General features: G+C 43.6%; 2 long non-coding RNA genes across 5 annotated transcripts; both read left to right on the top strand.

Annotated features, from left to right (window-relative positions):
* The first annotated feature begins 15,940 nt into the window (after nucleotides 1–15,940).
* LOC118928038 (uncharacterized) lies at nucleotides 15,941–41,020 on the top strand. 4 transcript variants are annotated; one of them, XR_008993563.1, is made up of 7 exons: nucleotides 15,941–23,502; nucleotides 24,785–24,876; nucleotides 24,957–25,636; nucleotides 26,034–27,060; nucleotides 33,821–34,011; nucleotides 34,678–34,799; nucleotides 40,843–41,020. It is a non-coding gene; the product is annotated as an uncharacterized LOC118928038 (long non-coding RNA). The 4 variants fall into 4 exon arrangements; XR_008993564.1 differs by lacking the exon at nucleotides 40,843–41,020 and having other exon boundaries at nucleotides 24,957–25,035; nucleotides 25,328–25,636; nucleotides 34,678–34,962; XR_008993562.1 differs by lacking the exon at nucleotides 40,843–41,020 and having other exon boundaries at nucleotides 24,957–25,406; nucleotides 25,505–25,636; nucleotides 34,678–34,962.
* A 9,201-nt stretch (nucleotides 41,021–50,221) lies between these two features.
* Nucleotides 50,222–53,149, top strand: LOC118923517 (uncharacterized). Its single transcript, XR_005029221.2, has 3 exons — nucleotides 50,222–50,258; nucleotides 50,347–50,430; nucleotides 52,639–53,149. It is a non-coding gene; the product is annotated as an uncharacterized LOC118923517 (long non-coding RNA).
* Nucleotides 53,150–72,089: the final 18,940 nt, after the last annotated feature.

Here is a 72,089-nt window from a genome sequence, read left to right as displayed (position 1 = left end):
AGAAGCTTTTCAGCTTAATATAGTCCCACTTACTCATTTTTGCTGTTGTTTTCCTTGCCCGGGGAGATATGTTCAAGAAGAGGTCACTCATGTTTATGTCTAAGAGGTTTTTGCCTATGTTTTCTTCCAAGAGTTTAATGGTTTCATGATTTACATTCAGGTCTTTGATCCATTTTGAGTTTACTTTTGTATATGGGGTTAGACAATGGTCCAGTTTCATTCTCCTACATGTAGCTGTCCAGTTTTGCCAGCACCACCTGTTGAAGAGACTGTCATTTCGCCATTGTATGTCCATGGCTCCTTTATCAAATATTAATTGACCATATATGTCTGGGTTAATGTCTGGATTCTCTAGTCTGTTCCATTGGTCTGTGGCTCTGCCCTTGTGCCAGTACCAAATTGTCTTGATTACTATGGCTTTATAGTAGAGCTTGAAGTTGGGGAGTGAGATCCCCCCTACTTTATTCTTCTTTCTCAGGATTGCTTTGGCTATTCGGGGTCTTTGGTGTTTCCATATGAATTTTTGAATTATTTGTTCCCACCCTGTTATTTCTTATTTTTGTTTGCTGAGCCTCTCTCCTGCTAATTTTATCTCAGTGTAACCCCCTTTTACTCTTGGACAACAGAACTAATCCAGTGTTTTACCATCCATCTGGAGCAGAACTTGAACTGAACAAAGTGAATGGGCATCAGCCTTTCTTGTCCTCCTGGAGTTCACAGTCTAAGATGAATAACAGGAATGTGCATCTGAGAATGCATAGAGAATTGTGTCTGATGTTAAACAGGGATGCGAGGAATAAGGAAACATATAAATATGTGACATAGGTCTCAAATTTCTCCATCCTTCCTCTTCATTATTTGTGCTCCCTGAACCAAACCATCCAACCCCTTTTGGGGGATTTTCTCTTGTGGTGACCCCCAAGTTCAGAAAGGTCTGAAGGAAGGGGTGGGAACCATTTTCCTTGGGGGCATCTAAAAATTGTATTTGGACAAAGTGTTAGAGCCCAGCTTTGGAGAGGACAGACCAGGTCCCTGGGGAGTGAGGCAAGGAAGTGACGTCAGAGGGTGAATTTTTCCTTCTCACCTCCATTCTCTGGCAGAGTTGACAATGTAGGACTCTGGGATGGGGGTGGGCATGCTTGGGAAATGGAGTGTGGCATCACTTTGGGCCCTGTGGGTATGGCAAAGGAGGGAGGAATGTGAGAAAGAGGCAGATTTCTTTGCCCGACTCTGCAGTGCACTGAGGAATGCTGGGACAGGAAATGCCCATCATTTCTCAGCTGTTTACTGGACACCAAACTGAGAGATTTGGTAGGTTGTCTCGGGGGTCCTGAAAAGTTGAAGGGAGGTGGAAAAAGAGCCTTGGTTTTTCTGCCTCTTGTGGTATTTCCCTGGTCAGTGGTCAGGGTAGGGTATGGGGAAGATTTCGTGGAAACTTCTAGGTGGGTGCTCCTGGTATAATGGCAGTTGGCTGCATGGTGTGAATTGCAAGTTCCAGAAGGGGCTTCCAGATTTCTCCCCAGCCCGTTGGAGTGCTATCCATTTAGAGGTAAGCATTGCCCTCTACCTACGGCCCTATTTTAATTAACTATTGGTGCAGTTATGCACCAAGCATGTGCCAAGCTAATCCACAGGCATCATTTCATTTAATCCTCTAAGCAAGCATTTTATGGAAGACATTGTTAGCTCCAATTTACATGTGAGGAAACTGAGGATAAGAGAGGTTAATTAACTTGTTTAAGATTACCCAGAGAAGGGATTAGAGCAGAGGCAATTTGACTCAAAGTTGATACTTTTCATCTCCCTCATAACCCCAGTTTGGCTATAGTCTGAACTCACGGCTCAACAAAACTATAGGAATTTCTGAGCAACCCTCAGTAGCCTAGGAACATGGATCCAGAGAGGCAGACGCTGTTTTGGGCCGTGTGTTACTGCACAATGCAAACAGCGGCCCTTTTTTGTGTTTGGGGCTGAGGACTGTATCTTTCCTCCTAACCCCTCCCTGGGAACCTCAGTGAGCTCAAGGGCTTGTATTAGGCTTGAATCTCAATTTTTCCAATAAGAAGGATGGAAACTGATCCAGCAGTTGTCTTTAAGGATTGCAAAGATTATTTATCCCATGGCAACCAATTGTCTATTTCTGAGATGGGGGAGAGAATGACGAACGAGAGAGAGAGAGAGAGAGAGAGAGAGAGAGAGAGAGAGGGAGGAAAAGGAGAGAACGAAGATAAAGACTCTAAAGACAACAGGAAAGACTCCAGTTGCCATTTAGATCTAAGGAAGTAACTTCTTACACATCAGATGAAATTCTACTTTGTGACCTTGGACAAGGTACTTCATTTATTTAGGCTTCTGTTGGTTTATCTATAAAATGGGATATTAATGTATTTATTCCACTAAATTGTTATACGATTGAATGAGACTGCCTGGCACCTAGAAAGTTGTCAATATATATTAGTTGTTGTTGGTATTTTATATAATCTTGAATACATACAACAGATCTCTCAGTATCTGGAGTATTTAGGTACAGATTTTCCTCATTAATCTCTCAAGGATACTTTTAACCCTTTACTTGTCAATTGATATTGGTATCTGGTTTCTTTTCCTTCTCCTTGATATAAATAGCCCTGAACAGACAGTGGCTGGAAAAACAATGATCTTTTATATAAAAAGAGCTAACATTTGTGTGCTTGGCTTGCGCTCTGGGCTTCACATGCACTGCTTCATCTTCACACAAGAATCCTCAGTTAGGCGGAACTCTGACCTTTGAGAAGCAACTTCTGAAACTGGCTGTATCCCACCAAGAGCCCAGGACTTGCTGGAAGTACTTTGCTGGAAGTATTAAGAGAACTCTTAATGATGTTGGAGACCAAGTCAGGGTGGATGTTGCTGGGCTTGGGGAATGGGGTGTGGTGGGCTGTTGGTCCCATAAGCTTGCTGTGCAGAGGAAAGGGAAACCGTTCGGCCCAGCAGGCAAGGTGGCGGGCTCTTGGCCTGTAATTCTTGGCCACTGGTACAGTTAGTGTCAGCAGGGATTTTCCTTGTTTATCAGACCAAAGAGGCTCATGGAGTATAAACCATCACATCAGAGGTCAAACATTTGTGCCCTAGAAAGGCGGGGAAGGATAGGGTACCCATGTGAACCTGCCTTCAATATTGCAGAGAGGACTAGATCCATGAGACAGGGAAGAGAAGGGGAGAAAAGAGCAGGGAATAAACTCCAGTGAAGATGTATTTTCAATTAAATTCCAGGGGTTGAGTGGAGAAATGAAAAGAAAAAAAATATTCAGTTTGGAGCTGTTCCCTCTCAAGTCAAGCAGGGAATTTGTCCCTAAAACATCCAGAACAGCTCCAGTCACAAAAGTTCAGTCTTTTTGTCACCTGAAAACTTTGGAATGTTCCTGCACTCTGTCTGGGGGACTGACCAGTTTACCCTTTCTTGGTACGGCTCTGTTGGAAGCCTAGGAATTTAGGAAGGAAGAAATATGGAGTCACTGTGTGGGCAAGGTTTGCTTTATCAGCCAGTGAGCTCAAACTTTATGCGGCATTAGAGTCACCTAGAGTGAGCCTTAAAATGAAGATTCCTGGGCTCCAGCCCCATCTATTGTGATCTTGTTGGTCTGAAGTGAGGTCCAGGAGTTTATTTTTCACAAGTAATGCAAGAGATTCTACTGCCAGAGTCTGGCAGACCACATTTTGAGAAACATCATTTTATTCCATCATCCCCATTTTACAGATACCGAATCTCCATTTGGCACAGACAGTACAAATGACTTGGTTGAATATCTCATGGACATGGTTCTTGTAGGGTCTAGGTCTTAACCCCAGGTTTTCTGATTACCAGTCCTGCCAGTCTTGCCTTAGCTGGACCCATTTAAAATAACTTTGAATGCTACTTGCTGTGGCTTATTCCTCACCCAGCACCCAGTGGCTCTTCATGCCTCAAATCAGGTATCACTTCCTCAGGGAATACTGTCCCACCCCTCCCTACACCAGTCTAGGAGAGGTTTCTTTCTTTGCTTTCAGTAAACCACATCCCCCTCCGTCATAGCATTTACCTGTTTTGTGGTTATGGAATCAATAGCTGCCTCCCTCCCTAGCCTTCTGGCTCAATGAGAGCAGGAATAGTGTTTGTTTTGCTCCTCCAAGGGCCTAGCACAGTGTCTGAGGGACAGTAGATGCTCAATAAATATTTATTAGATAATATGTAAATGAATAACTGAATGAACAAAAAGGGCAGTTTGATCTCCGCCTCAACCAAAACTCAAAGTAAAGTGAAATTTGAAATTTTTGTCTTCAATGAATTTTCTCTCTCTCTCTCCTTTTTTTTTTTTTTCCTAATCTGTTTGCTCTCAACGGCCCATCCCATCCCTGAGACCAGAGTTGCCTGCAGGCAAAAATTGTGTAGGAGGCGCTTTGTCTGTTGGTCTCTCTATTTCTTTAATCTTTCAGTACCTAGTTGCTTGCCAAACAAATGATGGCAAGCACAAGTGAAATGAGCTTAAATTAGACTGTGTGTTGGGCCTACTATGTATGGGGCCTGTAGTAGGCCCACTCAGTTATGTTCATTCTTCTGGCTACAGGGAGAGAGATTTCAGGGCTGGAGTAGGTTAGTTGGTCTTATGGAGGAAGAGTGCTCTCTTTGCAGCTCTGAGGAGCATATTCAACCTGTGGGGGAACTTTTTCAGCTCCATAAATACTTCCGTTTGCATTCACCATTGATTTCTATTTAGAAACAATTATTTTCTTTGCACTCAAGCAGGTACCCTAGGACACAGGTGATCCACATGTTTTTCCTTGCTGTGTATACATGGAAGGAGAGAGGCGTTCAGAGTCAGAGCTGGAAGGGACTGGACAGGTTGTGCAGCCCTTCCTTTGTTTCATAATGGAGCAACTGAGGCCAGGCAAGTGATGTGACTGTGGTCACTCAGAGCCCGAACCAGGACTGAGGCCTCTAATGTCCAGCCCAAGACTTAAAATAAATACACTTTATATAGCTATCTATTCTCTGCAGTATTAATAGCTTTAAAATATTACCAAAATAAATTGTGCTTATGGTCAAGTCATGGAAAGGCATAGAAAACAAAAAGGAAATCACACTTTATTCCATTATTCAGAGATCATCACTTGTATGTGTTTTGGCAAATGTTTTCCAGGATTTACACACACACATTCAAACATGTGAACACCTGAGTGCATGCACGCACGCACACACGCACGCACGCACACACAAATACATCTTGTTTGAGTTCCTGACTCCCATTCTGTCCCCTGAGTTCTCACCTCTCAGACCTGGGCTGATCTTCCCTGATGATTCCAAAGGTGGACACCTGACCCAATCAGAGCTGATGAGAGCTCAAGGACTCCTTTGCCATGGATTTGAAGCTGAGGGGATGGAGGGTTTGGAGCAAGGTCTGGAGATGTTCCCGCTGTCATTCAGCCTCAGTGAGGGCTCCTGTCTGGGTGTGCAGCTGAACAAAGCCAAGTGAGACCATCAGCCCTTCACACACACATCCACAGGAGTTACCAGAATCACCCACCCCCAGGCTTAGCATAGCTAGTTGGCTGTTAGCAGTAGATTCAAATTTTAGTAGAAGGACTTAGAGCATGTCAGTTGATCTCAGTTGTTCCCTCATCTGTAAAATGGGATAATACTTGGGCGATTATAGTAAGGATAATATACTACCACTACCACTAATAATAATAATTAAATTTACAGCGGCCTCTAGTAATTGTTTGCTGGAGTCAGGACTCATGCCAAAGAGTTTAATCTATTGTTTTGTTTAATCTTCGCACCCACAGAGAGTGGAAGTGGGGGTCTGCATTTAATAGCTTTTGTAGCAGTCAAGGACTGAAATGCAGGGCCAGATTCCAGCTGCCCCGGTGCCTGCCACAGTCACTTTGCTAACTGATCCCTGTTGCCTGTTTGAATGTTTGGTGGGGAGATCTTGCTGCTTTTCAGAGCCTCATGGTTGGGGGCCACTCTAGAGGGGATGGACACTGGTTCCAGAGAGTGAGAAGCGCCTGCAGAGCTGTGGCCAAGAGGGCTGGCACACTGGCCAGGACCCTCTTTGTCTGCAGCACCCCCTTCACTGCAGTGCCCTAGTGTTCCCTAGGTAACCACGGGGATGCAGCACAGATTTATGGCTCTGCTGCTCCCTAGTAAGTACCTGGCATGTTCTGTCCAAGACTGATGGCGTCTGGGTCCCAGATGACTCATCAGAGAGGGGAACAGACACATGTGGGTGGCACAGGAAGAAGGAACCCTCCCCCCCCACTTTATACTTCCCACAAGCAGAGAGACCAAGAGGATTGCTTCAGTACACACAGTTTAAAAGGGAGATGTTCAAGGCTCCCATTTTATAGATGGGGACACTGAGGCCCTGTGCCATCCATTCCTTCATTTATTACAAGAACACTGGGTGAGCTTTGAGCCAGGCTATGTTAGATTGTGTGAGAAAGACACAAATTCTGCCATCAACAGTGCTCTTGACTAAGCAGGGGGATGAGACGCGGAACAGGGAACAATCACCAGGGTGGCAAGTTAAAGTGTGGGAGGGTTGCAAGTGTTAGCATGTCAATAATTTGTATTCAAGTAGGTTCAACTTTATTCTTTTAGCATCTGCTAGGTGCTGAGGACAGCTGATATGAACAAGAACCCCCTCACGCAGCTTTTAGAAAAGTTTTGGGATTTTTCTCAAGTTTACAGCTGGTTGATTTTAAGAAAGTTAATGATACAGAATTGAAATTACATTTTATAGCAGGGTCATTAGTTCATGCTGGTATTTAGCAAGTCTTTATTTACTTGCTTTTAAAGTATTGTTCCTGTTGGGATTCTATTTGGCCTATTTGGCTGGTGCCAGAGGCAGGAGAAGACACACCTGCTTAGGGGTCCCTTTAGTTCTCCCTCGCAGGAAGACGAGCACAGTGCTCTAAGGCAGAAGGAAGAAAAGTAAGATTTTGCTGGATTCTTGCAAACAGTGGACTATGGTTGTTTTCCCTTCTTTGGGAGCTTGTTGGAGTAATACACATATTTTACATAGTGAATAATTCTATATTATTGTGCCTACTTAAACATAATACCAGTACATCCCTATGTAGGTTTTCCCCTTCGGAGTAGTCATCTCAGGAGGTGATAAGCTTGTTTCAACAATCCAGTTAAACTATTTTTTTCTCCTTTTTCAATATTGTTCTCAAACCAGTGTGTATTCCGGTGACCATAATGGTGGAGTCAAGCATTATCTGAGAGTAGATGTTATTTTTAGAAGCAATCCATATGAAGGTACCTAGCCTTGGTCCTTGGCCTCTCTGTCCCAGAACCCTTCTGTGAGTTCCCTTGTGCTATTCTGTATGTGGGGGTGGGGAGGTGTCACATTCTTCTGGGATAACTTCCATATAGAATATGTTCTATATGTAGAATAGCATTCTGTATCCCAGACTTCCAGGCTGCAATTCCCAGGCTGGCTTGTGATCTGGCTTCTCATTGACTTTGGCCAGTGGGGGCATGCAAGAAGAAGAGAAACAAGAGAATTCAGGATATTTCTCTCTTTCTCAAGGGCTATTTCTAGCAAGGATTCATCATTCCCATGGCTGCTACTCCACCACACAGCTTCAGTAGTATAAATATATATATATCTCAAATAGTATATATATATATATATATATATATATATATATATATATATATATCAATGGCTTGCTATATGCCAGCATAAACTTGCTATAAAATGTAATAGAAAAGAGATTTCACTCACAGTAGCAATCAAATAGGTAATACCCTGGAATAACCTTAACAGGGAAGATACAGGACCTATATGGAGAAAATGCCAAAACTTTAGTGAGAAGCATGAAAGAGAACTTGAATAAATGGAAAGATACGTTATACTTCTGGAAGTATTGTAAAGATGTCAATGCCCACAATTTAATATATTAATTTAAGGCAGTTATATCCAAAAAAGCCAATGGATTTGGAGGGAACTTAAGAAAATGATTCCAAAGTGCTTTTGGAAAAGTAAGTGCTTAAGAATAGCCAAAACATTTTAGAAAAGGAGAGTTATATGGAGGGAATTGTCCTACCAGATTAAAATGCTTGATAATGTGACTAGCAGAGGGTTAGGCTGGCAGATAATTGGAATAGAATAGATCATTTAAAACCAGATACAACCACGCATGAGAATTGATATATGACATAGATGAAATTTCTAGTCTTCAAAAATGGTGTCAATTTTGGATATTTGGAAAGTTAGAGCCTTTCTTCTCACCTTGCATAAAATACAAATTCCAGATAAATCAGAAATTTAAATGTAAAGGTATAAATCATAAAAGTACTAGAAGAAAGTATAGGTGCATATTTTCAGCTTCTTAGGGTTGGGAAGTTTTTTAACAATGGAATCAACATCAGAAATCATGAAAGAAACGAGTATGAATATAAATAAAAAGGTACCACTTATGTGCCAAAACCTCCCACATTATCAAGTTAAAACACACAAAACACACACACACATATATATATTAATTGAAATATAGTTGATATACTATTTTATATTGGTTCCAAGTATACAGCACAGTGGTTCAACAGTTACTCATGTTATCTGTCAACATAGAAAAATATTAAAGAATCTCTGGTTATATTCTTCATGCTGTACTGCTATCCCCATGACCAACTTATATTATGATTGAGAATTTTGTGTCCCTTTATCCCTCTCTCCACCCACCCACCCCAACCACATCCCCATGGTAACCACTAATCACTTCTCAGTGTCTATAAGTCTTCATTTTGTTTTGCTTAGAAAATATATCTTAACAACATATTTTCAACTTACATATGAATAATAGAGAAATAATATTCTAGATATTTAAAAATCTTTATAGATTAATCATGAAAAGATGAATAACATCCAAATAAAAATGCAAAAATGGCATGAATAGATAAATATTAAGTAAAATACATGAATGATTAATAATTGTATAAAAATTTGTGTAGTAATAAAATAAATGCAAATTACAGAACAATGATGTCCAGTTTTTACCTACTGGGTATGTAGAAAACAATAAAACTAAGTCTGAAGTGTCTGAAAAGGGTGAGGGAAAATTCATTGTCTCATACAGTGTTGGTAGACTTGCAACTTGGCACATTTCTAAAGTTCGTTTGACAGTATGTGTCAAAAGACTTGGAAATATGTAAACCCTTTAACATAGCAATACCACTTATTAGAATTTGCCTTAAGAAAACAAGCAAACAAACAACGTGGATGGAGCTAGAGGGTATTATGCTCAATGAAATACGCCAGGCGGAGAAAGAGAAATACCAAATAACTTCACTCATTTGTGGAGAATGAAAACAAAGCAAAATTGAAGGAACAAAACAGCAGCAGACTCACTCACAGACTCCAAGAAGGGACTAGCAGTTACCAAAGGGGAGGGGTTGGGGAGGGAGGGAGAAGAGGAATGAGGGGCATTATAATTAGCACTCACAATACAGTTAGGTCATGGGAAGGCAGTACAGCACCAATAAGACAAGTAGTGACTCTATAGCATCTTACTATGCTGATAGTGACTGCAATGTGAACCACAATGTTGTTCATGAGAAAACTTCATAAGATTGTAAATTAATGATACTTTAATAATAATTTAAAAGTACATTATTGAAATTAAAAAAACCAAGCAAACAATTGCACAAGGATCTGTTCATCACAGTTTTGATGTAAAAACAAATTCTCACACACACACACGCTCAAGCCTAGTTGGAAGCAGCCTAAATGTCTGCCAGTGGGGTACTGGTTAAGGTCTTACAGCACATCCACAAGAGAATGACAAACAACCATTTAAATTACAATGATGTAAAATCGTGATGTAGTATATATTTAATGACATTCTGTCAATAAAATATTGAAAGTGAAAAAAAATCCCAGGAAACCAAATTGTTCAAATGGTTGAAATCTACCTTTATAATATATAAAGTAGTTCAGATGATTTATAAAGAGGTAATAAGCATATATACAAATATATTAGCTGGGATTATATCTGAGTAGGTGGAGGGATTATATGTGATTTTAAATTTTCAATATTTTCTACAGGTTTTTTTTCTTCTTGAAACACTAGACAGATGACTGCCTCTTTCTAGAAGAATTATTTTGAAGGGGCAAAGTCAATTGGCTCCAAATCTGTTAAATAATGTAAGAATCAAGATGGAAGGATATTTTATTTAGAGGTCCACTGAAGTTGTACTTCCCCATTTTTCCACACATTTTTGGGCTTGTTTTTTTCCTTCAGTTGGAAACACTCTTTCCAAGCTGCCTTCCTCCTAATAATCCCAATCCTACCCAGCCTTTGAGGATTTGCTAAATCCCTGTGGCCCTCTCCCCAATCCCGCCAGCCCGACCTCTTGCTCCTCCCTCAGCACGTCCCCAGCAGCATGGACACTGTGCTAGCACAGTCCTCACCTACAGCTGGGTGTCATGGCTTCTTGGGAACTTCTTGTCCTATTCTCTTCCCTTCACAGGGGAATCAAGGTAGAGTTTTGTGGGCTGGGATGAAGATGCGGAAGCCCCCCCCCCACCTGAGAGACGGGAAGGCATCACGTTGGAAGGAGGCTCAGTGCTTACAGCTGCAGGACTTGGGGAGGGGACCCGATCTGGCTGGCTGGACTTCAGTTGGAAACAGAAACATCTGAATATCAGGATCCCATGTTTTTAAGTACTCTTGGTTCTAGCTGATAGAAAATCAGCTGCAACTAGCTTAAGCATGAATAGGAATTTATTATAAATTAGTTGAGTATCATAAGCAATTTAAAACCTGCTAAGTCTCAGGGCTTCAGTAGCAGCTGGAACCAGGGGTTCAAGATCCTTTGGATAATTTCTCATACATCATATCTCATCTTTCTTTCTTTCTTGTTTTCTTCCCACAGGATGAAAACCTCTTTTTCTCTGATTCATATGATGAGAAACACAACCACAAAAAGTCCTAATTTTTACATCTTAGAATGTAGGCAGACACAAAAAGGCTGAGTCCTTTGTATCTTGTCCCAAAACCCCCACAGAAGGGCTCAGATAAGTCTGCTTGGCTCAAGGGCTTAGCTCTGGACCAGCTGGCTTGGTTTGAGTAGGTGACTAGCTCCAGGCTATCAATGTTGGCCAAGGGAAGAGGAGGTCATATTCTTCTGGGATGACTTCCATGGTGACTGCAGAGTTGAGGGGAGAGTTAATTCTTAGAAAAGAGGTGCCTCATAGTTATTCACTGCAAAGTACACGAGGACCCAAAATGGAAGGGAGGAGAGAAGAGCCTGAGGGTTTTCTTGGAAAACCATGTAACATTTGAAGATTCTTTTTATGAGCCATCAGGAGTGCTGCTCTTGTTTTCATGGACTGGACACCTGCCTTATTTTTTTCCTTCTAAATTATAAATGCTTTGAGGTCCTGGACTTTTTGTTATTGTTTTTGCTCATCTCTTAGTTCTTGCCATAGCCTCTTACAACTGAGAGGTGGTCAATAAAACTTCGCTGTAATTTTGATCTAGAGTGTCCTCACTGGGGGCTTTGCTAACTGGATCTGTAAGCTTTCAAGAAAGTACTAGAAGCATTTTTGACATAAAAGGATAAATCCATAGCTTCCCTCCCCAGGTGACTTCTTTGATGACAGTGCTCATTTGGAAGTGGAAGTCTTGGTAAGCATGACAATAACTTGTTTCTTTTCCCAGTCCCATTATGCGTGTGTGAAAGGTGTGGGAGAAGCACTTGCATGGAACTGGGAAGGCCCACTGAGCATCTCATAGCATCAAGCAGACGTCCCATTTCTGTTGGGCTCTTGTCAGCAATACCAAAACCAGTTTTGGCTAGAGTTAGATGGTGCAAAATTCACTCTTTAGATTCACTGATTCATACATTTTCAGTTAGGATTCTTTTAGTGGAAAGTCCACAGCATTACTACTTAAGCAAAGGAATTTATTGTTTTACATCAGAGAATGTCTGGCTTCAGGTGGAACTTAGTACAGGGCTCGAATGATACTACCAGAATATGATTTCTTTATTTTTTTATTTTGCTTCTTTGGTAAGAGCTGTATTTTTAAACAATGTTTCCTTTCATACTCCCCTAACTACTGCCAACACTTCTTGGGGCTACATCCTTCCAGGTTCACATCAAGCTGGGAAGATTAAGCCCACTTCTATGCTAGTTTAAAAAATTTCCTGGGCTTGAGTCTCAGTGGCCCTGTTTGGGCTATGGGTCCAACTCTGAAGCAGTCACTGTGGCTGGAGGTCAGGGGGTGGATGAGATGCACTGCCTTGTTTAGCTTAGTCATGTGCTTACAACTGGAGTAAGGCTTGAAAGTTGAGAGAGGGGAGGATAGCTCCCCCAAACAAAATAGGGCTATGATGTCACAGGAAGGAGAGGAGATATTTGGGGGATGGGAGGGGGAAATCAGCAACAAATTCACCACATGCACATTTGTCAGGGATTTCAGGGACCCTGTGGTCTAAAGAAACTCATTTTATAAGCTGTAAAACTAAAGCCCAGGAAAGGGGAAAGAGCTTGCCTCAGGACACACAGCAAATTAAGAGCAGGGCCAAGGGCTCTTTCCTTCCCATTTGGAGCTCTCTGTACTGAAGCACTTACCTTTTAAGGATTGATCTCTACAGTAATCATTTTCTACCTCAGGATTCATTTCCATGAGGGATCATAGGAGAAGGGCTGCCAGGTACAGTTGTGCAGGTTATGGACTGCACAATTCCAGAGGGTCTCTTTAACATCAAAATCTATATGAATGGTACTCTCTAGAGTTGTGCAGAGCACAACCTGTATGGGCATACACAGGAGTCCTATACAGGAATTTGGATCTGGAATCTGTTCTTCAGTATGTATGGCAAATCTCTGCCACTTGTAGTGACATTTCTCCCTCCATTACCCATGAGAGGCAATGCCACTAAGCATGACATGACACTACCATGTCACTCTTTCCTACTAACCTCAGATTTAATCTCAGAATCTTTCTCAACCCAACGCTCTAGGTTCCTACCAGTTTTCAATTATAGTTTTCAAATATACTTGAGCTAAAATCTTTTTGCCTTCCCATACTAAAACGAGAGCTCAAATCTGTTTACAGAATGATGCCCTTCCCTAGCCTCTACCTTAGATTCTACTCATTGATACTTGCATCAGACCCATTGATAACTTGCATCAGATAGTGATAAAATTCCCAAACAAAACATGCAGCCAATGCTGCCATGATAATGTCATAGAATGTTTTAAGGATTAAATGAGATAATCCAACTAAACTCTTTGAACAGTGATTGGCATCTTGCATATGGTCAATAATTAGTAATTCAAAATAATAATAAACTGTTAAAAGATTAACTTGTTAGAATCTACAAACATATATTTGATGTGCTAACAGCCCCTGTTGTCTGTATTCTCAATCTCACTCCTAGGTTATGAATATAAGTCAGAGGTAGAAATTGCTACATGTTATTGAGAATTAGATGTTATCAGAGTTTCCTCAATGCCCCTGTCTTGGAATCAGGTTCTGTGATTCAGTGGCCTTTAAAATCCAGAGGGGATAATTCCCTCTGTCATTATGCCTTATAGCTATCTCCTGAGTCGGTCTTCTCTCTCTCCCCCTGCTCTCTGTGTTCACAAGAAACCAATGCACTTGTGGGGCTGTGGTAATGGCAGGGTCCAGGAGGGGCCATCCTTCAGTGGTTCTCACTGGCGGTCCAGAAGAAGCCAAACGCATTTGGCAGGACCACAGATGCCAGCACACCTGGCTTCTTCAAGTGGAATCATAGGCAGAGAAGCAGAGATACACCAGACCAGCCTGTTCAGGGCTTCTCTGCCCGTGGTTTGCCAGCCTGGCCAGGCAGAGTGAAGAGAGGGAGGCAGCAGGAGGGGTTCTGAGTGTTATTAGCCTGATGGCATTAGAATCAGGAGCTATGCCAGCTTCGGAGCTCTCAGGCACACCAGCCTCTGGTGGGAACATTTCTTTGTAGGCACCAGCACCCCGTGTCCTGACCCTGCTATTGGGCCTTTCATAACTGGATAAGGCTTACATGGCCAAACTCCTTAGGTGTCTACTTAGATTGACAGAGACTTTCCTAGCAGGAGTGGGCTTTGAAGATCATGTGACCCAGAATATTCGTTTTATAGATGAAGGCACTGGGAGTCCAGAAGCAAAATCTTAACTCAAACATTTGCCAACAGGGACACACCTGGGCTCTTTTGAAGACCCAGATTGGACAACTCTGTGGACGGTGGCCTGTTAGCACTTGACTTTGAAGAGAGGTGGGCAAGGATTTTAGGACCCTTGGAAGGACATTAGAGGAGACATTTTTGAGGGCAGAAAGAACTTTAAAATCACTCAGCTTAAATGACTACCTGCATGATGGGTGGGTGATGCTGGTCCAAGACACAGCCAAATGATCTGAGGGGAGAGGAGAGTCCAGGAGAAGAGTCCTCAGAGTCCAAAAGCCGCACTTTCATCCCAGCTCTGCCACCTCCTTGTGACTTTGGGTCAGTTGCTTGATTCTTTGAGCCTTGATTTCCTCCTCAGCTGCATGGGTTTAAAGAAGCCATTGTCAATTGGCCTCAAGGTGTTGCTGGGGAGAAAAAAAAGAAAGTAAAGAAATTCAGGCAATTTCCAAATTGTTCCATATTAGGTATATGATTATTTGGGACCTGGACAGAGTTTGTTTACATGGAGCTTTTTTATTATTAATTCTCTGGTTCTGATGTGCCACTAACTGAGTCAGGAGCTTTCACCTGTTCCCTCACTGAATGCATAAGATGATCCCACATCTTCCTGTCTTGGTGATTTGGATAAATAAGCTGTCTTTTCTGCCCTGCGCTGGGCAGTTCTCTCTGTCCTTGAGAATTTTGTCAAGGGGGTTGTTACATTTGAGATTCCAGTGGAGCACAGCTAAATGAGTGTATTACCCCGAGATGATCACCTCATAAAACAAGAATGGATTTGACAGAGGACCTAATGTGCTCTTCAACATGCAATTGGTTTCACATCATATTGAGTTTCCAAATCCTGTGAAATAAGGGACTTGAGTGCCCCCACCCTTCCACACCCACATTCACTGAACAATAGATGTTTCCTCTCTTCCCTGAGCACACGGCTTCCATCCGAATTAGGAGGAACACTTGAGAACTCCAGGAATACATCCAATCACTTAAACTTGGCTGATGCCATTACTCTCCGGGGAATTGATACAAGAGCCAGGAAGGATAGCAGGCATTCTTGTTGAAGCGTGGCTGAAAGGATGGCTCCTTTCAGGCTCAGGTTTGGTTTCAGATCTAAGGCTTTTAATATTTTAAGTTTGTCTGACTTGATCTTGGGTAACTGAAGTGGAAAGTGTTTTCTCTTCTTCCTTTGCTACTGGTAGCTTATTTGTCTACTCGAAGAATGTCCCATTTAAAATTCACTTTCTTTTGAATTTTAGAAAATTATAAAATGTTAGCTCTGTTTAATATTCAAGTAATAGAAGTGTCATTTATTGATTCCACAAATGTTTATGGAGAACGTTTGTGTGCCAAGTACTGTGCTGGGCACTGGGATCCAGATTCCTGGGCAGATGCCCAGCCGTCCTTTCATCCATTAATAGATTCATTCAATGAGTATTTCCTGAGCACCTCCTGTGGACATCAGACCCTGCCCTGTGTGAAGGGGGCACAGAGCTGAACAAGCAATGATCCCTGCTTTCATAGATCTTACCCTCTTCTGTAAGCATTAAATGGTGGTGGAGGTGGGTGGAGGAGGAAGACAGACACATCCACAATACCTGCAAACCAATGTGTAAAGACTTCTGTGCAGTTGTGTAGCAGGGCGCTCTGGACTGCTAGGGGAGGATGGGAAAGATATTAGGGAAGGCTGGAGCTGTAAATACTGAGTGCAAGCTTTGGAGGCCTGAGACCTGAGACCAGAGCTTGAATCCCAGCTCTGCCTCTGCTGGCCCTGTGACCTTGGCCTCCCCTGAGCTTAGTGCCTCTTTCATGAAATGAGGGCATCAGTGGTGTCTACCACAGGGTTGTAAAGCTTCAGTGAAGCTCTGTTTGTGAAACACTTAGCATAGTGCCTGGTGGCTATTCTTCAGCCTGCACAGTCCATTCTGGACCCATCCCTAGGAAGGTAAAGATTCCACTGGGTCTGAGATGTGGAGAGCTGGTGATGCAGGTCCAGGTGGTCTTTGCTGCCATCCTGGTCTAGAAGGGCAGCACCTTGTAGAGTGAAGAAAGTCAGGCTCAGTCCGGGTTCCACTTGTTGGCCTAGGCCAGCATTTCTCAAAGTGTGGTCTACACAGAGAACACTTAAGTGGTGCAGAGGCAAACACTGAACAATGTGAGCTACATATTTTTATGTGTATTACAAATATACCATTTTCCCATTTATGGTGGTTCTATAATGCTTCCTCTAAAAAGAAATTTATGGAGTTGAAAAAAAAACGATTTAAAGGAAAACCTTAGGCAGTAGCAGAGTGGTATGTGGACATGGTAAACCATGAGTGGTACTTGTTTGTGGAGATTTGGGGACTGCTGGCCTAGAATGAGGTTCTCAGTGGTGCCAGTTCTTCAGTCCCTTGTCTGTTAAATGGAAGGGACATTACCTCCCGGGGCAGGTAGAGAGATGACATGAGAAGGTGCGAGTGAAAGGCCCTGCACGGTGCTTGAGATAAGTGCCCATCTTACCTGAAGTTTCTCTGTCCCTACCTGACTCAGGATCATAGTGCCCTTTTTGACTGTCATTATTGTATCACTGGCTAAAATGATCTTATTTACAATCCTCCTCCATAATTCTAAAATTCCAGATGCCCTGAAAACAGGTTTTTAAAAAAAAGGCAGTTGGCACTTACCAGTTTGTTTTTTGATATAAATTTGCAGATTTTGTAGCAAAACTGGACCTGAAACAATGTGAAACTCTTTCTCTGTGATGTATCCCTCTCAGTGTAAGCATCGATGTGTGTGGCTACAGAACAGTTAATGTATTTGATCATGAAGAGTTGGCTCAGACTCTATGGGGTATAACATTTTATATGGAATCTGGACTTCATGACCTTTCTCGGTGTGAAAATTTTCTATCACCGAAAATATCTGGTGGTGAAGGTTTCAGATAAAGAATTATGGACCACTAGTTGTTTGTCTCCCCAACCTGAATGTAAACCCCAAGAGGGCAGGGCCCTCACTTTTTTTGATTAACACTATATCCAAGGCCTAGTATGGCACATAGTAGGCACTTAGTACACGTGAGTGGAGCCACTGGGTGGATGTTCCCTTGCTGGCCACCATGGCCTGGCTCTGGTGAGGGTGGCTCTGGCAGTTCAGCTGGGATGGTAGGTGGCTCTCTACTGGGCCATGTGAGGGGTCAGCCTGAGACCCCCGAAACCAGTTCTGTTTCAGAGCTTGGCGCTACGAGTGGTTAGGTTACTTGGGATGGTCCATACTGGACAAGGCCATCCAGAGAGGCCTTTCCAGTCCAGTCCTCTGTGGTCTGTTAAACTCTAAGAACCTGGTGACAGATTCAATGCCTGTCAGCTATTTGAACTGCAAGTCCCCACTCTGCTTCCTGACCCACTAGTGCAGCCCTCATATCTCTGGACTGATATTCTAAAAGGCTTTTTGATGACATTTGTGCTCCTGACTGCCTATCTCCCAGCTTTCTCAGACAGCACTGGTCCTATACTCCCTACAGAGCATCTCACATGTAACAGGGTCCTAGGAAGTATTTTCTGAATGACTGAAATGATGAATGAATAGAAGAAAGAGTGAATTACATCTTTCTTGACATTTGACCTTCTTTCTTCTTCCTGGCTTGGTACAAACCCCGTCTTCACCTCTGAGTTGCTGACATGCATGGCTTGTTCCCTACTTTGTTTTGCAATATACTCAACCATCATTCTTGATTTCTCAGGCTCTGGCTGCACGTGGAGATCCTCCTTTTGAGCTGCATCCTCTTCCTTAACTTCATCTTCGTTAAGGATTATATGATCACTTCCTATGGGTTAAGCACTGTGCTCAAGCTCATCATCTCATTGAATTGTTTTTATCCCCTTTATAAGGAGGTGGAGTAACTCATCCGAAGTCACAGAGCTAGTAAGTGGCAGAGCTGAGATTCAAACCCAGGCCTGACCAGTCTTCTGACATCCTCTCTACATAGTATCTTAGAGCCTCAACGTTTCCCTTCTTTGAGTTGTCTCCACAGATCACCAAGATGTTCTAAACTCTTAGCTCAGCCTACTGAGTGAGCCCTGCAGCCTGACATGAACCCTCTAATGCCCCGTACTAACCTGTCAGGTCATGAAAGACATGAATTACCAGCATGGGACTCTACGGCTTTGGGGTTAATGTGTCAGACTCTGGAATCCCACAGCTGCAATAGCACACACTTCAAAGAATATAATCTCTAGGAGGCTATGGTAGGTACTCAATAACACGTGTTTGAATAATCAGTTTGATTAATTAGTCAAATTACATCATATCTATAAAGGTCATAGCTCAGTGACTGGCAGAAACCAAGCATCTTCAAAGGAGAGCGACTATTTTTATTCACCACCAGGAGCCCATTGCAAGTTGCAGCACTGATTAAGTCAAGCTTTTTGACAGGTGCAAGGGACTCCCATTTCAAAGTCATGTTAGGAACCTAAAGTGATTCTCTCCCACCAAAATCAGAATCTCTATGACATTAGTGGTCTAGAGTTTGTACCTAACTCCAGCTTCCCTGACACCAGTTTGCTCTCTTCTCGCACAGAGCCAGGCCTGGTCTACAGCTGCAGAACTGAGGAGCAGGGCTTCGGGAGGGTGTTTTGAAAATTCTCAGCAATGAATTACTGACATGCTGCCTAAGGGCTAAAAGCACAGTCAACTTGTTTGGTGCCTTTCTACCTCTAAATTACCCAACTTGTACAGGATCTTTAGCTTGGGAACATTAACTCAGGTTTGCCAGCGCCTTGTCTTCCTGGTGTGTAAGCCACCTTCTTACCTGGTCTCCTCTCCCACCTCAACAAGCTTGCTGCTATGGAATGAATTTCATGCTGAGGTGTCCGCTCTGAGGGTTTAGGTCTTCAGGAATATAATTCAGGGTGGCAAAAGTTGAGCTGGGGAAGTGTAGTGTGAGCAATTTTTGAACCACGTTTGTACTTAACACTGTGTAGTTTTATTTATTTACTTTTTTCATCAGAAAAGTCATTTTGGAGTTTATTGATTAAATCAGCCTGTGCAAGCAGAAGAACTGTATAGCTCTGAGGGATTATGAAAATTAGTATCTCAGGCTTCAGGTGTGTAATTGGAGGCCTGTTGAGATGACATTTACATTTATTTGTTTTTCTTCAGCAGAAGGACCCACAGGACTATCTGAAACTCACTGAATGCACTCCACTTTTTAGAAGGTGGGTAGGACTTATTTGGGTGGGTATGCTTAGAAGGGCAGGTGCAGAGTGGGTTGTTGTGTGATCCAAGGAGAATGAGTTAACCTGGGAACTAGGGAAGGTGACTGGTGACTGTGGCAAAATATTTTCCCAAGATGGCTGTGTTGATTTATGTCCCATTCCACAGGCCTGTGACATTGACATTCCTCCACCAAGAGATGGGAGTCTCTGTTCCCTCCCCATGAAATGGGGTGGATCTTTGTAACTGTCTTGACCAGTAGAATATGGTAGAAGTGATACCATGTGACTTCTGAGGTTAAATTATAGAAGGCAGTGCAGCCTAGCTCTTGGGACACAGCCACCATGTTGTACAGAAGCCCAAGCCATGGAGAGGCCATGTGTGTATTTCAGTTGATGACTTCAGCTAGACCCTAAGCTGACAGCCAGCTTCAATTGCCACACATATGAGTGATTAAGCCCCCAAATGAGTGTAGACCTCAGTCTTTGAGTTTCCTAGCTTAGGCCCCCAAACATTTTGGAGTAGAGACAGCCACCCCTATTGTGTCCTGACTGAATTTCTAACCCCAGAAACCATGAGAGGTAATAAACAACTATTGTTGTTTAAAGCCACAAAGTTTTGAGGTGATTTATTATGTGGCAATAGATGACTAATTTAATAGATGATAACTTAAAATAGAGGAAGCAGGGAAAGCATCTTATCCTTTGGAGACCCTTGACAGATATTGCAAGAAGGCTGGAGTTTCTGAAATTACAAAGGAGTAGAGGTCATTTCTGACAGTGCTGGCTTGGGAGAGGGCAGGAGATACAATGGAGCCATAGCTTCCAGGATGGGATGTCTTTGTGGGAGAGGCAGGAAGATGACTCCATCTCTTTGAGCCTGACCCTTGAAGCAAGTGACTGTTCTGCATGGTTATGGCTGGAGGTAGCATGCTCTCACACTTTTTGATGCTGGAGGCTGGTAGCATAGCCCAGCTCCTCAGGACTTCTAGAGGGTTCTATGCCAGAACCTATTTATCTGCCATTGTCTATTTCTCTTGGACATTGTAGGAGGTGAAACTCCTTAAAACCCATGGGCAATCATAAATGTCAGACTCAAGATACAAGATCTCTGATCGCAAAACAAGGAAGGAGTTTATGCTAGTCAAGGTTTTGGTGACAAGAAACAGATAATTACTCTAGATGAATTAAGCAAAAAATGAGATTATTGAAAAGACTTGGGTCGTTCTCAAAATGCCTGGGTAGAGAATAAGGGCTGAACTACATGACAGAACCAGTTCAGTAAGGGCACAGCCATTGAACTCAGTTGTCAGTGAACTCCAGATGGAGCCACTGGTACAACTACTATTATGGCCCTAGGAATCATATACAAATCATGTAACTACTTTTCCAACAGGATGTAACCTCCCTGTCTCTACTTCTTCTGGTCACTAGCTGTTGGATTCCAAGTCCAGCAGCAGATATACCTGATTGGTTGAGCCTGGGTAATGTGCCACTTCCTAGCTGCAAGAGAGGCTAGGAAATCAAGGCTCTAGAGTTTTATCTTTGTACAGTGGAAGAAGATTCCTTCCAGATAGGAAGAGGCTTCAGGTACTGGGCAGACAAAAATCACAAATGTCCATTACTGGGTTATTCTAGACTTTTGCTCTTGAAGGTACATCAGTGTGTCAATGTGTATTTGTAGGGGAGAGGAAGAGCAGACTTTGACTTTAAGAACTATGGGGAAATTGCTGGAAAGATCATTACCCCTAGAAAATATGGTGTGCTTGTTATTTGCCTGTTTATTCTCAGTGCCATTCTTTCCCTTTAGTGTGCTCTACTCTGCATCGCAGGGCCTGTATCCCTGCAACTCGTGGATCCCAGGCCCCCTTGGTAGTTTCAGTCAGTGGGAAGCACTGGTAGGAAGCTGGAAGGTGGGAAGAGTTAGAAAGATGTGTTTTCTCTCTTCTTGTTTCTTGTGTGATCTTTGGGAATGACTCTCTGACAGTTCTGACTTCAGCCATGATAGCTCAGTACCAGCCGGGGAAAGCCCTCCTTGTTTGTCCTAGTGCTGACCTGGGGGCCCCTCCTTGGCAGCTCCATCACCCTTTCCGGCACCTGTGGCAGTGCAGTCATAAGTGCATTCCTGGGTTTGGATAACACATTCTCATGTCTGCCTAAGGCCCTGAAGAAGTAGCTGCTTTCTGTGGTTCCTAGTTTCTGTCTTACCTTCCTTTCCCTTTTTGTTCTTCTAGCATTTCTAACACTTTGTAACTAGTTCCCTGGGTTAAATCCCTTATATTTGAAATACTAATATGTTTCCTGATTTCTGACCCAACTCTGATTGATAAACTTTATTTGGCACTAACTCTTTAAGAAGCTTTCCCTGATATTATCCCTGCACTTTGCCCCTCTGAGCCCCACCATGCCAAGTACAGTACCACACACTCACAGGTAGGTATGTAACAGTAACGTTTGTTGCTGTTTACAGTGATAGTCATGAAAATTAGAAGTACAGGTTTGCAGAATGATTCAGCTTTTCTTAGGCATGAAAGTCGACCTCTAAGTCTGGAATTCCAGTCTAGATTCCATTAATAGCTAACTGTGCAACCTTGGGTGAGTCAGTTGCCATCTCTGAGCTACAGTTTCCTCTCCCTAAGAATGAATGAGTTCAATCAGAAGAGTGATTTCCAAACTTTTTTTGGTTGGTAGGTTGTGCATAATACTGTGTGGAAGGCAAATATGGAAACTAGAAATAGATTCTCTGGTTGAAGTGAGGGTTAGGTATTTCAGAGTTCTATGAACTTCAGTTTTCCACTATCCCCGAACCTTTGATGCAACTCCACCACACCTCTACAGCTTAATGGAACAAAATTATAACTCTGCACTAGATCACCTATTCTATATATTTCAGCTTTACATATACAGGCACAACAAGTAGGTAAGCTGGAGACAACTAAATATGATGCCCACGTACTGCTCCAGTGTTTTTCTGTACATCCTGGCCTCACTTCCATCAGTAGAGTTAGGAACTTGGGTACAACTCTTCCCTGAAACCACATCACATAAGACATGCATATTTTGGCCAACTGGATAACCATACTAAATTCAATGTTAATAGATGTAAATAGAATTCCGAGCAGATACTTGAATAAGGATAGTCCAAGTCTTTTCACCATGAACTTGATAAGGTCATTTTAATAGTTTTGAATACTGAAACTTAGTTACCTTGTAATCAACACCCCCCTTGAAATTAACCATATCTGTATTGGTTAACTTTTTCCAACTCTGTGTGTGGTCTGGCTAATTGGCTCTACTGAGATGAGGTGTGTTCACCATTAATACAGCTTGATATGCTAGGAAATCATCTTTGTAGCTAGCCACAGAAGAGCCAGTTGATTATTTGGGTAAAGTTCAAGTGCACCAAACTGTGCTTTCCTTAAAGAGGGAAGAAACAGAGGAGCATAGGGCAAAATCAAAGCAGAGAGTTTTTTGAACAAGGCTGGGATCTTTCTGGAGTTATTTTTAAGGAGAAATATTGACATGAGAATAAATACATGTTCTCTATCCACTCAGGTTTTCATTGTTATCATCATCTTTGCAGCCAATGTCATTATCTTCAAAGGCACTGAGCATTTACTATATGCCAGGCATAATGCTTATCACATCTAATTTCTACAACCACTGTATCCTTAGTTTTTATAGAAGAGGAAACTGAGATTCAGGGAAGTTCCATTACTCACTTTTTTGCATTTATCAACTAGCAAGTAACTGAACTGGGAGTCAAACCTACCCTTGCTTAATTATAAGACTAGGCTCATAAGATCCTACTACCTTCCCACTTGCAGAAACGCCCAATGGAAGGGTGGGATCCCCATTCCATTTTGTCTTTTTAGCATGGTGCCATTGCCATCATCAGTCTGCCCTCTCACTCACAGACAATCCAAGGCCTGTGAGGTCTGTATGGTGGAGCTCCCAGTGACTCATCCTCAGCTTGAAGCAGCTTCAAGTGTTTGCCTTCTTTCCATGTCTGGGACTGCTGGGCAGCGTTGAGCTGTCACCTGGCTGGGGAGACTGCTGAATCAAGACTGAAACCAATCAGCATGGGAAACCTGCCAACCTCTACACCCCCAGCAGACAGCCTTATTTCCTTGCTGGTGAGAACTCCTTATTGACAATTATCTCGACTCTGCCATGGGTGGTTTTCCAGGAGAATCACGTCTCTCTTCACTGGTGGCAAAAAAGGCAGAAATAAAGAAGAAGGTGGAGGAGACATGAGAATAGAGAGCCAGAGACTGACCAATGACAGGGAGAAGGGACAATCATTTAAGCTGAATTATGAGTCCCATGAGAAGGAATGCCTTGGTTAAAGGGTAGAGGGAAAGACCACACTGGCTCCTGATCTCTGACATCATTGTCCACATGAGCCTTGTAAAAGCACTGGACCTGTTTCAGTCCCTGGATGGTACTGACATATGGTGCTTTTTGGATAAAATATTTCCCTTTTCTGGGTTGTACAGCATGGAGGTAAAAAATGCAGGTTCTGGGGCTAAATCATGAATCTAGTCTTCACCACTAATCAACTGATATTCAGCACATTATTTAATCTCTCTAAGACTTAGTTTTCTCAACTGTAGAATGCTCATCAATATTCATCTCATAGGGCTGCCACAAGGATTAAGGGAAATAATGTTTGTAAGGTGCCATGCACAGTGGCTGGCACATGGTAAATATTCTCTAACTTGGGATGTTTTTGGATGCAAGTAATTGAATCTCTACCTGAGAGTAGCTTAAAAAAGGAAGTGTAACCAGATGTTCAGGGAGAGGATATCTTGAGGGTTGCTTAAATTGCCTCAGTGCTGTCCTCAAGAACCTGGTTCTTTCCATATTTCTGTTTTGTGGTCCTGAGTGTTGGCTCCACTCTTAGGCTGGTAATAGGATGGCTGCCATCTAATGTGCCAGTGGGAGGAAGAAGGCTGTTTCTCTTGTGACTCCTTGTGAAACATGAAACTTTGTTTTTTGAGCCTCACCAGCAAACTTCTGCTTATGTCTCATTGCCAGAATTGAGTCACATGCCTGTTCTGACCAATCACTGGTAAGCATATAACCAAAGCATCACCCTGAGGTTGAGGGGTACAGTCAGCTTCATCTGAGGCTGCATGGAGTGAGGTTTGATGTCTGAACAAAATTGAGGTCTGTTAGGACAGAAGGGATATGGATGGTGGTTAGGCATCTTACTGAAATCTATAATCAGTAAATTTCACTATATTATTAGTGTTTTTATCATTAGTTTCTGCTTGTTCTTCCAGTCTCTTCTCTGTTCTGAGAAGCATGGCTCTGATATTCTTCAGCATTCTCTGTGTGTTCTGGGCTAAGTTTGGTCCCTGGAGTGCAATTGAGGTGTTACCATTTCTGTTTCAACTTTGACTCCCCTTTCAGAAGCACCTCAGGCCAATATTTCAGATGTACAGCTACTAAGAAAGAGTCAAAGGAAATTGATCTCAAGATCCCAGCATCTGTCACTCACTACAGTGAGTTGTGTAACAGAGCTGATGGCACAGTGATTTTGATTTTGATTATGTGCCAAAACATCTGCCTTTTTCTACTTCAGGAACATGCCTGGGAATCCTTCCTCCACTCAAGAGGGCAAGCCTACGTCAAATAGTGTTCTGGATTGAAGGGTAGTAGATGTGAGCATTTCTAGCCCATTGAGATAACTCCTCTGTATTTTATGGTCACAGATTATGTGGCTATCACTTTTTCTTTTTAAAGGATCAATGTGGATGGTTTGGTGGAAAAAAGGTCCCATTTTGGAGAAATAATGCAAAACCTAATGACATGCCATTTGGGGATTGGGAAAATATTCCTCAGTTATATGAAACAATTTATTTTAGCTCTCCCACCCCAAAGCATAGTTTAGTTTCATATGTATAATGGAATTGATTTTCTTATTTTTAATTTATTATTGGTGTTTGTCCACAGTGGAGGCTGCTTGTTGAGCACTTCTCTGTCTGTTCCAAGTGGCCAGTTCGATCAGCCATCAGCAACCTCCTAGCTGCTGGTCAGTTGGCCTGAATCAACCAGAAAGTGATGTTTGGTTCTGAGGGTAGACATGGCTTTATTGCCTCATAGTTTTGATAACATTTTTTTTCCTCCAAGGGTCAAGTCAGACCCTGCTCTCTGATGTCATAAACTCTGAGGCAAACGGCAGAAATTCAGTACCATGGGAGTGCTCTCAATGGTCGACCAAGAAGTCTCCAGAATCTGGCATAGTGAATTATGCTTCATTGAGTAAGTCATTCATAACCCTCTTCTTGGAATAAATTCCCTTTGCTTCATCAGAGAATCGTGAACCCTTAGAGCTAGAGGTGACTTTTGAGGTTATGTGTTTAAATGTTTTTGCAGCAAAATCGATGGGGTAGGCCTAGTTTGTGTCTGCTGCAGGGATTCTGACGCTGAGATTCTGTTGTATGAAGTCCCCATAGGCTTTCTAGGAGAGCCAGTGAGAGAATATGTTGGAGCTAACTGTTTGCTTTAGGCTTAAATTCTTGAACCAAGATGGGGAAGAAGGAATTCCTTACCTCAGGAATTGAATCAGCTAAGTTTGAGTTCTTGGATGGCCTGTCTAAGGAGGGGGGTTAGTTTTGGATACTAACTTTTTGCATCTTTCCCTGTATCTTGGTCCCAGAGAAATCTCTCCCAAGTTCCTAGAGGAGAAGGCATGCTAAGAAATTGTATGTGTGAATCAAATTAAAGGATCATAACACCAGGCTGCCAGATACTGAGAAAACAAGGAAACTGCTTGGGAGTCTGATAAGAGTTTGGTCTTACGATTCTTGGAGTGGTGGAGGCATGGCAAGAACCAGGTGACTGGGAGAGGAGAGAAGGAGTGAGGACCACTTGTTAGATAGAGAGCCTATGACTGCTTGAACAATGATACCCAAGACTTGGCTCATGGGGACCAGTAAATATGGTGGCTCAGAGAGCCTGGAACCAGCAGTTGCATGAGAGAACTTCGGTGATTACTAAGGAAGCAGTGTGAACTGGGCTCCTCCATCCATCTCTCTCTCCCAGGACCTTGCATCTTGGGAAGAATAGTTGACCTTCATTCATTCCAGCCATGGTGGCTTTATGTTGTTTGGAGAACTCTTCAACATTCTTGCTCAGTCTCTCTTTCAAGTTAGTTAGAGTTAGGTTCTGTTGATTGCAATTAAATTACCCTAACTGTTAAACAGTCCCTTTATAAATTATGTAATTGCAAAACAGACACCCAGGGAGTGTGTTTGGCCTTTTAGGGGGCTTGAGACCTGAAGCTACTGGTAGATCATTGTCCTGCCACTTGAACACTGCCAAGCATAGCTGTATGCTCAGTCTGTTGGGCAATGGGAATGTGTCAGTAGGGGATGCTCAACACTTCACTGCAGGTGGAAGACACTGATGTTTAGCTGTCATGGTACTTATCCCTGTCAAAAATCATTGCTCTCTTTCTTGTCTCAATATGACCTATGCCAGCAGAAAGAAGGTTTGGGAGTCAGCATAGCTGAGAACCTGCACAACTCTAGCTGTGTGACCATGAGCAAGTCATACCACCTCTCCACTGTCTGTTTCCTCATGTACAAAAGAATGAAATTACACACAGCAACCCAACATATAATATTATGAACAGCAGAATTGCTCTGGTTGCCAGAAGGATGCTGGTGGGCCAGGTTGTTTTGGTGAGTGGAAATCTGCCTGGTGAATCTTTCCTGTTACCTCCTCTTTTAGCTCTTAAGGTACTTGTGGGGAACCCTAGAGGTCTGAGGAACAGTTTGATGACTATGTGGCTTGATGATCTCTAAGGCTTTTCCAGTCTATTATTATTATTATTTTCTCCTGCAATTTTGTGATTTTATTTTTTTAATCTTATTTTATTATTTTTATTTTATCATTAATATGCACTTACATGAGCAACATTGTGGTTACTAGATTCCCCCCATTATCAAGTCCCCATCACATACCCCATTACAGTCACTGTCCTTCAGCGTAGTAAGATGCTATAGAGTCACTACTTGTCTTATCTGTGCTATACTGCCTTCCCCATGCCCCCCCATACATTATGTGTGTTAATCATAATGCCCCTTTTCCTCCTTCTCCCCCCCTTCCCACCCATCCTCCCCAGTCCCTTTCCCTTTGGTAACTGTTAGTCCATTCTTGGGTTCTGTGAGTCTGCTGCTGTTTTGTTCCTTCAGTTTTTTCTTTGTTCTTATACTCCACAGATGAGTGGAATCATTTGATACTTGTCTTTCTCCGCCTGGCTTATTTCACTGAATATAATACCCTCCAGCTCCATCCATGTTGTTGCAAATGGTAGGATTTGTTTCTTTCTTATGGCTAAATAGTATTCCATTGTGTATATGTACCACATCTTCTTTATTCATTTACTGAAGGACACTTAGGTTACTTCCATTTTCTTGGCTATTGTAAATAGTGTTGCGATAAACATAGGGGTACATATGTCTTTTTGAAACTGATAAATTATATTCTTAGGGTAAATTCCTAGAAGTGGAATTCCTGGGTCAAATGGTATTTCTATTTTTAGTTTTTTGAGGAACCTCCATACTGCTTTCCACAATGGTTGAACTAATTTACATTCCCACCAACAGTGGAGGAGAGTTCCCCTTTCTCCACATCCTCACCAACATTTGTTGTTTGTCTTTTGGATGTTGACCATCCTAACTGATTTGAGGTGATATCTTGCTGTGGTTTTAATTTGTATTTCTCTGATGATTAGTGACATGGAGCATCTTTTCATGTGTGGCCATCTGAATTTCTTCTTTGGAGAAGTGTCTGTTCATATCCTCTGCCCATTTTTTAATTGGATTATTTGCTTTTGGTTTGTTGAGGTGTGTGAGCTCTTTGTATATTTTGGATGTCAACCCCTTATCAGATATGTCATTTATGAATATATTCTCCTATGCTGTGGGATGCCTTTTTGTTCTACTGATGGTGTCCTTTGCTGTACAAAAGCTTTTCAGCTTGATATAGTCCCACTTGTTCATTTTTGCTTTTGTTTCCCTTGTCTGTGGAGATATGTTTATGAAGAAGTTGCTCATGCTTATATTCAAGAGAGTTTTGCCTATGTTTTCTTCTAAGAGTTTTATAGTTTCATGACTTACATTCAGGTCATTGATCCATTTCGAGTTTACTTTTGTGTATGGAGTTAGGCAGTAATCCATTTCATTCTCTTACATGTAGCTGTCCCGTTTTGCCAACACCAGCTGTTGAAGAGGCTGTTATTTCCTTATTGTATATCCATGGATCCTTTATCTTATGTTAATTGACCATATATGTTTGGGTTAATATCTGGACTCTCTATTCTGTTTCACTGGTCTATGGGTCTGTTCTTGTACCAGTACCAAATTGTCTTGATTACTGTGGCTTTGTAGTAGAGAATGAAGTTGGGAAGCAAGATCCCCCCTGCTTTATTCTTCCTTCTCAGGATTGCATTGGATATTTGGGGTCTTTGATGGTTCCTTATGAATTTTTTAACTATTTGTTCCAGTTCGTTGAAGAATGCTGTCCGTATTTTGATAAGGATTGCATTGAATTTGTTGTTTTAGGCAGGTTGGCCGTTTTGACAATATTAATTCTTCCTACCCAAGAGCAGGGGATGAATTTCCATTTATTAGTGTCCTCTTTAATTTTTCTTAAGAGTGCCTTATAGTTTTCAGGGTATAGGTCTTTCACTTCCTTGGTTAGGTTTATTCCTAGGTATTTTATTCTTTTTGATGCCATTGTGAATGGAATTGTTTTCCTGATTTCTCTTTCTATTAGTTCATTGTTAGTGTATAGGAAAGCCACAGATTTCTGTGTGTTAATTTTGTATCCTGCAACTTTGCTGTATTCCGATATCAGTTCTAGTAGTTTTGGAGTAGAGTCTTTAGGGTTTTTTATGTACAATATCATGTCATCTGCAAATAGTGACAGTTTAACTTCTTCTTTACCAATTTAGATTCCTTGTATTTCTTTGTTTTGTCTAATTGCTGTGGCTAGGACCTCCAGTACTATGTTGAATAACAGTGGGGAGAGTGGGCATCCCTGTCTAGTTCCCGATCTCAGAGGAAATGCTTTCAGCTTCTTGCTGTTCAATATAATGTTGGCTGTGGGTTTATCATAGATGGCCTTTATTATGTTGAGGTACTTGCCCTCTATACCCATTTTGTTGAGAGTTTTTATCATGAATGCAGTTGAATTTTGTCAAATGCTTTTTCAGCAGCTATGGAAATGATCATGTGGTTTTTGTCCTTCTTTTTGTTGATGTGGTGGATGATGTTGTTGGATTTTTAAATGTACCATCGTTGCATCCCTGGGATGAATCTCACTTGATCATGGTGTATGATCCTCTTGATGTATTTTTTATTTCAATTTGCTGATATTTTGTCAAGTATTTTTGCATCTATGTTCATCAGGGATATTGGTCTGCAGTTTTCTTTTTTTGTGGTATATTTGCCTGGTTTTGCTAGTAGAGTGATGCTGGCTTCATAGAATGAGTTTGGAAGTATTCCCTCCTATTTTTCCAATCTATTATTTAACCAATTTTAATTCATTTTTCCAAACAGTCACATTCCCATTTTCTCCTCTCCTTCCCTAACCATAGTCTTTGTCACTCTATACATACGTATCTTCTCTAAGAACAAGAAAGAAGAAATGGGCTGTTTCTCTGTTTATCACTGCTGATTGGAGCTTCTCTACTTTAGAGGTGGCCAGGACCATTGACAAGGTGCTAAGGAGACACTAACAACTCTAGTAGAACACCTTCCTGCAAGAGGAAGCTCGAGCCCTCTCCAGGCCACCTGTGGCCACTGGTCAGGCTTTTCAGGGCTCCATGGTCCTAAAGTGGAATTACAGAAGCACAAGAAGTTCTGAAAGCCCCTAGTCTCTAGAGACCATATTTGGGCATCCTAAGGATAAAATCCTCCCCTGAGAGCATCCTGAGACTTTCAGACAAATTTATAGTATTGGTACTAAAAGGTACACCAGAGATACCAGCATTTTCTATGCACCCTTTCTACTTTCCCAAAGAATCTTCCCTCCCTTCTAATAAACCCTTCAAATCCTTGCTAAAGAGGTGCTCAAGGATCCATGTTTGTACTAGGTGATCCCTATTCCCTGCATGCCAGACATCTCTGATTGGTCTAGGAGTGGCCGCTTGGACCCAAGTGTGACCAATCAGTTCCTCTCTACTGGGACACAGAACCTCTATCATTTAGATGCTGATGGATATGGAACCATATAGGAACATGGCTCTGAGACAGCCACCATGTTGGGCCATGAGCAATAGGGGAAACCAAAAGGAGAACATAGCACCAAGAGAAGGTAGAGAGCACAGGGAGGAGACACACACACACACACACACACACACACACACACACACACACACACAGCGAGAAAGAGAGAGAATTTTCTAATATTGTTCTCATTCTGCAAGGCCCTTTAGTCCTCTTACATTTAGCTTTCAGCTCTCTTTAGAGTACCTTGGATCCTTCTATCAAACCTGAATTTGTACTTGAACTAGCCAGAGTAGGCCCTGTTCCAGGCAACCAGGCAATCTTTAATTAAGACGAAAGACTTAATGAAACAAGTCGTGGCACCATCTACCCTGAAAGGGCTCATTCATCTCTTTATTCACTCGACTGATATTTGCTTAACCTAAATATGCCAGCACTGTTGATACCAGCATGAAGGATACAGTGACGAAAAAATATTCAGGGATTCAAAATAATTTCAAGTGTGGAATGGTAGAAGGATCTGGCTTAGTGAGAAAATAGTATGATGGCTCTCTCCCTTTATTTGAAGGGAAGTGTGGGGAAGAGGAATTAGACTTGCTTTGTTAGCCTCAGAGGGCATAAAAGAGTTGGTAGGCAGAAATGGGAAGGGAGTGGATTGGGACTCAACATAGGAGAGAACTCTCTAGCAGTTTGGCACTGCCTAAAGATGCAACAGTTTGTTTTGAGAGTTGAGTTTCTCCTACCAAGGGGCCAAATGACCAGTTTTCAAGGATTTTCTGTGGTAGATGCAAACATTAGATGAAAGTTTAGATTAGATGAACACAAGATTCTGGCCCAAAGCTCTAGGTTCTAATTTTACCTTAGATCTTTATGATCTCTGTGATTTTAGGCAAGTTTTTTTTTTAACTTCTCCAGGGCTGTTTTCTCATCTGTGAAAACTAGGATAAGAAACTCTCTTTGTTGTGATGAGGAATAAATTATGTGGCACTTAGTAAGTGCCTGCCACAGAGAGGGAACACAGTAAATGAGTGTATTCTTGATGCTTCTCTGCTACAGGTGAAGCTTTTCTTTTCAGGGAATGCTGCTTTCTCAACTGCTGCTGTCACTTCAGGGATTTTATTTCCTTTAAGCAGCTGTAGTCCATGAAGATGATGTAGCTTGTGTCTTACTCTTCTTGCTTAGCACAGGGCTCTGTGCAAAGAAGGACCCTAATAAATACTAGCAGATGTGATTTAATATGGAGTCTTAGCTAACAGTCCCCATGCCAAACCTGATATGATAATCCATCTCTTCTCTACCCTTTAAAATTAAATACTTAGTCACAAGTAGATACACGTGTACACACAGAATCCCACGCATAGACACACATGGATGCCCACACCCAGACTGCACCTAAGTAAATGCACTTGACATGCAGATAAGCATGGCCATGCACACCCACACCTACACACAGGCACAGATGTCCTCTTTCCCCTGCCCATAATCAAGAAGATGGAAGAAGAGTCTGCCTGTGGGATGAGTCACAGGAGCAGTCGGGATGAAGGGCAGGATTCAGCATCCCTGGGGAATCTTTATTTATAGCCCCAGCTGCTGGAGAGGGGGCTGAAACCATTCTTAAGGGACTTCAGTGACGGAGTGATAAGATAACCAAAAGATGTCATTCCCACCACCGTTTCCTCTTAGATGCAGGCGCCTGTTGCTGCCAGAGCCTGGAGAACCGCTGTGTCACTCCAGGGCTGCAGGTCACGGGGAGGAGTTGAGCTGATTGCACTATAGCTGGTCCATCGGCAGCCACTGGGCCCCTTTCCTTAGTGCACAGGCAATCTCTATGCTAATCCGAGTAAATCCTCCTAGCTCCAAACAAACAGAAACCTCTCTGGACCTGCAGAGGCCACTGATCACAGAGGATGCAGTTTAGATTCAAAATGATACAGTCTAATCCGCTGGCCCAGAGGTCCTGCCTCTGTCAACAGTGTAGATTCTGTAATGAGTCAAGCACATGGTATGGGGAAAATGCAATGCTGGACCCAACCTGCCTCCCAGAGGGCCAGGGTGGAAAGAGGCAGCTGGCTTTTTGTTGGGCTTTGAGGGACACCAGCAAAGCCTGGAGGGTGGGGAGAGAGCAGTGAGTTCTTTGGGTGGAGACTGTGTCTCATGTACTGTTCACCCCAAACACCAACACACTGCCAGACATAGAGGCAGTGCCCACAAGATCTTAGCTGATGCCTGAACTCTATTGATTCAAGTGGGTCACTCTGGATCTGCTGGCGTGACCTCTCTGACATGACAGGTTGCCTGAGACTGGCCTGCATTTGGCTCTGATTCTTAGGGCTAGGTCAGCCCTGGAGTCCTGATGGGACCAAGCCAAAGAGCCCTGAACCTGCCCTTCTAGGATACAGAGCACCAAATCCAGCACTTGAGCTTTGAAATTATTCCTAGGGAAGGTCAGAGGGCAAGGGAGAGCAGGAAGTTAGTCTGGGGAGAGAAGGAAGAGTCAGGGAGTGGAGGCCAGTCACTTTAGTGGAACGATGTCCATCCTTATATCCTCGTGAGTAGACACTCCTGCTACCATTTAAACACCACTTCCTAGGCTGAGAGAATAATGTAGTGGTTATTAAAGGCCCAAGCTTTTGAACCACACAGACCTGAGCTTGAAACCTAGTTCTGGAGCTTGCTAGTGAGGGCATGTTGCACCATCTTCCTGAGCTTTGGTTTCCACCCTTAGAAAATCGGGTCAGTAAGCCTGGTACACATTTAGGCAGTCAATGAAATGGATAGCTATTATGATGGATATTTGTTCTTGTGACCCCACCCTGTGGCCGATCAGGGTGGTCAGAAGGAGCCAATACGTAAGGGGTTTGAATGTGTTTAGAAGAAGGCTGGGAAGCATGACTTTAATACAGAGTATTAAAATAACCATTTATTTATTTATTTCTCTGTTTTTGAAATTTGCCATCTGATGTGCTATTGGACATGGGCTGGGGGCCTGGCAGACAGAGGGCGTGGAGGACTCCCCTGGATCCAACTCCTGTGACATCTTGATTTGGTGCAGGGAGGTGAAAGTGGCTCTGACGGGGTCCTCCTATTGTCCTAGGGCTTTCTGAGGCCCTCGGTGTTGCTCAGTCCTACCTGCTGAGCAGAGAGGTTTGTAAGATGGGAGAGCACAGAGGACCAGGAGCTTAAGCTCTATTTGCTGACCCTTTCCCAGGCCTGTGGCTCTGAGGCTGCATGGGACCGAGTGAGTCAAGAAGGAGGTGACAAGAGACCCGGCAACAAGCACTGATTTATGACCTGAGGCTCCCATTCCAGAAGCTACATCATCAGTCCCTCTGGGAAAGAGGATTAGCCAGATGAACTGCCCTTCTAACTGCAGGATTGAGTCCCAGGCCTGCTCCAAGGGTAACCCCCTTTTGTTGCATCCCTTAGGAGGAAGAAAACCTGGAAAGCAAATTCTGGGACTGTCAGATTGGGAACCTGCCCTCCTACTGTCCAGGCAAATACCTGAAGCACAAGCCTCAGGCCCCTAATGGTGGGAGGAAGGAAGGAATGGTAGAGTTCATAACAAAATGATCTTGCTTGCCAGCTGGGCGTACATAGAGTGCAGAAGAAGGTACAAATAATCCTTTACTTTATATTGCAGTGTTATCCTACAACCCTTACAGACACCACAGTGGCTAATTCCTTCACCCACATTTTAGTTCTTCTCCAGCATTGCAGCTGATGTGGGGCCATTACAGTAGAATCTTGGGATGCCCTGAATGGTGACACCTTTCAAAAGTGGTAGGTGTTACAATCACCTACCATTCTCCCTATCTTCCTTTTTAGCAGAGTTGTGCTAAAGTGACCCCTTTGTTAGATCCAGAGATAAACCATTTTTGGTCTCACTCAAATATGATAACTCTACTCCCACTTGCCATTGATTGGTTTAGGAGTGGTCATGTGGTCCAGCTTTAATAAATGGGACCTGAGGCAAAGTCTACCAGAATCTTCTGGAAAAGAGTTTGCTCTTCGATAAGAGAGATGTGGCATGAGTAACTCTGGTCGCTTTTCTTTGTATGTTATTAGGTGAGGAGGTGGTGCTTGGAGCTGTGGCAGCCATCTTGCTACCCTGAGGAGAAAGCCAAGAACATTGAGGAGAAGCAGATCCAGAGCTTTGACACTGTCAAGCCACGGATCTAACCTTGCAAGTAAGTGCCAACTTTTAGGCTTTCTGTTAAAGTATTAAAGGTCCTCGTTGTTTAAGCAACTTTCAGTCATATATTTTGTTCCATGTATTCCAAAGCATTTAAGCAAATACATCAAGAAAACCTCTCCTCATTTGACCTTTTTCCTTGCCCTTCCCTGCCTTAACCCAAGGGACTCAAACTTGGATGCCTTCAGTGCAGAAAGGCAAAACTGGCTTGATTTGAAAGAAACAACTTGGGGAGTGAGTGTTCTTGGTAAAGGGTCTGGTGCTGGCTACTCAGCTCCAGTTGGTGGTGGCCATGTGGGAATACTTGTATGGTGTGGCCAGATGTTTTTGTTTTTCAAGAGAAATCAGAAAACTATTTTTTATGGAATCTCTCAATTTTATAAGTGCACTTAAATTTTAAAGAAAGGTACTGTATGGACCAAACTAGTATATCTGAGCACTATGTATGGTCCGGAAGTCACACATTTGTGCCTTGGTTTTAACTTCAGAGTTTCATCTCTTCCTGAGCTTGATCTCAAGTGTGAGCTATCAGTGACTTCTTTCAGATTTTGCTATTGGGTGGGGTTGTGGTCCTGGGCTTGGGTTTTAGAGGGATGAGAGATAGGGGGTAGGGGAAGGGAAGACAGAGGCTGTAACTGTGGCCTGCCATTAAGGCGGAACATCTGTAAGACAACAAATCTTTACCCTGTGGGATAAAGCTTCTCTTCTCATAGGTAAGTGTGTATGATTTACAGAAAGGATCACTGTCACTCTCTCCATTAAGTCCCGTTGTTAGATGCCCTCTTCTCTTATCCAAGCATTTCTATGGTTCAGACTCTAAGAATGGGTTAAGGAGAATCTATTCCACAACACAAGCCACAAGGCTAAGAAGTTGGGTGCAACCTCCTATGGCATAGTGCTGTAGAGACCCAAATTTTGTCTGGGAGCAAGCCTCCTCAGTCCCAGTTAACCCAACAAGTGCTCAATTTGCAACAAAATAAAAATATCCTATGGAAAATCCAAGGACACTGTCTGTGAAAAGAGGCTTGCCCTGAAATGTCCTTCCTCGTCCATGCTAAGAACATTTTGGTGGGTGGGTTAGTTCAAACATGTCCCCTAGGAAAGGCCTGGACAGCCATGGACATTTTAGATCTTTGCTAAACTAACTTTCCATGGACCTGGGGACTCTGCTCCCCAAGGGCAAGTCAAATTCTGGTCCCTGCTTGACCCAGGTAGGTTGTTTAACTCCATAGGCTATAATATTGGAAATGTTCATGTTTGCCTCTAGGTCATCAAATTAAAAGTTTTCAGAGTGCTTTTGTTGAAAGGCATGAGAGAAGAGCTAATTTGAACTTCATGTAGTGCTCTGGGTACAGCTCATTAATGCCCACTGATAACGAGCAATGATGAGTCACCACCAGCTTCCGGGATTGAGAAGAAATGTTAATGAAACCATGAATAATAGGTGCTGTGCCAACACCTAAGAAGGTTAAGGGCAGGAATTAGGGAAGAAAACAGCGTGCGGGGGAGGCCAGCTATAGTCCTACAGAGCTTCTATAGTTCATTGCTATCTGATTGGATAGCCAAGAAAATAGGGAATTCCTTTCATTTTATAGGAAAAAATTTGGATGCACTGGAGAGAGGGGTCCTTCTGCAAGGTGGAGAGGTGGGCTAGATGGCTTCTGGACCCTCCTTCAAGCTAGGGGCTGGCAGTCAGAAATCAGTGAATTCGAGCCCCTCTCTCAGCATTCCGGGCTCTTCAGAGGGCACATTCTGCAGAAAGGCAGAGGCCAGCCTTGGTTACTTGTAGTTAGACCCCCAAATCCCAGCAGTGCTAAGGAATGTTAGGATGTGTTTCAGTTCCTACCATCAAGATAGTAAGTGGTTCAGAAGACATTTCCTGCCCTCTGCATAAAAAATAAGAGGTAAAGTTAAAAAGTTGATGGTTGTGTTTCCACAGACCTTGTGACCACAAACTTTCTTGGTGATTCGTTCTGGGGGGACCAGCAAAGAATGATTGTCAAGAAAATGACCAAATGCTTCACCATCTGGTAGTATTTTCCCTTGCTGGTCGCTCTAAATTAACTAGAAAAATCTCAATGAAGGCAGGTTTAGAAACCTATATATAGACTGTCTAAGAGAAAAGGAGATGATACCATCCTGATTGCTTCCACTATGATGGATTTTGCCACATCTTCGACTAGGATGTGTGTGTAGACTGAGGAGTTATGGGCCACGTTGAGAACACTAATAACAACAAAGGCTATTATAGGTAGCATTCTCTAGAAGCAGGTATGCACACAGGGTCTGGTGTTAGGGATCAACATCTGTGGAAAGGAGAGGACACAGGATTAGGCAGCAGGAGAAATTAAACTGTAATGTTCATTCTCATTGTCCCGCAGGGGCCCCAAAAGACTGCGCTGTTATCAGTCACTGGATGTGGGCTGCCGGGAAGGGCGCTGTCTGGGACAAGGCGGCTCTCTGCAGCTGAGGCAGCCCTGCTTGAGCTGATAGTACTTGCAGCAGTAGGCATAGCAGGTTCTTCCTTGAAGAGAGGTCTGAGTGGTACATCTCTGTCTCCTTCACAAAATCTAAATCGTGAACTCAGAGAAGGTATTCTTGCTGATGTGAAAGCCATGGAACAGCCTCTGAAAGCCCCTAATCAAGGCAGTTGGACAAAGCGACTGTAATGCCCATGATGGTAGTGGAAGCCGAGCATAGCAAGAGCTCAGGGCTTGGATTCAGGTAGGCCTGGATTCAAAGTCTGATACTCATACTAGCTGTGTGACTTTGGGGAATTGATATCGTTTGCTGAGCTCCATGTTCTATTCTGTAAAGTAGGTGTAATAATATGCGCTGGCGCTGGGCTCACTTGTCCTCAGGTCCTGTCTCCTCTGTTCTGAGCTGGGATCTGATCGCTGCAAGCGTTTGTTCCCAGGCTCTTGTGACAGCTACCTCCTAGCTGTGTTCAGCCAGTGGTGGGAAATCTAGGGGCAAGAAGAAGGGGCTAGCCAGGGATTTCCCCCACTGCCATCAGCTTCAGGTAGTGCCTTTAGCAGCAGTTGTGTCTCCTTAGATGGGAGCTGGTATCAACATGATTACATTTTCAGGGCCATGTGTACAAGTTTTAACAATGTTGATGAACTTGTGCCTTACCAAAGATTATTTTACGTGATTAATGCTTGTGTAGAGGATGGGACATGGGATAAGAATTTTGATTAAGACATGGAAAAGCAGACAGAGAAGTATATCAAGGCTTATTGTATTGCAGGGGTCCTGTTGAGTACTAAGGCTGGGGGAAGAGGCCTTCTTCAGGGTGTCAGATAGTGACAGTGAGGCAGAGGAGGGGATCCTACAGTACAAGCCATGGAAGTCAAGGTTGCTGGCCTCACAACTCTGCAAAGAACAGGACCCTTAAAGACTCTGGAAACTGGCATTCAAAGCCCATCAAAATAGAGCTTCAGCCCACTTTCATTACTCTTTATTGAACCTTGTAGTGGGTTGAATATTGTCCCCCAAAAGTATGTCCAAAATCTAAACCCACTGTGGATAAAGTGGAAGTTCCTATGGTCAGGATTCTTACCTGGCCCTGGTCGGCTAACTCACTACACATGTGTGGGCAATATGTTGCTGTTGACTCTCTATAAAGAGCTCTGCCCAGTCTTCTGGGTGACATGGTGGCATGGCCGCATGGCTGCAGGAGAGCAGAGACTGGAGTGGTGGCAGCACCGAGGACAGAGACTGAGACAGCTGTGTGGGCTGAGAGGCCCAGAGGCAGAGACCGGCTTGCTGCATGCAGACTTGCTCTGAGTGAACGGGATTCTAGTGATTGACCTACCACTGTGGGAATAAAGTTGGGCATAAACCCTTTCACCCCAAGAACATTCTACTGTCATTTCTTTGGTCACATTGAATCCATAGTGAACTTCTCTGGAGCTGAAACCCATTGGCAAGACAAGGTCTTTGAAGATGTTAAGTTAAGGTTCTCAAGATGAGATCATCCCAGATCTAGAGTAAGCCTTAAACCCAATGACTTGTGTCCTGTTAAGAGGAAGGAGATGGAGGCTTGAGGTAGAGACCCAGGGAAGATGGCCACTCAAAGACAGAGGTAGAGATTGGAGCTATGTTGCCACAAGCCAAGGAACATGGAAGCCACCAGCAACAGGAAGAGGCAAAGCATGAAATCTCCTCTAGAGCTTCCAGAGGGAGTGTGATCCTATGGACATCTTGCTTTTGCACTGCTGGTCTCCAAAACTGAGAGAATAAATTTCTATTATTTTTAAACCACTCGGTTTGTGGTAGGAAAGGAACACAGCCCCCACTTTCAGCTATACTGTGTTACTGAGCTATTTTCTGAAAACCTAGCTGTTTGCTGAATTCATGTTTAATCATGTTACATAAGACATGGATCATATTTCTATTTAATGCATACAAATTTAATTTAGCAATAATAAAAAGAAATGGGCTAATTGATAGAGACAGAGAGCAAGAGTGAGCTACTACTCAAACTACTGGGAACCGCTTTGTCCCCTTGCCTACATGGTAAGGGGAGTGCCTGCCCTGAGGGCTGTAGGAGGCATGGCAATGACTGTTCTCTCCTTTCCCATGTATGTGTTTAGCATTTAAGAATTCATGTTTTTCATACAACATGGCACCTCAAAGCAATCTCACAAATTCACTGGATGCTCAACTGAAGCAACAGCAGTTGATTTCAGGACTGCAGGAAACAATGGCTGTCTTGGATTTCTTGAGAAACAGTATGTCTTGCCAATGGGTTTCAGCCCCAGACAAGTTCACTATGGATTCAGTGTGACCAAAGAAATGACAGTTGAATGAAAGGGTTTATTACCCGGCTTGTTCTCCTGGCCGTAGGTCAAACACTAGGGTCTCTGCCTCTGCCCAGAGCACTGGGCCGAGCTGTCTATACAGCGCAATAATAGCTTATTGCCTAAAGGTGTGGAAGCAGTAGCCTAGCAACAGGCCAGTTACATCATCAGGTGGTTTAAGTTCAGTGAGGTTCCTGGCCATAGGAACCCCAACTTCTCCACACTCCACCCCTCCAGGATTCTCACCTTACAATCTACATGCTCTCAATCTTCTGCAATGGTTCCTGTGTGAGAAAGCTGGAGCACTGTAACCAGATTCCACAACAGCAACAATGGATAACAACAATTTAGAGATAACAATAAAAATTAAGATACAACAAGATTTTGATACAGGTAATGAAAATTATAACAATCCTGAAGCCATAGAAGGTTCCCAATCCACAAAGACCTTAGGGGCAATAAGACACATGTTTTAATGACACCAACATAGGCAAATCTTGTCCATCAAATAGGATGCATGCAAGACAGTGGTTCTGTGATAAGACTGTAGCAGGAAGGGGGTCCCTTCCAGGTCTAGTATACCATACTTAAACTCCTCTCCCCGGGGGTTTACTGAAGGGTCTATATATAGGGCTACTGGAGGTGCATGCACTGGTCATAATGATAAAAGAAAACTCCCTGGTAAGATGCTCCTACTCTCTGGCCATTCAGGATATACTACTGTGATCTTTGGGGGCCACTCTGCTGTTTTTCCAGGATTACACAGGAGGTCAGCTTCCAGGCCTTGTTCCCAAGGTGTCAGGAGAGCCAGCCATTGTTGGTCCATGTGTCCAAAGGTCTAAGGCCATGTCCACTCAAGGGAATCTCCAGGGTTTAGTGTAGTTGGTGCTGGCAGCAAGATATTATTCTGGTGGCTGAACCTTGGCTTCAATGATTCTTCCTTGGTAGTTTTATAGTTTGTATTGTACTTGGTAGTTTGTATTTGTAGTTGTATAAGGGAGGCAGCACTATATGTTAACATGTCTATGGCACTCAGGGTTCCCTTTTGGGTTTCTTGTTCAAACACCATAGCACAGTCCATAAGTGGACTGACCATCCCTGCAGACTATTGGTATCTGAATTTAGTTTGGATTTTAACAAACTGTTGTGCCTCTCTGTCATGCCTGCTGTGGTAGGATTGAAGGGCATATGAAACTTCCATTTGATTCCCAACTGTTGCACCCATTCTTGCAGTGAATGTCCAGTAAAATGGGTGCCCTGATCACTCTCAATTACCTGTGGTCCACCATTGGGAGCAAGGAGACGCTCCAGGCCTCTTTTGGTCGTTTGCTGGTCTGCACAACGGGTAGGAAAACCAACCAGAAGTCCAGTAGCTGTGTCCACACAAGTCATTGCATACCAATATCCTTCTGACACATGTAGAGGCCCAATATAGTCTATCTGCCACCTGACGAGAGGTATCGGCCCCTTAGCTATTTTCTCATGTTGCTGTGGAACACAGTGTAAGTCCCTTTTAGAGCAAATGACACACTTCTGCCGGGCTCTACTAACTTCTTCAAAGGTCAAAGGCAAACCCCACCGATGGGCTACAGCCCACATTGTCTTTTGCCCTGCATGCAACAAATGTTGATCTAACCATTGGGCTATATCAGAGGAAGGCTTTCCTTCTAACCAATGTATCTGGGCCAATTTATCTGCTTCATCATTTCCTGCGGATGCCAGTGGCAAATGACCTGTCACATGGTATACTTTAATTGTTTTAGTCTGACCACAGGCCCATAAGTCTTGCCACAATTCTTGCCCCCAAAGGGGTTGGTGACCAACCAGCCAGTTGGCATGGTACCACAGGGTCAAGCTCTGGTAAACAGCCCAGCTGTCAGTGCAGACAACTATAGGGGAGGGCTCCTGGCTGATCACAAGCCACACAGCCCGCAACTCTGCCCACTGGCTACTCTTCCCCTCACCATCTTCCATCCATATTGTCTCAGTCTTAGGATGGAAAGCTATGGTCCTCCATTTTGGGGGCTGCCCACGGCTGGAGCCATCTGTGTACCATGCATCTTCAGGTATGGTATAGGGGCTCTTCCCTCCCGATAGGGACTCTTTGCTACTAATGGTTCAAAAGCAATTTCTTCCTGCTTTTCGGTAGTATATGTCACCAGTTCCAATAAGTGTGGGAGTTCTTCACTCAAGGGGCTACTAGAGAGGGCACTACACTGCTGTAGGTAAGCACCCCACTTGTCTAGTGTTGGCGTTTGTGCCACACCACTCCTTGGCTTTTGGGTCCAGTCTCGTAACCACCCCAAGATCGATAGGTGGTTATTACCTTTATCGGGGTCATTCTGGTGATGGGTTCTGTAGCCAGCAAGGTGTGATACATGGCAGCCAGTTGTTTTTCTATCAAAGTGTATCGTACCTCTGCCCCTTTCCCGAGTTGTGACCAGAATCCAGTAGGTTGGTGAGATCATTCAAGCCGCTGCCAGAAACCCCAGCCATAACTCTGTTCAGTCACATGAACATCCAGCTCACAGGGCCTTGATGGGTCTATCACACTCAAGGCCTGCACAGCCTTGACTGTCCGTTTTGCTGTAGTAAAGGCAGATGCACATGTCTCATCCCAGTCCCACCTGATGCCCTTTTGTACCAACTGGTATAAGGGCTTCAGAATTTGTGCCAAGTGTGGGATAAACACTCTCTAGTAGCCTTGAAGACCCAAAAACTCCTGTAATAATGCTACAGTGGTATGGTTAAGAAAGGCCTGGACTTTATCTATGACTGTTTCTGGTATAACTTTGGTCTTATCTGACCAGATGACCCCCAAGAATTTGACAAACCAGGTTTCTGAACATTGGTACTGTTTACAGCCCATCCTTTCTCCTGTAGATGTTGCAGCAGTCTAGGTGCTGCTCCTTCTAGATCTGAAAGAGAATTAGACATGAGCATGACATCATCAATATAATGGTACAACCACACTGTTGTTGGTTTCTCCCATGTAGCCAAGTCCTGGGCTACAAGTCCATGACAGACGGTGGGGCTGTGGAGGTATCCCTGACCTCTCTGAAAGTCCATTGCCATCCTTCCCATGTGAAGGCAAGCTGTTCCTGACTTTCCTGCTCAATATCAATGGAAAAGAAGGCATTAGCAAGGTCTACTCCATAATGGTATGTTCCTAGTTCATGACTGAGGGTATCCATCAGGTCTGTAATACAGGGGACAGCAGCATGCATAGGGGGTATGACTTTATTCAGGTCTCTGTAATCCACAGTCATATGCCAGGAGCCATCCAGCTTTTCTACTGGTTACACTGGGGAATCGAAAGAGCTATGGGTGGGCTTTATAATACCCACTTTTCCAGTTCCTGGAGGGTTTCTTCAATTTCTTTATGCCCTCCAGGAAGTTTGTACTGTTTGGTATTAGTCACCCGCTGAGGCACAGGCAAAGCTATGGGCAAGTGCCTAGTATATCCCCTCAGAACTGCCTTCACCACACGTACTCTCAGTCTGAACTCACCTTCAACGGTCTGCAACCATAGACCCTGCAGGATATCAATACCCAAAATATACTCAGGGATGGGAGATATATACACAGTATACTCTTTTGGGGGTAGATGCCCTATTCCCAAAGGAATTTGGGCTTATTTCACTCTGATAGCCTTACCCTGGTATCCATCTATGATAATGGGGGTCCCAGGGAACTTCTCAGGGTTACCATGAATCAGTGAACATTCAGCCCCTGTGTCACCAGAGCCAGGACACATTGTATGTTCACTGGGAACCAATGGATAGCTATTTCAATATGTGGCCTCCAGTCCCCCCATGGTCCCTCAGGGCAGGTACCTTGACCTTCTCCTCAGTCAAACTGTGTTCCCCAATCATCTTTCTGTGTGGGCTCAAGTGAGGCTGGCTTGCTCTCCAGCAGGAAGTCTTGCAAACACACAGGCTGGACTTGTGGCTCTGTCTCTGACCTCTGCCTCTTTGGTCTTAATGGCTGGAACTGCTTCTTGGGTTTCAGTTGTTGCCATAGCTCCAGTAACATCCTATTTGACTTCCCAACTAATTTCCTTCTATCTGCTCCTGCCTGTATTAAATCAGTTCACATCTGGGTCCTCATAACCTTCACAGGGCCGTTTAAATTCTTCTTGGAAGTAGCAGACATTATTTATTTCTGTGTTCTCACTGCTTCCGTCTCCCCTAAGTCTGCTACTGTATGTGTAACCTTGCTTATGGGCCGCCCTAAGTGAGGGGCAAGAATGGCCACCAGAGACCCAAAGATGGACGTGGGAGCTGTTTGAAGCACAATATTTCTCATCCCTGTAGTGAAATGTTCCTCATCTGGGCCATGATTCTCTGGGCTATCAATGGCATTTCTTATGTCTAGCTCCCATAACACCTGTTGGAGCTCAGCATATGTCTGTCATTAGCAGGGGAGGATAGTAGATCACCCTGATTGGGCCACACAGCACATAGTGCAGCCATAAGCCAATGGAGGAAGGAGTGATTTCCTGAAGCCTGATGTGCATTTTGTAATTGCTGCTCCAGGGCTGGCTAAACTGTCAGGGAAGCCACCTTTCCCATCTCTGATCCCGACAGAACAATTCCATCCACCCCTAAGTCCCACAGATGCAGGAGCCAAGCTGATATTGACTCAAAGGGCTTCTGCTTAAACCGGGAGCCCAAATCCAGCAGCTTAGCCTGAGTATAGGGGTGGAGCATAGAGTGCTCCATGACCTGGGGAGGGGGCTGCACCTCTTATTGGGGAACCCTCGGAAGCTGTGTCTTTATTTTCTTTACAACCACTGGGTGTGCTTTCAGTAGAGGAGGGGTCAGTGCTCCCACACCACTCCTTCATCCTTCCCCAACTCCTCCATTTCTGGGACTGATGGCATCTTTCTCTCCACTCCCCTGAGCGCCTCCTTTGCTACATCCTTTACACTCTCTACAGTGCCTCATAGCAGTGCTAGCTAAGTCTTCAGAAGCTCTCTTACCTTCACCTCAATGCTTTGCAGCTGGCATTCTCGTGACACCTCTGCCTGTGCTTCCCTCAGGAGTTTGTTTTTTTCCTTTATGGCCTTTTCCTCCTTCAGAGCAACTGGAAGCACTGCTGTCTTGTACTGTAAGGAATCTTTTACCTCTTCAATGGTGCCTTGCTGCCAGCATTCTCATGCTGCCTCCTCTTGTATCAATGCCATTTCCTTCTTCAGTGAGTCTGCAGCAGTTCACAGCTCGTGATCTTGTGCTGCCATTTCTTGGGTCTTTTTCAGGAGCATGTCCTTCTCTTCTGTAGACTTTTTTAATAGTATGAAAAGCAGCCAACCCACAGTCCCTGCTGCCTTACAGGCACTCTTGTCTTTCAAAAGACCTACTTACTATACCAAGGGCCACCCTTACTGCCTCAGGTATCACCTCCACTTGCCTCCAGTCCTGGGGTGGGGCCCAGCCTTCTAGGAGGCAAGCCACCTCAGACCACATACCCACTGGGGGACAGTCCATTGTCTCCCCATTCATAGGGGCAGCCGGCTGAAGCACCCCTCCCATAAGGGCAGCCTGTCTTTTTCCTTGGTCAACAATGAATACTGCTGACTATGCCAATTGTCTTGCCAATGGTGTCAGCCTTGGGCAAGTTCACTGTGGATTCAGTGTGACCAAAGAAATAACAGTAGAATGTTCTTGGGGTGAAAGGGTTTATTACCTGGCTTGTTCTCCTGGTGGTAGGTCGAGCATTAGCTTCTCTGCCTCCACCCAGGGCACTGGGCCGAGCCCTTTATATAGCGCAATAATAGCTTATTGCCTATGGGTGTGGAAGCAGTAGCCCAGCAACAGGCCAGTTACATCATCAAGTGGTTTAAGTTCAATGAGGATCCTGGCCATAGGAACCCCAACTTCCCCACACAGTATGTCATTCTCTAACATAGCCCTGGCTGAAGGGATACTTTTGACTATTAATCATGATTTTTTGAGATTTTATGCATTGATTTCAGAACCTAAATTCTGAGTAAGATTTGATTCTTTCAAATTCACTTTGCCTAGAATTCCCTGGCATGCTTCACCATGTCACTTAAAAAAAAATTTCTCCCCTCATCTGTGTTGAATTTCTATCTTCTTCAAATTTTCATAGTTCCCTTCATTTCCTTAATATATCTTCATTTACAGGAACTTATACACATATTAGCCTCCCTTAAAGTAGTTCCTTGAGATTGGGGACTACATATTGTTGAACTATGTATAGACTGGGATGGATGAATAGATGGATAGATGTATGGATCAATGGATGAATGGATAAAATGATAAGTTTATAGATTTCACAGAAAAATCAATGGAAACCAATAGCTAAAGCAGAAAACCTGTCTATATTTACATTGCCTAATGTAAGGCTTGATGTATGAATTGGACTCTGATTGGCAGGTGACTCCATACTTTTGTAGACAGCTGGCTTCCTTTTTCTGTTGACTTAAAGAAGGCCAGGCATTGGGGCACCCCTTTAGCCTATGGTGTTGGGATATATCTAAATTGCAAAACAGCTTAAATGTCAGTTCCTCAAAGAACTCTTCCCTGCACCTCCCAATCTAAATGGGTCTCCCTCTCCTCTGTCATATGCTATCATGGCATCCTCTTTTTTCCCTTCATAGCAATTATCATAGTTTGACATGTATATTTTTGTGACTTTTAGCTTAGTATCTTTTATACTCTCCCACCTCCTGGCTGACTTTAAACTTGGGAAAGGTAGGATTCATGTCTGCTTTCTTAATATTGGTGATCTAGTGTCTAGCTCTGTGCCTGACATCTATCACTACTGCTACCAATGTTTAATATTAATTGACTGTATTACAGGCCAGACACCATTCAAAAGTGCCTTATATAAATCAAATACTTTCATTTTCACAGGAACACTATGAACAGGAACTATTATTATTCTATCTTATGGATGAAGAAACTAAGATACAGAGAAGCTGACTTGCCTGAAGTCTCACAGTTAGAAAGTAGAAGAATTGAGATTTAAACCCAGCCATGCTTGTCCCAAAGTCAGGACTATCTCTACACATTTATTGGATAAATGAATGAATCTTGATAAATATTACTGTGTATTGAGGGACTTTGGGACTTAGAACTGGGAGGACATGTTTATCTCTTCTGGACTAATTTCCTAATGCGTGCAGAAATGTTTCCTACAGCTACTCTGAGAATCAGTTCTCCAAATCCTACTGAAACACTTCTGGCAAAGGAGACTCACAAACTTTTCTAATTTGGCAACTCAAACCATTGGAATGTCCTTCCTTACATGAAGCTGAAATTCAATTTCATGGTATTTCCACCTGTGGATACTTATTCTGCCTGCAGTAGTTCAAAAGAATTTTAGCTTCTCACACGTAGCTCTGATAAGAGTTTCCAATTAGATGACAGCCATGTCCCAGCAATAGTTCCAGCTTCTGACCCAAACATAGTGTATTGGTATCCCTATTAAACTGTGGTGTACACATCTGGGTACAAATCATTCCTGAACAGAGCAACATTGCTTTCACCTAAACTGGTAGGAGTCAAGATGAACACCTTTCAAGATTGAAACACTACCAGAAATATGCAACCTTTCAACACTGTTATCAACTTCTTGTGGGAACTTCCCAAGACCATTTCTCCAAAACTTCCTCATTTGTCACACCCAGCTCAACTTCTACCTGCTCTGAGTAGTGTTTCTCAATGCTTTCAACTAGAAGGAAACTTTCCCTCCCACATTCCGCCCTAGTACTTTATCTCCCTTATGAAACTTATCAAAGTCTGCCTTATATTATGTATGCTTTCCTGTTTCATTCAGCAATCAGTATTGATTTATATACAGTTGGTCCTTGAATAATGTGGGGGTTAGATGTGCTGACAGCTCGTGTAGTCAAATACCCATGTATAATTTTGACTCCCCCAAAACTTAACCAGTGGTACCTTACTGTTGATTTTATAGTAAGAAATGATAAAATAGACTAATATCTACAAATATTTTATACATTCATGATATACTTAATTTTTTCAATATTTCTAGGTTACATGGTTTGTGAGTTTTTCAAATTGTTGCTAATCTCAAATAAATTTTTTTCAATGCATTTATTGAAAAAAAAACTGCATTTAAGTGGACCTGTATAGTTCAAACCTTGTAGTTCATGAGTCAGCTGTATTTGCCCTACATTTATTGGTATTGTTAGCCATGTGCCAAAGCAAGGTCTTTACATATTTTGCTCTCTTTTTTTTTTTGCATTACCTTATTTAATCTTTGCAACGACCCTATGAAGTAGGTATTTTTAACACCACCATTTTACAGATGAGGAAACTGAACCTTGGGAGTTGCCATTTTCCTAAGATTACACAGTAGGTTTGTGCCAGAGCTTAGCTTATCAGTTCTTGGAGGACAGAGGCTATGATTCTTTATTTTCCCCAGTCCCTAGTATAATTTTTTTGTTGTTGTTCCTGTTGCTTATTGCCATGAACCTGTAAAACAACACATCCCAGTCAGGGTACAGAAAGCCTGTGGTGCCAGAGAACCAAATCTAGGGGGATATGCTGGACAGTCCTTAGGTTGGGCAGGAAGAGCATTGAGAAGCTGTATTATGATGGGAACTCTCTGCCACCTTTCATTGTGTGGCCACAGGGACATCAGGGTCTTGGGACATAGGGGTAGAATGGCTACAGTAAACCAAATGATAATATTCTCAATACCTGGAAAGAGCAAAGATCTTGAGGATGGGTTAAGGCTTTCCCATACTGTGGAACTGAGTATTCAAGGCAGTAGCACTGAGATCTCAAGAGTTTTTTGGGGGCAACTGTCTGTCATTTGGTAACACAGTGGTTATCTGACTAATTGGAGTTGAGCTGAACAGATTGTAAATAGAGATTTTTTGAGGACTAACCCAATGCCAGACTCTTTGCTAGGTTGGACATCATCTCAAGGCTGACTAGGAGAAATTATGAACTTGACCTATGGGTACGCTTTCCTCCTTTGTTCTGTTGAGAATTGTTTCTCAGTTCTGCTAGTTGCTCACTGGTTCCTAGGGTAATTAACCCAGATTATTCTTCTAAGGGGCAGGACCTCAGTCTAGGAGCTTTCTTTTCCTCACTTTCTCCCATCAAAACTTGTCCATCTACAAAAACTATAGAATCTCTTTGGGAGTGTTCTGAGCTTAGACTTAGGGGACCTAAGAGGAAAGTCCCTGTTCCAGAACTTTCCAGCTGTATGACTTAGGGCAGAGTATTTCAGTTTTGGGAGTTGTATTCATTTTGGTTTGTGTCTCGATGATGATCCTTCCATGTCTGTCACTCCAAGTGCTGAGTGGCTCAAGGACAACACGTGTTCTCGTGTCAATATGTTTAGCACCCTAGCATAGTGCTTGACAGTCAGTAAAGTTTGTTGTAGGAATGAATTAATGAATGAACACAGATCTTGTCCTTGCTATATTTGTGAAGCTTGAATGAGTTAATGAATATTAAAGAGCTTAAAAAAAGCCCCCATAATTTGCTTGTTTAGTAGAAGCCTTATCATAGCTAGCTCCCACATTAGAAATTATAAAGCTAAATCAATTTATTTAAGGCATTAATATTTGAGAGTTAGCTTTATGGGTTAACTCTGCTGGGGGCTTCTTGTGTTTTTGTATGTGGGTTTTGGAGAAGAGTATTAATATTTTACAAAGGGATTTTAATTAACCCATGGGAATTATGGAGAGCAGTGACAGGCATATTGAAAAAGGGATTTTTGGACAACAGGCTTTCTTGGTTTCTTCAAGCAGGAAATAAAAATCTGCCAGATTCGACTGTCCCCACAAATGCCATGACTACAGGATCCTTCCTAAGATTCCTGGGCAAATGCAGTATAGTTGTGATGGGCTATGTCTTTAACTCAGTCTTCATTTAAAATGAAGCACAAGAAGCCAGAAACAAATGACCAAACCACAGAATGACTGAACAAATTAGTGACCAGCGTGGGCTATGAACTACAGAGTTACATTTTTCTTCAGGTTTCATGCAAAAACTTCCCCATTTCATTTTACATTTCATCTGCTTTGCACAAATGATTTTTTTTTCCTCAGAGCACCATGAATGATTTATGACTTTTTGACGCCACATCCCACAAGATTACATAAGGAGCAGAGAAAAACAAGCAATTGAGCCAAATTTAAGAAAAAAAAACTTTTTCAAAAAGTAGATTTCATCTTGGATTCAGTCAGAGGACCATTTTCTGCTCATGGAAAATGCTCCCTCATTCCTAAGTGCACCCCATATATGCAAGTATCCCCCTGATTCCTTTGACTGTTGCCAGCACACTACCATCAACTTAGTGTTTGGCCCCCAGTGAAGTCCTGGAATGTCTAACTGCCTTGATTCTTTCCCTTCTCCCCCTAAGTGAACTTTGTGGTTGGATTGCATAAACAGCCTCATTAGTCTGGTTAATGATTGGACAAATCAACAATGGGAATAATATCTACTAGGCTTTTCATTTCTTTAGTCATAGGATAATAGGATTTCTGAGTTTGCAGGGACCCGGGACCATCTATTTCTACTTTGTTCAATAGATAAAGAAACAAGAAACTGATGACGAGAGAGTGGAGGTGACTTGCCCAAAGTCACACAGTGAGATTGCTTCAAGCAGAGTGATGGACGACTTAACTCATCCCCAGGGTAGAATAGACTGTACATGTTTGCTAAGAAACTCTCATCTCCTTATTATGCGGAGATTATAACATTGTATATTATTTTTCAACTACAGGAACTTTGGAGGTTATCTGGTGGAATTTCTGTTGCTGACTTATTTGTTAAGCCAGAGCAATCCAAGGAAGGTGGTGTTTGCCTGGTAAGGGCTTGTGTTGACAGTCTGAATACTGGATAGCAGGCTGGGTGGAGCACAGTGGCCTGCCAGAGTGGGAGAAGTAGCTAAATCACAGGATGAGGGTTTGTGTGAGGCCCAAGGTCTGGGGCAGTGGGCCTATATGTAGTACCTGGTTTGAGGGGTAGGTGTAAGCTGACAACCTGAAGGAGACCAACATGAGGAGCTGAGGGGTGACAGAGGGCAAGATGGTTGAGATGAGTGGTCAGGGTGTGGGCTATGACTGGGTAATAGGACCACCATGTGGGGCAGAGGCCAACTGCTGGCTTGAGGAAGCAGGATTGGGTCATGTCATTTCACTTTTAAAGGCAAGGATTGAAAACCCACTACCCTTACCTAACAGAGAAACAAACAAGTTAAAGAACAGTGTGTAGAGTATGACTCCCTATGTGCATAAATCTGCTTCAACCAATGGAATGGATGTCACCATGTAGTTTCCTGGTTAAGAACATGGGTTTAGGAGTCAGAAATCCCAATTTTGCTTTTGGCTCTGCCTTTATCAGCTGTGTGATTCTGGGCAAGTCACTTAACTCCTCTATGCATTAGACTTCCCTGAAATAGAATAAAACCTACTTTATCAATGTGCTTTAAACATCTGAGATAAGGTAGAGAAGGCACTTAGCACAGTATCGGGCACATAGTAAAGGTATAAAAAAAATGATTGCTATATATTTTCTTGGACTTGATCTTTGGAGTAAAGTAAATCTGGATTTGAAACCCAGCACTGTTACTTAGTAGCTGCATCCTCAGTTTCCAATCTGTAAAGTGGAGATAATAATTGCTACATTGTGGGATGTTGTGAGAATTAAATGAGGTAATAGAACATACTCAAAGAAAAGCAGTTCTAAAGGACTGGAGGCCCCAGGATGGAGTTAAAATGTTGGGAGACAGGGTCAGAGAAGTGAAAGGAAGGACACTCAGAAATGTTGACAGTGATTTTTATATTCTTCATTGATAGTGTCTGTATTGCTTGAAAAAAAATGTGGTTATAGTGAGTTGGTTTTATTTGAAAAGAGAAGACTGGCTAGTAAATAGTAAAATGTAGATAAACAAAGGTAAAACTTACTACTTGTTTTGCAATGCACAAGTGCTAATGGTAAGTAGGTAAAGCCAAGAAAGACAAGCTCAGGCTGCAACAGAGACCTGCTGATGTCTGGAGACTTCACCCTGTAGGTGGAAATCACTGTAGCTGTTTTAGATCAAAATAATCTTTTCCCAAACCACCCCACCAGGCTAAGGGTTTTGAAGGTATAGACGTGATCACAGCCAGTAGCAGAGATACTCTAATTTTCAGTTGATTGAATTACGGACTTTTAGAACTGAAAATAATTTCAGCCTTGCCACAAGGCAAGCTCCTGACAGACCTCTCCCTGCCTTGGTCCATGGGAGGGATCTGAGAACCCTCCCGGGGGGGGGGGGGGTCCTGCAGCAGTGAAATTCTCAGTTGCTGCCAATTCTACAACACTCCTAATTTTGAACCCTGATCTGCATTGCCCTCCATCTAGCAACTACAACTGCTATCAAGAATGCAGTTTGCATGCCTCCTCTCTGAGGTTGGCCAAACTTCCCTTTATTCAAGTGTGTACTTTGCCTTAAACAAAGACTTCTTACTGCTCAAAAAAAAAAAAAGGAATGCAATTTGCAGCATGCTTATGTTTGTACCATTTAGAAGATCTCTGAAGGCAAAAAAAAAAAAAAAAAAAGGGCTTTAAAAAAAGGTCCTGGACTTTACCTCAGAGGAGAGTTTCATTCATATATTCATACAATCCTTCATTCAACAAACATTTGATGAGAGTTCATGTGCCAGGCATAGAGCTAAAAAGAAATAAGCAAGGTAGATTTTACTTAATATTAATATAGGAATTAAGGAAAAAGGAAAAAAGGTAGATTTTACTTAATATTAATATAGAAAAAAAAGCTACTGGACCTGGAATTAGGAAAAACTGGTGTTTTAGTCACAGAGGTTCTATTAACTAACTCTGAAATCTTAGGCAAATCTCCCCTTCTTTGGGCCTTAACTTCTCACCTGTGAAAATGAGGAATTTGGGCAAGTTGTCCCAGTTGGAATGATCCACTGAGTTTTCCTCTTTGGAGACTGGACTGAGACAGGGAGTTGATTTCCCCTTGTTTTCACACCAAACCATTCCTTACTAGTTCTTTTTTCTTCCTCTTCAGCAGGGGGAAGGCCCAGGTGCTCCAGTGATACTAAAAAAGAGGAATTCCCAAGTCGTGTTCATAAAACCTGCAGGTGACCTTGGCTGCTTTGCCTGGGTTTCGAACTGATGTCAAGACCAGAAGGGAGTTCTCAGCGTTGGCAGCCAGAAACCTAGATGCAGAGAGGTGGGTGCCAGGCATTGAGCCAAATGCTTCCCCAGGAAATCCAAAAGTTCCTGAGAGTCAAGGCTGAAATCTTTCCCTCCATGTTTCTATCTCTTCTTACTTGTCCAAACTGTGAGTTCATTCTAGTTTAGTGGCCTCAAACATGGCTTTCTAGTACAAACTTGTATTTTTAAGTTCTACAGGATTTTTGCTCCTGGCCCCTCCCTCAAGATGTGTTTGCTTGATATAGCTTCTCAGGGGAGAGGAACCCCAGTTCCACATGGGGGTGTAGAGGCTGCCTCTTCAAGAGACAGTCCTGGCGGCTGTGGGAAACAGATTCAGCAATGGTGACAGTGGAAGGTGCTGGCACCCCCCTCGTCTGCTAACTTTTGGTTCTGGAGCAATGGGACATGAATGACAACAGATTTAATTACGCGTGTTCTTGGAGATGGTCGAGGTGTCATGGCTTTGTAACAGATAATTTAACATTCCCCAACCCACCCCTGCCCCATTCTGGGCAAAATAGCCAGGCTCTGCAGGTGCTTCCAGGGGAGGTTCCTGCTGAGGACCAATGCTTAGTGTGGTGCCCATCCCCACTGACTAACTCTCCTGGGCCGCCTTTGGCTTCCAGCACTAACTTCTGGCATCACCAGAGACACGGCGCCTCAATTGTCCTGTCAGTAAAATGAGGGGATAAAGTAAATCAGGGATTTCCACCCTGCACTCTGAGGTGTGCTGGTTGGTCCTCATAGTTGTCTTTGTGTGGTGGGGGGAAGCAATGGGGCTTTGGTCCCTAAATCAGGCAACTCCTCTTTAATCTCTTTTATATTCTGAATTTTACTTATAAGACTTCCTTTGAAGAAAGTGTTCTCCTTTTAAAAAATGTAAAAAAGAGTTTTATAAAACCAGTAGAATAAATGCATTTATTTATGCAACTTTGTTTTTGAGCACCAGCTGTATGCCAAGCACTGCATTAGGCCCTGGGGAGCTGCTGTCAGTGCCCTGCTCCTGCCCCCCAGGACTCATCCTTCTCCTGCTCACCAGCTTCCTACTGCATGCCCACAGGACTCTGCCCCAGGGTGTTCCTGGGCTGCAGCCGCATGGTCAGCCCAGTGTGAGGACTGGTACCTGCAGCAGCAGTCCTCAGTTCACAGATGGGGATGAGTAGAAAATAGTCCTTGGTGAGGCACCTCTCAGGCATGCTCTCCATTTTCTCCCAGAGGTCCCCATTGCAAATATGACTCAACTGCTCACTAACACATCTCATCAGGGCTGCCTTCCCTTCCATCTTGCTTTCCCACTCTGCTATGGAAGCTCCCTGGGATCACCTCCAAAATGAACCACTTGCCTTTGGTCCTTGACTCAGATGCTGCCCTGGGAAAGGAGGTGGTGGTGATTCCAACCTGACTTTGTGCAGCTTACAGTTGTGTGCGTGAGTTTGATTATTAGATGCTGATAAGGTTCCCGTAGCTCCAGTCTAGTCAAGGAAGCACAGCCAAGGACCTGAAGCTGCCTTTGATCAAGGCAAACCCGTTAATTTTTGAAATCAACCTCCTGATTAAATTACCACATACTTACTGGGTGCCAACTCTGAGCCAGTCCTGCGCTGGGCTTTGGGACAGGGAGCCAGGCATTGGATGGAAAACTGTACTTCTAAGATCCTTCCTTTAAGATCCTCTGAAATTCTCTTGATTTAGGTAAAATAAGAGAGATGCCTGTTCTGGAAAGAGAAGAAAAGACTTACCCATGAATCAGTTGGAGAATAAAAGCAAGGCAATAGGATGAAGATGCTTGTATTGTATTACAGTTCATAGGTACAAGCTAGATATGACAATAATATTAACATTGATTATATACATGTATCTGTATACACACACACTCTCTTCCCTAAAACTAGAGGGTAAGTGTATCGGTGCAAACGGGTACCTGCCTTCACCTTTGGAGGCAGAAAGGGCTTGGTTCCTGAAGCAGGTTGGTCTGCAGAGCCATCTGGTCAGGAGCAGAGGGACCCTCTCCTGGGTGGCAGACCTCACAAGGCAGGGACTACTGCATTACAAATTGCAGTGTAAGCAGCAGAATGGCTAGTCTAGAACTGTCGGCTTTGAGGTCCTTTAAGTATTTACAAGTGAGACTCCATTGGGAAGGATCTTAACACTTAACAGGGTCCAGCTCCAAAGAGCATTGTTTTCCCCTGGGTTGCTCAGGGCCTTGGACCTTCATCACACAGAGACTGTTGTGTTTGACTCTCTCCTTCAGCAGTCACCTTGGTGCACGGCCCTAGGTGATTAGGTTGTCTGTTTCATCAGCCTGGGCAGGCGTGCAAAGCTGTTATGTGAGAAACTTTGCTAAACTGCAGGAGAATGTGAAGGCTATGTTGCTTGGCATTCAAACAATTGTTCAATTTGTTTGCATAAAACGGGTCAATCCATTGAAAGAAAAGGAAGCCAATATTGATGGTTGTTTGGCATGATGAAGCCAAAGCCACTGGTGGAAAGAGGACGTCCTCATCTTTCACCAGGCAGCCCAGCCATGGAAAGTCTCAGACTCTCTATAATCACCCTTGGTCAATTTTTTTCCTCCCCCTGTTTTTTTTTTTTTTTTAATGAAATAAACTTCTGGATTCCACAGCTCAGATCCCAGTTGTCTGGAAAGGATCTCTTCCCTTCTAGTGGCTCTCTCACCTCTTTTCTGTCATCGACATTGTGAATTATCAAGTGGTCAGTTGTTGTTCGGGTTGGGGGGGCACAGTGCTGGTTGGGACGGAGAGAGGCTCTGCAGTATGTCTTTGTTTCCTCAGGTCCAAGCCTGAGCCCCAGCCCAGCTGCACCTGTGCCTCCAGGCCAAGAAACTGTCCCCTTTCACTTCCTCACAGACCCAAGAAGAGGCCTGGCCCAGCCGCTAAATAACATGAGTTTCTGGGGTGGTGGGTGTCTGTAATCTTTGGACAGGGTCTGGACAGTGCCCCTGTAGAGCTCAGCTTGATTTACCCAGCTCCTGCAGGCTTCAGAGACCAGGGCCACATACCAGGTCTGGGCTTCTTCGTTTACTCCTCGGTGAGCAGCCTAGTCCAACCTCTTATCTGGCAGATAGAGAAGCAGCATCCTCCAGGGCGGTGGCATAGTGAGGACCAGAAGCTGGCTCTTCTGCCTTGCATCAGGCTTTCCGTCATTCCAGGGACAGCAGGCATCACTTCTAAGGCAATTGGGTTCCACAGTGAGCACATGGGGAGAAAAGTTGAGTGTGGTCGAAATTTACCTTGAACGTCCCTCAGAGGGTTTGCGCCTGGTGGAGGCTGAAGGAGTCAGAACACAGCCATTTTTCTCCCAGCACTGGACCAGGCTGCTGCTGCTTCTTGGGGCCTCAGTTGACATAGCTGGCTTACATTTAGGTGAAATGGAAAAGTGTGTCCAGAGATGCTCTCTGTGTGCAGTGGTAAGGATGCTAGGGTGGCTGTGAACTGACCATCAGAGCACATCTTCTGTCTGATGTGGTCAGTGGTTAGAAAGATAGGTGGGACCACCTACACTGTTGGGTTATTTCTTTCTCCAGTGACTTTGCTTCCTTGCTTGTTTGAACATACCAAGCTGACTTTGTCTAAGTTACATGTGGCTGTAGGATGAGTCCACTATTATACCAGGGTTAGGAGTGAGAGTTTTGGAATCACTCTAATTCCAAGGGAGGAGCTCCTGAACTTGGCCAGTGACTGGAGAAGCTATGACAGCAGCCAAAAGAGAAATCAACCTACCCTGTCCAGCCCAAGGACAACTGGGTCATCTGTGAAACTCCTCCTAAGGTCTGTCTCCAAGGGTGCAACATGAACAATTCTTCCAGAGTCTCAGTGTTTTCTAATTTTGGCTTTGTCCTGTGTTGTGATCTTGTGCTATTTACTTAATCATCCCTGTACTTCTTTCCTCATCTATAAAATGGGAATAATAATACTTACCTTCTAGGGTTCTGGAGAGGTTCAAATGAGAAAATGTGCGAAGTCTTTGGCATAGGGCCTGGCTCAGATAAACAGTTGATAACTAACTGCCAGATTTCTGGATGCATATGAGGTTGGGACAATGTTAATTTATGCTGTTGTTGGGGGTTAGATACTATACATGTTCCAGAACTCTTCTGATTTGGGATTTCATGTATTCCCTTTTCTCCCTCTCTTCTTTTTCCTTACTATCTCTTTTAATTTGGTTTGGTTTGCTCTTCCACCACTTTGAAAATAACGCTAAAGCAAAGCACCAGAAAGCGAAGGTCCTTGGGTTGTATGCAGATTGCAGCATAGGGTATATATGCCTAATGGAGATTCCCCATTTTTCTGGACATAAGATAATGTCTCTTTAGCCTATATCTTAAAGGGAAAGGAGGATATTGGACTGAGTGTAACTTTGATCTGATTAAGGATAGAATAGTTGCATTGGATATATTAATTATCTAATAGCACATAATTTAAACTAATTATTATTTATGCTTAACAAACGTCTGGAGACATAAAAGCCAGTCGTGTGTTTGTTACATATTCATAAGGTGTCTTTGGTTAAGTCACAAGTCACTTTTTTCTGGGTTTCAGCTTCTTTCTTTGTACAATGAAAAGGCTGAATTACTTCTATTAGTGAAAACTTTTCATCAGGCTAAATCCTGCATGGTGGAGCTCCAATATAAAAAATCAGTTCAAAGTGAAGTCATTCTGGTTGAAGAGCTCATGGGTGGATTAGAGATTTTCTAATTGGGGATTCTTTTTGTTTCCCAGAAAAGCTTCTTATGGACCTTTAAAATACTCTCTGGCTCCAAGAAAAAAACTCCTTTTCCTCAATCTTAAGTGGTGCTTCTACCTTTAGCAGTCTAGAATCTTCCAGATGCAAGTGCGAAAGGGGTTGGATCTAAGCTGAAATTCTAAAGTGGTTATCTACCATTTTTGGTCTGCTTTCTCTGAGAGAAGCACTGTGCTTAACATTTGTCAAAGGTCGTCTTCTTTAATCCTATTATTATTCCCATCTTGCAGTTGGGGAAATTGAAACTTGGAGAGGTTAAGTGGCCCAAGGTGAAAGAGCTAGGATTTGAGTCAGGTCTGTCTGTCTCCAATGTTCTTAACCATTTATCTAGCTTCCAGCCACTGAGGTCAAGGAGAGATTTGCAGCAAGCTTTATGATGGCTGCTCTATTTTATTGTCTCAGTCACTACTTAAAACCACAGTTACTGTAATTGTTTAGAGGTAGTTGCCAGATGTAATTTTTGTTAATGGATCTGTGTAAACTTGTGGTTATGGACACAAATAATTCACACCCCGAATGAGCTTGTTCGTTGGAGTGCCTTCCTCAGCAACACTGAGACTCTGGAAGAATTGTTCATGTGCACCCTTGGAGATAGACCGTAGGATGAATTTCATAGATGACCCAGTTGTCCTTGGGCTGGACAGGGTAGGTTGATTTCTCTTTTGGCTGCTGTCTTAGCTTCTCCAGTCACTGGCCAAGTTCAGGAGCTCCTCCCCACTCTGTTGTCCAATCAGCTTGGAGTCAAACTCCTGGCCAGCCAGGCATCTGTTAATCAGGATGAGTCAAGCCAAGGGCTAAGCCAAAAGCCGTCTTGACACGTTAAATGATGCACACAGCCCAAGAAACATGTTGGCTCTGCACTGTCCTTCTGACTCATCACCCTCTACGTGACTTGACTCTCCTGTCTCCCTATCCCACTTTTTGGGTGTTTTTCAGTTTTTAAAGTATTTAAAAACCCAGTATCTCATCTGATCCCCAAGTCACCTCTAGGAGCTAGATAGTCCTGGTCCCAGTTTCCAAATACAGTGGGGTTCTGTGTCTTGCCCCTAGTCATGTGGCTACTAATTAGCAGAGCAATGACTCAAATCTAGACTTTCTGTCTCCAAGTGGTATATCCCAACTTTAACTCAAGCTAAGGGATTTAAAATCCTCTTCCTTTCTTTTCTTCCCTGGTTTGACTTCTAACTTCATAAGCTGCAGCCTCTCCACCCCTGATTCCATTACAGTGGTTGGAATTTCTGTTTCAGACCCTGACCATTATTCTTTATGGACAACACAGTGACTCTGTCTTCTGGTTCTTTCCTGTATCTTGTCATCCACTCACAAACACTTATTAAGCACCTACTGCTTGCGGCACTGTGTTCAGCACTGGGGCTAAGAACAAGAGACCATCCCGACTTCTGCCATGCTGGATGCCATTGACTAGATTCTTCCCCTCTCTTTCCTTCTCCTTCTTCATCCATACCTTAAATGTTGGTCCAAAGCAAACAAACAAAAACACAGGAGGAGGGCCTGAGCTGTGAAATGCAGATCTAGAACTCTGATGGGGGCCAGGTTGGCATGTGGCCTGGGGAGTCATTGCTCATGCTTTGTGCTTGCAGCTCAGAAAGGAATGAGTCTGCCTCAGACGAGGGCATGGGGCAGAGGCACCTGCTGGTGGACCTGCTGCTCAGATGCTTGTGTTGAGCCAATATTGAATTTTGAAGAAGAGTGAATTAGTCACTGACATTTAGAAATCAGAAAAAATTTTACATGAATATATAGGTTCTGAAAGATTGGGCAATACTGGGCCCACATCACAAGGCAACAGGTAATTGTGGCTGAGTTGCTGCTGTCCCTTTAGAGAGGCATATACCTTCCAGGATGTCCCCAGATCCACTGCCCCAGAGGGCCTGTTTCTCTCACTTGCATTGCCTGCCTGGACCTTGAAGCCTTGAATTTGTGATCCTCATAGAGTAATGGGTGGGAAGTATGCCTGGGGATCACTCACATTCATTGGACACTGTGGAGATCCCATTTTCTGGCTTTTCCTCAAACTCCTCTTTGCTCCAGATTCTAGTCATAAGATGTGACTTGATCTTCCTAAAGGGAAGGAAGGACCTCTTCAGAGGCGAAGTTCCATATGTTGCTCTCTGCAAGGGGTGAGGGGGGAAGTGATTATTCACTCCTACTGATAGAATGAAGCCCATTTCCTGGTCTCTAGAGCATCTGCAAAGAATCAATGCCAAAGGAAGTTGGAAATTAAAAGACACCCCTGCCCTAGTCCTGCCTACTAAAGAGAAAGGGTAAAGAGGGTTGGGAGTTCAATGTTTAGTTTTAGAGCCAGGAACCACTCAGGCTAGGGCCGGGGCACAATTTGTTTTTTGCTCTTCAATTGTCGCTGGACTGACTTTCGCCTGGCGATGTAATCTTGTTATACTGCGGTTACACCAGACCATGTAAATTCATCCTTTGTTCTCCAACAAGACAAACACCCTCTTGCCTGCCCTTCTTGCTTGTATAAAAAATCATTACAGTATTTTCTACTTTTGCCCGAATATGCTATTATAAGAAAAAACTTAGGGACCCAAAGGCGTATCTTTTACATGATCCAACAAAAACAGTATCCTGGGTTCTGAGATGTTTTCGCGTCCACCTGAATTCTTTGAGAAACTTGACAATCGTATTATTTCTCTTTGTTTATGTATTGTGAGCAAAGTGGCTCATTGGTAGTGGGGGCCTTCCATAACAATAGCTCTGGTTCTGGGCTTCAAAGGGAGTGGCCGCTCACTCCAAAGGTGCCTTTTCATCTTTCCTTTCTTAAGACACTATCAGCTTAGTGACCTAAAGGTGAGGAGAACTGTTAGCTGGAGGATTCTAGACCTACTCTGTTGCTGGCTTGCTGTGTCATCTCAGGGAAGTTACTTTCCTTCTCTGGGCTTCAGGTCTTGTAAAGAGAATGGGTTGGACTGGATCAGGCTTCTCAAAATTCAGTCGTTCATGCACCCCTTTTGGTGATTTTCTCACAATCTCCTGTTATCTGTTTTATTGTTAATATACTATTTTTGACTAACTTTTAAGTATATATATATATATATATATATATATATATATTTTTACAAATTCATCTTATATTGCTATGAAGTATGGAAAGCCAGTAGTGTGAGCCCCCAGGTAGAAGAGGACCTTAGAAATGAGCACAGTGACAGCAAAGGTACTGTGTCCTAGGCAGGTGCTGTCGGCTGCCGAATGGCGGCAGCTTGCATTGGTGGTGCGCTCGGTGCCAAGCCTGCTTCCTAGGACGTTACTTATTCAGTCTTCAAGGTAACTCTGCAAAAGAGGGACTATTATTTCCCTCATTTTACAGATGAAGAGACTGAGCCCCAGACAGGCTGATTAACTCACTGAAGGTCCCAGAGTCAGCGTGCCTCGGCTGGGATTTTAACAGAAGCAGGCTGCCTGTGTTGGCTGTTAGTGTGGGCCAGCTCTCTCATTTGTTATAAAAGGAGATTAGCTCATGTCAGAGAGTGTTAAAGACACATCAGCTCCAAGGGTGCATTTCTCACTGATGTAATCGGAATATGTGAAAGAGAATCAAAAGGGGACAGTTTGCTCACCGAGTGATTCAGTATCATCTTCTCCTTAACTCGTTATGAGTGTTTGTCATATCTAATGTCCACCTGACTGAAAAAGTTCTGTTTTGTGATTTGCCTGCTCTGTACCTATACCCTTATCTTACTCATTTTCAAAGGCTGAATATCACATTTTGCTCCTAGTTATTTTTCTTAAACTAAATTTTAGAAGAATGGCACAAAATGGGATTTTTTGCATGGGGCTGCTCCCCTCCCTTAGGAACACAAAGGGAGCCTGAGATTAGCTACAATCAGCAAAGTCCCTGTAATGTCACAGTAATGACTTGGAGTATCTTTTAATAGCAGCTAACAAATCCTGGAGGGCCAGTGTGGCTCCTTGGCAATTGTCGTTCACATCACTCAACACCTTTCTCTTTCATCCTGGGCTCCCAGCTGGTGACAGCAGGTTGGTGTGCATGGGGGTGGGTGGCAGGCCGGGATGGAGACTGTCGCCTCGGAGCCATCCCTGGAGTGAGTGTGGCACTGAGTTGAGATTGCAAGGCTGACTCACAGCAGGCCTGGGGCCAGAGTCGTGAAAAGTTGATACAAACATGTGGACAAAGTGCTGCTCTGATGTGCGGTAAAGAGCCCCCTGAATGTGACACATCCCCATTTTCTGAGAGCGGTGGTGTTGAACACGGATGGCAGGTGTAATGGCCTGCAACCTCCTGCCAGAAGTACGAGCCATCCCCACTGCCCTAGCGCTCACACCTCGGGTAGCTCCTCACAGCATGTGAGCAAGGGTCAGGGGGCCGTTGTGTGGCGGGCTGATTTCACAGTACAGGGATGTGGGCCAGTTCTCATTTTTGTCTTACTAATCATATCAAGAACAGTTGTGGAGCCCATGCTGTGGATCCAGCATTGGGCTAAGTGCTCGATATGCATGATCACCTTCAATCCTCCCAACGACTCTGTGGAGTCAGAACTATTCTTATCCCTGCACTATGGATGAGAAAACCGAGCCTTGGAGCAGGGAAGTAATTAGAAAGTGGTGAAGCCAGGATTTGAAGCCAGGCAGTCTGTCTTCAGAATCAAAGTTTTTAAGCCCTGTGATATGCAAAAGGAAGGAGTTTATTAGACAGATCCTGGGTGGCTCACAGAATTGAAGGGACAGGAACAGTGGGCAGGACAGGAACCAGGGCAGATCTAGGACAGTTTCTTTAGGTCACTGCCATGGAATGACTCAGCTCTGCCCAGCCTTCAGGAGAGGCTGATACATCAGCAGCCACTTTCCTGCTTGGTAATTTGGAGGGGCAGCTCATCACAGAATGTACTGTGTTTCATTGCCCTCTGCTCTGGGCTCAAGTCAGAGGTATGGCTGTGTGACCTTGGGCAAATCATTTAACCTCTGTGAGCCTCATTTCCTTTATCTGTAAAATAGGGACAAAATAATACCTATAACATAGGGATGTTATGGGGATTAAATGAATAAAATACTTACCAAGTGTTTAAAATAGTGCTTGACACTGTGTGAGCATCATAGAGTGGCTGTCAATGAAGGAAGGGCAGCTGATGGTCACTGACAGCTGTGGATCCTGGCCAGTCTCACAGGGTCCCCTCTCCCGCCTCAGACGATGCTGTCAGCTCACTTTGAGGAAAGTGACTGTTTAGCCTGCTTGGTTCCCTGGAGAACCTCATGACTCTGCAGGTGGTCCCATGGCCCAGCAGCGCTATCACCCATGAGCTTGTGTGAAATGCAGAACCCAGGCCCCACCCTAGACTCACAGAATCAGACTCTACTTATGGAGATTTCCCAGATGATTTGTAGACACTGTCAAGTTTGAGAAGCACAACTTTACAACTTTAAAGGCAAATAAAAGAAGAAAAAGTCATCTATAATTTCTTTCTCTTTGTTGCAGATTCAGTCCAAAGCATGCCCATACTTTTGGGTTCCCAAGCTAGAACCAGAACCTTCAGGATAATAATAATTCACACATTGGTAGTGCTTTGCAATCTGACTAAACGGCCTTCCCAGCCACTTTTTGCTTGATTTGCAGTACCACTCTGTGAGGCACACAGAGCTGCCAATATTATATCCATTTTACAGTGGTGAAACTGAGGGTCAGAGCCTTAAGTGACTTTCTGGAGTTACCTTGTTACCAAATGTCAGAGCCAAGAGTCAAGCCAACTGAAAATGTTCTAGTGTGGGTTTCCACATGTTCATCAGTGGTGAGAGGAGTGTTGCCCATTCTTTCTCCTTCTCCGCCTTTTAGACACAGCCTGACATGAAGTCCCATGACTCTGTTCCACCAGAATGACTTGGATTCAGCCTATTGTTCTGATTTCCCTGGTTCCAGCCTCAGCTAGGTCCCTGTGATGATGACAGCAACAACATTAGTTATTGCATATTGAGACTTATTCTGCTAAGATTGATCCTTGTATTACTTAACTCATCTAATCCTGCCAGTCACCTTATGAGATAGTACTGTTATCATCACCATTTCATCACAGATGTTGAAAGTTAGGCTCCAAATGAGAAAGTTGCCCAATATGGAACAATGGCAAGTAATGGAACTGGGATCTGAACATGAGCAGTTGGTCATGCCTCAGCTTCTGCACTCACATCTGAGTGGTCTGTCCACCCCTGGCCTGCTCTCCACGCCTTTGTAGCACAGGTCCACATATTCCCTCTGCCCCCTTCTGCCTTCCCCAGGAAGCCTTTTCTTGACTAGCCGTGCTACAATGAAGCTCTCCTCTCTTTGTACTTCCCAGCACTCAGAAATATCCATTTCACTTTATTGTAAATAATTTGTTATTAGTCATTCTCACAAGAGTATAAGCTCTGTGGAGGCAGGGGCCATGTCTCCTTGGTCAGAGCTGTTGCCCCCAAACAGTGACTAGCACAGAGTAGGTGCTCAGTAAATGTTTATGTTGAATAAACCCTTCTCATTGCATGAGTTTGGTTTCTTTACCAAGGCAGTAATCACATAAGGAGAGTATCCAAAACTACTTGTGTATGCCCCCAGCACATAGAACACTTCTGGAACTGTGTAGATCATCAAAATTTATTGAAATGAAGCTGTGTGTTCCCCTCAGTTATTCATTCACTCAGCGAGCATTCATTGAGGGCTGACACAAGCATTGGTATTTAGTCCTCTGGAGTTCTTATCTCTGTCAGGACAAAGTGAGGTGAGGCTCTTACAACCCTGCTTATCACCACCAGGATCCTGGTGATTTCCGGTGAAGGGACCTGTGGTAAGGAGATACTCTACCTCCGACGACACATTGGACTGAGCTTGAGGTCTCATGTAATCAGTGGCTCCATTGGCCGCAGCCGGAGTCCAGGCTTATATGCCTGGCAGATGCCTGTGAGAGGCCAGAGTCTGTCCCTTCCAAGGCACCTTGGCAGAAAGCATGCTGATAAACTACAGGAGGAATTTCTGCCTTTGAGGCACTGGCCAACTGAATGGCTGCTACAGATCGGCTAAGCAAGTAAGTCATCCCAGCCTCCTGTGGTTCATCCAAGTAGCTGGCTCCAGAGAGGGATCTGGGCCAGTCCTCCTCGGAGGGCTGGGAGCTACCAGGTGAAAGCATTCTGGGTGGAGACACCAAGGCCTGAGGATGTGTGATGTATGACTGACTCGGTCATATTCAGGGCACGGCCTCACAGTCCACTCCGTGGCTTATCTTCCAACTGCTGAGAGGCCTTTGCTTAGTGACAAGAATCTCCCCAGTGGCTGCATTCGTGTACTTCATGTGGCTCTCTGTTCTATTCCGTGGGGTAAGAAGATCCTCTGGTTGATTAGCTGCAAAGGAACTGGCCTGTGGGCTGTTCGGCCTCACAGTCCAATACCAGAAGGGTCGTTTGCACCCACCACCCACCATTTACCCTTTGCAAGAGTCCTGTTCTTGTCTTCTTCTAATCTAAACTAAATGCAGTCGAAGTCCCATGGAGATATAAGCAGTTCTACCATGAAGTTCCCGTGCCTCAAGGTGGTTTGAGGAGAAAGGGGCGGGGTTGTGGCTGTGAGCAGAGGGAACCGTCTCCTGGGATGGGCTCCTGGGAGATGTCCCTCCAGATGTCTGGCCTCCTCCCTCTCAATCCCTTTAGTCCCCCCAGGCCCCTTCAAGTTCATTTCGTTCCTCAGATCCTCACCCCTTCCCCTGGGGGATAGCCCTCCCCACAGAAGGTCTGAGCCCCAGTGATCAGAACCTTTTGCAAATAACAGTTTGCTCAGGCTTAGGCAGGAAGTGGGGGCGTGTCAGGCATCCAAGTGACTTATGAGGCAAGATGATTTATTAGAATAGTAATTTGCTTTTGGGCTTCCTCAGTTCTCTTCTTCCTCCTCATTTTAGGCAGGTAGTGTGGCCTTTTGGGGCTTCTTGCTCCAGGGCTTCCTGTCAGCAGAAACAGCCCTCAGCCCACAGCTCATCTGCATCCTGTGGAGGGGGAGCAGCTCTTAGGTGTCCTTGAGGGAGGAGAAGGTGGGAGGGAGCCAGTCTCCTCTGCGATGGAAAGGAAGAAGAGGTCTGGGGTAGCGCGCAGAGTGGGGATGGCAGCTTGGTGCTCCCAGGAAGGCAGGACCTGGGCCTGGGGGCTGGGTCACAGTGGCATTCTGTGCCCCAAGAAAGGCATGGAGAGTGAGTAGGGCTGCCAGGCTTCAAGGAGTCACTGTAGGGGTGGACCTTGAACACATCTGTGGTTTCCATGATAGGCTGGAAGTTATGGGCACTGTGTGTTCCTGGAGTACCACATCATTGTCCTGTGTTCTTATTCATGCCTGGTAGTGGAGGGGACAAGGGTGCTCCAATACAGACTCCATCCCTCCATCTCCCGGCTGGCAGACTGGGGGCTCAGAGCAGGAGATACACAGACATTAGAAAAAATAAAGAAAGTGATATTCCTTTCAAACTTGCGTTTGAGGCCTGCCAGTTGCAGTTGCCTTCTGGGTTCTAGGGTGCAGACTCATCTTTTCCTTTGCCAATATTTCCTTTACAACTTGCACACATCCTCTTATTTCTTTGGCATTTTCATTCATTCATTCATTTCACATATATTGAGTGTGTACTATTTGTTAGGTACTGGGTTAAGTGTAGAGGATACAATAATGTACAGAGCCAGCTCCTGCCCCCCCACAGACTTTACAGTCTCAGTGGGAGACATATTTTCATCAAGAACTTCTACAAATTTTATATATACATATATACACTTGGATAAAGCCTTAAGGGAAAAATAGATGCTGCTATGAGGGTGAGTAGTAACAGATATGATAGAGTCTGGAGTGGAATTAGAAGTGGAGGGGAAATAGGAAAAACAGGACATGATACTTGAGCTGAGCATTCAAGACTAGATGAGGAGGATGTGTGTATGTGTGTGTGTGAATGCATGTGCAAATGTTAGCATCATAAATATATGTGTGTGTGCATGTGTTTGCATGTATGAGACTATTTCACTGAAAACAGAGAGCATTCCAGAAGGCCCTGAGATGGGGGAAGGAGCCTGGTGCCTTTAGGTGATGGAAAGAGGCCCGTGTGGCTGCAGGAGGTGGGGCCTGGAAGGGAGGGAGGAGCCAGGTCACCTAAGGCTTCAGGGATCAGATTGGGCAGCTTGGCCTTTGTCTTAAGAGTAATGGGAGACCACTGAGGGTTTTCAAGGCCAGGGGCAATAGGGTCTGATTTACATTTTGAAAAGATTGTTCTGACTGCCATGTTCAGCAAGGCTGATGAGAAGGCAAGAGCGGAAGCGGAGAGACTAGGATTTTATAAGGAGGTGGATCTGGCTGTAATCATGGGGGAAGGAAGATGTTTAAAACATTAGTAAATGAAAAACAAAACAAAAACAACTTGCAGGAACTTAAGTATGATTCTATTTGTAATTTTTAAAAGAATATGTATATATATATGTACACATATTCTGCTTATGTATATATATTCACACCATAGATGTTTGTGTAGGCATAGCTTGTTGCCAGCTCTTTACTATTTGTTACTATTTGTTCCATTCTATAAAACCAAGAATTGGGGCCCACAAGCTTGGGCCACTGCTCCTAAATGCCTGTCTTTGGGCACATTATTTAGTGTCTCTGTGCCTCAGTTTTCTCATCTGTGAAATGAAGGTATCCAGCCAGATGAGCTCAATGAATTCCTTCTCCTGGATTCTTATAGCTTGGGATAGAAAGTGCAAAGAAGCGAGGCAGCACACATTATGCAGGCAAGTCGTGCAACCTCAGTCTATTTCAGCATCGCAGAGTCAGTGACAAGAGCAAAAAAACAGCAGGACTGCAGAGAGTGAGAACATCTCCCAGGGCAGCCTGACAGGAGGAGGAGTGGGCAGCTGTCTCCACATGGCCTGGATCAAAATAGCCCCATCTCCTGGCCTGCTCCAGAAAGCTGCTGCTTGGTGAACATGAACCTCACTTCCTCAGGTCTGGTGCTAGAGCTACATCAAGCATCTCCCCTCCAGGATCCCATGACTCCAGACGAAGTAATTTTACTGGCAGGAATGAGAGAAGGGGACCAGAGAGGGATGGTAATTAAAGCCATAGGACTGGGTCAGAGCATCAAGGGAGTGAGGACAGACTTTGGAGAGAAGATATCCCAGGGCAGGGCTCCAGGGGTCTTCCAGCATCGAAAGGTCAGGGGGATGTGACAGTAAAAGAAATAAAGAAGGAGGTTTAGAGATGATAGAAAAGCCAGGAGAGGGTGAAGTTCCGGGTGTCTAATGAAAATAAAAGCAGGGGTGATCATCTGTGCCAAATGCTGCTGGGGGTCCAGATAAGAATTTCTAGTGGGAGTAAGGATTGGTGAACCATTGGGTTGGTGACAGTGTTGAGGGACCACAGGGAGAGGGTGGGGGAGTTGGAAACCTGGCTGAAGAGAGTGACAAAAATAATACATGGGGAGGGATTGCAAGTTGCAGATAGAGACAAACTTTTCAAGGAGACTTGCTCCAGGGGAGGCAGGGGATGGTCACCGGAGAGGGTATAAACGTCAAGGTGATGAGACATTACAGCGGGTTTGTAGGCCTTGGAAGTGGTCCAGGGAGGAACGGGAGGCTGGCCACATAGAAGCACATGGGAGAGATGTCAGTAAAGTCTCTGAAGAGGAGAGAAGCAGTGGGGTCCACAGCATGGATGGAGGCATTGGCCTTAGTCTGATGATCAGTGGGGATATGAGTTTTGTGCCCTGGAAGTTAAAGTAAGACTAGTCAGCCTTGTCTGTGTCCTCTTTTCTAGTCAAAGTGAGCTTCTTGGGGTGGGAGGAAGTTAGATTTATTGAGGGCTCGAGTTTTGCCAAGAAGACTGTGACAGAGTGGGAGTGTGAAGAGGAACAGGGGTATCTGCACGGAGTGACGGCAGTGATCACAGGGAAGGCGAGGGGCCTGAGGCTCTGAGCCAGGTCTGACCCCAGCTCTGTATGAACAGCTCAGAGTTGTGCAGGCCTCCCAAGAAGTCCTGTCGCCCTGACTCTCTTCTGGCCTCGTCTCTTCTTACCCTAAAGGCCCACTACCCCAGCCCAAATGGGAAATGGGACAGTGTTTCTCAGAATAGCAGCACCTGGTGCCTATTGAAAAGGCAGCTCTTCGGGCCCATCCCTGGCTTACTGAATCCAAATCTTTGGGGATGGGTGCCATGTCTACACATGAAACAAGGACCTCAGTGATCCCAGCCTCACTGGGATTGAGAACCAATGCCTTCCAAGCTTTGGCTTGCTTTTAAAAGGAATCTTTGCTTAATTCACTTTAAGTAGCTTGGGGTTATTTTAGCTACTCGGTTTGGAGAAATTGCCAGGAAATTTGATTCTTTCACCATTCTTCCTTCTAATTATCATTGAAAATTTCCTTTATTTAAAAATAAGTTTTAATTTCCCTTCCCTCCTGAAAAGCTACCACTGAGCCCTGTCCTTCCAGTGGAAATTCCTGAAAGATGCTAATTTTCGGTATCTGGAGGTTCCCCGGGTGTGGTGTGTTTGACTAAGAAAGCAGAGCTTTGTGGACTCATGAGTAAACTCAAAGGACATATTCTTCTCTCCTTGGAAGTTTACTTCCCAGCAGGAAATCCATCTGTTTTTCCACGGCCACCCTCAGCTCCACAATATATGGAGGCTTGTTTGCCCCTTCCTTTTGGCCATGAACACATGCCATTTGGCTTCATAGAAGTATCTGTTATATTCAGAAATTTATTTCACATAAGATGCACAGTTTTAAAAGAAGGGCTAGCAGGGTACATGTAGTGGCTTCTTTTCTCTTGCAAATGGGTCAGTGCCTGCGGTCCACAGAACTTCCTCATCATCTCTATCTTCCAGTAGATTGCAAACAATAAGAGGGCAGGAACTAGTCTGCTTTGTCCCTCATTTTGTCCCCAGTACCTGGCACTTTAACCGTTCTTAATTTGTTGATTGACTAATTTGAATATGCCCAACATAGGGAGTGGTGTGATTAAAATATATTTTGCTTCATGTTCCTTCTGTACCAGTTAGGATTAGGCTTAGCAGTAGGTGACAGAAAACTAAAAATAGCAGATGCTTGAACAAGATAGAACTTCCTTTCTCTGCTATGGTAGTTCCATGGCAATTTGGGACTCAGATTCCTTCCAGAGTTTAGCTTTTAGACTATGGGTATGGCCATTATACTCAAGGTCCAGCATGATGCCAGCGCTCCAGCCATCAGATGCATATTCTAGGCATTGATTTAGAGGAAGAGGTGAAACGTGATGGAAAAAAGAGCCTGTGCTAGCTGTCTTTTTAAAGAAAGTCTCCCAGAAGCTGCCACTACATTTCCTGGCCAATACTTAGTTACATGGCCATATGGATCTGGAAAGGAGCCAGGGAGATATAATCTTTTGGGGAGACATATTTTTGCTCTAAATAAAATTGCAGGTTTTGTTAATAAGGATGATAAGGAATATAGATACTTGTGTAGGCAGCTCTCAGTCTGTGCATATGTCTCTTGCTCAAACACCTTCTATGGCTCCCCAGTACTTACATCAGGAGTTTTTTTTTAATAATTATTTTTTATTGAAGGGTAGTTGACACACAGTATTACATTACATGAGTTTCAAGTGTACAACACAGTGGTAGAACATTTATATACATAATTCTAGGTTCCAGCTATCACCCTACCAGGCTGTTACAATATCTTGACTATATTCCTTATGCTATACATTACATCCCGGTTACTAATTTATTTTACCATTGCAAGTCTGTCCCTTTTTTTTTTTTTTTTTTTTTTTTTTTTGTGAGGGCATCTCTCATATTTATTGATCAAATGGTTGTTAACGACAATAAAATTCTGTATAGGGGAGTCAATGCTCAATGCACAATCATTATTCCACCCCAAGCCTAATTTTTGTCAGTCTCCAATCTTCTGAGGCATAACAAACAAGTTCTTACATGTAGAACAAATTCTTACATAATGAATAAGTTACATAGTGAACAGTACAAGGGCAGTCATCACAGAAACTTTCGGTTTTGCTCATGCATTATGAACTATAAACAGTCAGTTCAAATATGAATATTGATTTGGTTTTTATACTTGATTTATATGTGGATACCACATTTCTCTCTTTATTATTATTATTTTTAATAAAATGCTGAAGTGGTAGGTAGATACAAGATAAAGGTAGAAAACATAGTTTAGTGTTGTATGAGAGCACATGTAGATGATCAGGTGTGTGCCTGTAGACTATGTGTTAATCCAAGCTAGACCAGGGCAATAAAACATCCACGTATGCAGAAGATTTCTCTCAGAACGGGGGGGTGAGGTTCTTAGCCTCACCTCTGTTGATCCCCAATTTCTCACCTGATGGCCCCCCTGCGACTGTGCCTGTCTTAGGTTGTTCCTCCCTTGAGGAATCTTACCCGTCTCTGGCTAACCAGTCATCTTCCGGGGCCATACAGGGAAATGTAAAGTTGGTAAGTGAGAGAGAAGCCTTATTGTTTGAAAAAGTTAGCTTTTTACTTCTTTGCATATTTATGCCCTGTGGCTTCTATGCCAAGCATTTGTCTTGAGGTATCTTTACCACTTGGAAGAATTATGATACTCGGTAAATTTGATATGAGGCACAAATTCTATTTAAGGGTTATAATTAGGAAGGAAGAAGAAAAGCTATAGAAGTAGCAGGCGGAAGAAAACATGGGAAGATTGATTATTTCTTTGATATATCTTCTTGTAGAGTAACTTCAGCATGCATAGGTTTTAAGCTACTACTTAAATTGCACACACACATTAACATAATAGGAGTATAGTTACATAACCAAAGCATATCTGTAATTACCAGCCATCTCCAGTGAAACCAAGAAAACCAGTTAGGCACCTTAGGCATTTGTGAAAACTTATCTATGATATGGTGGATATTGTCCAAATGAACTTGAACAGTCTGAGAGAAATCAGACAAATTAAAACAACCCATTCCTGGGGACTGTTCACATCCCTTATGTTCTTTTAACAATAAATAGTTTGTAGTTGTAAGACTTTGGAGCGCTACAATTTGCACTTCTCCAAATTCTTGGTTGAGTTCCAACAGTATAGATCCAGTCCAATTTTGTTGTTTTACTGTATGCACAGGCCAGCTTAGATATCTCCTTCCTCATTCCCATGGCAGGTCCAGGAACTGGTGGGATGAGTGCATCTACAGCTGTAGCAGTGCGTGGATCTTTGTTGGGGTTTTTTGATGATCATCTTCTGGCATGAGTCTTCCAGAGGGTGCAGATGTTGGAAGTTCTTTTTCATATCGTATCTTAGTTCATTTTCGGGGTAGCCCAATTAGGCTTTGATCCTCTGTATAAACACAAACAGACCCTTTGCCTACACTTTTATATGCCCTTTATACCCTTGTGTAGAACTCGTTGGAGGTTACCACACAGGAACTGCCCTTTTTTTTTTTTTTTTTTGCTATCACTAATCTACACTTACATGACGAATATTATGTTTACTAGGCTCTCCCCTATACCAGGTCTCCCCTATAAACCCCTTTACAGTCACTGTCCATCA

The sequence above is a fragment of the Manis pentadactyla genome, chromosome 2 (genome assembly GCF_030020395.1).
Source record: "Manis pentadactyla isolate mManPen7 chromosome 2, mManPen7.hap1, whole genome shotgun sequence".
Taxonomy (NCBI): domain Eukaryota; kingdom Metazoa; phylum Chordata; class Mammalia; order Pholidota; family Manidae; genus Manis; species Manis pentadactyla.
Note: the sequence above shows the minus strand (reverse complement) of the source record. Positions and strands in the feature narration are given on the sequence as shown.